Source organism: Myxine glutinosa, chromosome 13, assembly GCF_964187855.1.
Source record: "Myxine glutinosa chromosome 13, kmMyxGlut1.1, whole genome shotgun sequence".
In the NCBI taxonomy this organism is placed as follows: Eukaryota; Metazoa; Chordata; class Myxini; order Myxiniformes; family Myxinidae; genus Myxine; species Myxine glutinosa.
Genome location: NC_136273.1, coordinates 33,574,992 through 33,647,080, shown reverse-complemented (window position 1 = coordinate 33,647,080; position 72,089 = coordinate 33,574,992). Strand labels below are relative to the sequence as shown.

The window sequence follows — 72,089 nt, the reverse complement described above, 5'->3', positions numbered from 1 at the left end:
TGGACTTCTTTCTGACTCACTCAAAGCGCCTCTCCGTTCTCAAGACCGAACTCTCTTATCTGTCTCCCTCTTCCAAATCCTGGTGGCATCTGGTCAAATCCGTTTCTGGTGTTTGTTCCCCCTCCATCCCCTCCCTTACCTCAAACGGCTACACAGCTGACTCCGCACGTGAAAAAGCTGAATGCCTCAACTCTGTGTTTGCCTCTAAATCTTGTGTCCCAAACCCATCCCTCTCTGTACCCACCATACCCAGTCGTACCCTGCTGCTCCTGGACTCCGTGTCCTTTCCTCCTGACAAGGTGGAAAAGTTTCTGTCAACCCTCGACTCTGATTCTGCAACTGGACCCGATGGCATCAGCCCACGGGTCCTAAAATCCTGCTCTGCTGCTCTATCTCACCCTCTCTCTGTTCTCTTCACCCTCTCTTTTGCTCAAGGTCAACTGCCATCTGCTTGGAAATCAGCCAACATCACCGCTTTGCACAAAAAAGGTGCAAAAACAGATCCTAGCAACTACAGACCAATCAGCCTTCTCCCAATTATCAGCAAAGTCATGGAATCCATCATTGCTTCGGATATGAAATCTTTCCTCTTCCCCAATGGCTTGATCTCTGATCATCAATTTGGTTTCAGACCAGGTCACTCTACTCTGGACATGCTGCTTCTGCTGTCTCAACAATGGATGGAGGTCCTCAATGCCAAACAGGAAATTAGAGCTGTCTCCCTCGACATATCACGTGCCTTCGACACGGTCTGGCACCCCGCTCTGCTCACCAAACTCTCCTCCTTTGGTATCCATGGAAATCTCCACGCATGGCTGGTGGACTTCCTCTCTAGTCGTCGTCAACGTGTGGCCCTGAATGGGTTTCTCTCATCTCCTCTTCCTGTTCAGGCTGGAGTTCCCCAAGGCAGTGTTCTGGGCCCCGTGCTTTTTCTGGTCTTCATCAATGATCTCTCTGACTCTCTCGAAAATCCTCTCTATCTCTTTGCTGATGACTCCACTCTCTGCCGCTCCATTCCTCTTCCCTCAGATCGGCAGTCTGCTGCCTCCTCACTCTCTGAAGACCTGGACAAAATCACAGACTGGTCAAACAAGTGGAACATGTCTTTCAATCCTGACAAATCTCACACTCTTACTATGTCTCTCCGAAAAGATCGACTGGACAACCCTCCCATCTACTTTCTCAACAATCCTCTCCAAGAAGTTCTGTCGCTCAAGATTTTGGGTCTCACTATCTGCCATGATCTTTCTTGGGAAAACCACATTTCCAAGCTGGCCTCCAAAGCCAGTCGCCGACTGGGCATCCTCCGTCGTGCGAAGTCCTTCCTCGGCACACCTGAGCTCCTCACCACATACAAGGCTTTCATCCGCAGCTCAATGGAATACTGTTCTCCCCTATGGGCCGGTGCTCCTGCCTCACACCTAGCTCGGCTTCACGCTGTTGAAACCAAAGCTTTCAGAATTATTGGAATCTCCCGCGATGAAGCTATCTCTGAGGGCCTTTCACTCACTCACCGCAGGCAGGTAGGTGGTCTTTCTGTCTTCTACCGACTCCTCTCCGGCCTTGCTCCCCCAGCTCTCTCTGTGCTCTGTCCCCCAAATATTCCTACAGGTCGCACAAGATCTGCCAGCAACCCTCTGATGGTTAAACTGCCGAAATCTCGGCTCTCTGCTCACCTTCACTCTTTCATTCCTCTTTTCTCCCGCCTCTGGAACAAACTCCCTCACTCCCTTCAATCCCACTCCTCCCTCCAGGTCTTTAAAACAGCTGTTCACCACCATCTCTTATCTTCCCCCATCGAAAACCTTGATCTTTTCTACCCCCGCTAATTCACCCCAGATCCACCTTGTTTGAAATTCCAACTTCTTTCCTGGAAGTCCTGGCAGTGTCCATATGTTTTATACCTCTCCCACCGCCCCCTTCCCATGCCCCCCCCCCAAAGCCCTCGCCCTCTCTCAGATCTCTCGATGTCTCCATGTCTCTCGGTACCTGCTCTCAAATGTTGTTTGTGTCCTTCCCCCTCTCTCCCCATCTTGTCTACCGCTCCCGATGTTATATGTTTTATGTGTCGGTTTGTCTTTCTGTGTGATTAATGTTCGCTCTTTCACGAGCCTCGATCTTGTATAAAAAAAAAAAAAACAAAAAAAAAAAAACCGCTTGGACTCCCTCTCGTCTCTCTGTCAAAGCTCATCTCTTTTTGGAAACGCCCTAGCTGCGGGTTATATAGGCCCCGCCCCTCAACCTTCGCGAACCTCCTCGATGTTTCTCTCCACACCCTCTCCAAGTCCAACCCCTTGTTCGTGGTTGGTTGAGTGGGGCTGACTCACTCCTCCCCTCTATGACGAGGTGGGGACCCGCCTTTCTTCCCCAACCCTGCCTCGTGGTCAATGGCGGCAATTGTTGGTTGGCAATGCGAATGGCAATTGACGAAAAGGGGGAATGGAAGTTTTGGGAGTGGGAATGAAGGGAATCTATTTCTTTCACTGGTGCAATGGAGTATTTCAATTAATGGGAGACACAGCCTTACCCTAAAACACATAATAAGATATAACTATTGAACAGGGGTATTCTATGATTGGCTGTGGTGTGGATGCTTTATGGACTAATTATGGGACGCCCTTTGACCTTTACACAGCTCCGGAGGCAGGAGGCGCAGAATAAACAATAATAATAATACACACAATCAAAAAAAATACAGTCCTCATATCCGCAACAATATTTTCATTATACTCGAACTGCGAACCAACGAATATTTGTTTTTGTTCTATTTTCGGGAATAGCTTAATTTTCTGTTGGCTTCTGTCACCGTCAATTATATTTACAAAATATGAAGTGAAACTTGTTTCTTGGTTTAAATATCGTTCCTGAGCAGAGGTGAAATTATAAACCTCTCTCAATGTTCTTCTCTGAGAACCTCCTGAGCCACATATCACTTTGAGATTGTAGAAAATTATTTTTCCATTGACCTCTTGACATCCAATAAATATTTTAAACCCTTCAACCTGCATGCTTTATTACCCTCGCCAGAGGAGAGGGCGTGGCATTTGAGTGCGTTTGTTTGTCTGTCTGTTTGTTTGTTTTTCCGCACAGAATAAATATGATTTTCTCTGCAACCGTTGGTCCGATTGACAGGAAATTTTTACGATAGGTGCAACTCCACCGATATAATTTTCTAATGATAATTACGACGTCATCGGTCACGTGTTTCGGCCGCCATCTTTGAAAAACCGAAAAAAATTGCACTTCTATATCTCCGAAAACGCTGCATAGAAAAAATGGAGACATGGCTCATTGAAATGAAATCTCCATGTGGAATAACATATTGTTGCGGATATGGGACTTGGCCTCAATATCCGCTTGTAAATACTCCCCTATTTCCCCAATACTCCCCAACTATCCCCAATCCCCCATTCCCTAGTCCCATTGTCTGTAAACAACACTCTGTAGAACCGACCTTCCCCTTTTTCCCCCATTAAATGTCGTGCCCAGGTCCACCGCATCTCACGTAGACAACTTTCGGACATCTTGCTAGTTATTCTTAGTCTATGTCAGTTAAGGACTCGTTTCCATTAATTCTGACTCTTCGTTGCACCAGAATGTGATTATATGGCACCAGTAGTGAGTTTAGGACCTTCCCATGCCTCCTCCCGTCTTCTTCCCCAAACAACAACAACAACTACAACTACAAACAACAACTACAACAACGGCGCTGCGCGGGGGAGTGTGCGTCCTCACACCGGCTCGGTTAGCCGCCATTGACGATGCGCTCCGGCGGGGTTACCACGAAGGCGCTCCTTGTCAGCCCCTCGTCAAGGGCGGAGCCGGTAACCCCCCCCCCCCCCGCACGCACCCAATGAGAAGCAACGTGCCGATTCCAGCTGGGGCGGAGCTAACGAGCCGAGGGCGTGTCACTCCCCGCCGGATATACGCGGCCACGTACCGGACGTGACGTGAGATGCGCCCCCAGCTTGAGACGACAAGACGCCACCTCGAGCGCTGTGACCTCCCTGCATCTACTGGACCGTACAGTACCCTGTCCTTGAGCCAAGAGTGCACCTTGAGCCATCGATACCCGCTTTCCTTGCCATCAATCCCCGTGTGAGTCAGCCTTTTGTCCCGTTTATCTGTCGTCTGTTGGGGTTAATATAAGAGTGTGTCTAAGTGCCTATCTTACTATGCTGTACCTCTCGTCCCTGTAATCTGAACCTTCCGCACTAATATAATCTCCTCCGGAGGTCTTGAGAACCGTATCCCTGGTGTCGTGTCATTTTAATCCCAGCCGTGTGTCTTTTCCTTCATTGATCTAGCGTAGCGCGATTAGTCAACGTTCGGGTATAATCGGGTAACTTGTGCAGACGTGGTCATACCAAACCGCTCGGTAAATAACATCTAAGCCGCGTCAGTAACAATTGGTGTCGAGGAGTGGAATTCGAACCCGGGACTAAATTTATTAGGCCCAAATTTGTAGTAGAATCGATTCGGAGCGCGTTTCCCGCGCGAAATTATAACGGCGAAATTTGAATTTGTTATACGAAAATAAAAACCCGAATTTTGAAAGTCGCGCTATGGCAGACCAAGACAGCTGGGGTCCGGTAGAGGAGAGTGAGGCAGGGTCGGTCCAGGACCAAATTGAGAGACGCGAGGAGAGCGAAGCAGTGAGGGTAGCAGGTTCGCAAAGTAGCGCCGTCACGCACGAAGTAGCGGGCGCGCAAAATGGCGCCTCGCAGATGGCCACGGCGTCCACGCCCGCGACCGTGGCAGCGCCCCTGGTGGATTTGAACCTTTTTTTTATACAAATGAAGGCCCTTATGGCCCAGAATAGTGAGCGAATGAGGGCTGATAGTGAGCGGTTGGGGAACCGGATGGATGCTCAGGGTGAGCGATTGGAGGGCCAAATGGGGGTAATGAGGGACGAAGCGAGGGCTCAGAGTGAGCAATTGGGGGTAATGGGAAACCAAATGGGGGTAATGAGGGACGAAGCGAGGGGTACCGGTGAGGGGTTAGACAATAATTTTAAGGAGTTAGACAAGAAATTTGGGAAGTTAGACAATAATTTTGAGGGGTTAGACAATAATTTTAAGGAGTTAGACAAGAAATTTGGGAAGTTAGACAATAATTTTGAGGGGTTAGACAACGGGATAAAAGAGGTGAGAAATGGGTTAATAGGGTTAGAAAACAGTATGGAAGGCAAATTGAGGGACATGAGGGACCAAGCGGAAAGGGAAGTTAACCAAATGGGGCAGCAGATAGAGGGGGTCAGAATGGGGGTAGAAACCAAACTGGATGCTCACAGGGAGGAAATGGAGCAGATGAGGGTGGCATCTGGGCAGGAGATGCAAGTGATGGGAGAAGAGATCAGAAGAGGAGTGAGTGAGGAGGTCGGAGGAGTGCGCGAGGAGGTGAGGCACTGTAAGGAGCACATGGAGAAGGAGGTGAGAAAGGGGACTGTAAAGTTACAAGGGGGAATAGAGGACCTGACGCAGGAGGTGGAGCAGCTAACAGAGGGACAAAAAGAACTAACGGACCAGGTAAAGAAGAACACAGCGGTAATAGGAGGGTTAAAAGCGACACAAAATGACCTAAAAAATGACTTAATAGCGACAAAGAGGGAATGTCAGATGGTACGTGAGGGACTGACAGCGAGGTTGGACGAGGTGGTAGAGGTAATGGAGACGAAGGACCGGCAGGTGAGGACGCACCTGGAAACGGTCAAGGTAGCCTTAGAGGATGAGCTTGAGGAGACGTACCGGGGAATGAAAGAGGTGAAGCAGAAACTAGAAGAAGTGGAAGAAGGGATGAGCGAAATTAAGAAGCGACGGAGAGGGGATAAGAAAGAAATAAAAGAGGAGATAAAAGAATTGGTCCAAAGTCTGTGTTTGGATCGTGATGATGTGCTCATTAACCGGATGAGGGATTCGCAGGTGATGGAGGAGAAGCGAAGAGGAAGAGGACCCGGTGTAAGTGGTGACCAATATGGTCGTGCGTATGATGCGCCAGGGGATTTAATAAGCTTGGGGGTCGAGATAGACCCGGGTGTTCGTGAGAGGCCGTTGGTGAAGTGTGCGACAGGTCTGGTGTGCGAAAGAGGAGGTGTGCGAGAAAGTCCGACTCTGGGGTGTGTGAGGAAAAAGTGCGTGCCAAGGAGTGAGGGTGCTGGCGAGAGTGAGTCGGTCGTAGCGCGTGTGCGAGGGAGCACATGGAAGCGTGGTGTGGTGAGTGTTACAGAGGGTGTGACGGGAGAGTGTGCGCGAGAAAGGTGTGTGACGGACAGGTGCATGGGGAAAGAGTGTGCTGTCAAGAGTAAGGGTGAGTGCGTGGTCAAGAGTGGAGGTGAGAGTATTGAGAGTGACAAGGAGAGTGAGTTGGTTGTGACAGGTGAGCGAGGATGTACACCTGGGATGGAAGGATGCACACCTGGAATGGTAGAGCGTGAGTGGGAATGCACGCTGGAGTTGGTGGTGAGGCACGTGGTTGGGTGTGCGAATGAGAGCACACCTGTGATTGTCACAGAGGAGGTGACTGAGGAGGGGGCGCGAAGAGGTGTTTTGGTGAGGTGTGCGACCAACGAATGTGTGCCAAAGTGTTCTGTGGTCAGGTGTGTGACCAAGGCTGTGAGTGGAATGGGTGTACCTGGGTGTGTAAGGAAAGGTAGCATGGGAACGGCTGGATGTGTGAGCAAGGAACGGGCTGCGGGGTGTAAGCGTCCAGGTGAAGCATCGACGTTAGACGGGGTAGAGTTTAGAACGACTTATAGCCGAATCGGGCCCTCGGTGCGTGCCGGGCCTCGCTTTGAACGGCCGCGTCCGTGCTCCACTAGGCGGAGCGGGCAGCCCGATAGAAAGGGTCGTCATGGCGACCACTTTTTGTTGAGGCAGTCCGGCAGGTCGAGATCGGGACATGGGATGGCTCCACGCCGAGGTGGTGCGTGGGATCTCGGCCCGGGTAAGCCCCCGTCCCTGCACCGAGTGCCGGACGCATCCAGCCGCTGGCACAGAACAACCCGCATTCATGGCTTGGCTTTACGAAGCCGGGCTTTGGACAGGGATTGGCGCACCGAGAGGTATTAGTGAGTAGACTGGGTGATGAGGTTAGTGTTTTGGACCCAAAATTAGAGAAAAACAAAATTTGATGATTGGCAAGGGATTGGCAGTAGTGATTGGCAGATGATGGGTAGTGATTGGCAAATTTTTAATTTGTTGAAATTTGATGTGCAAAATTGGTAGGAGCGATGGGCCCAGTGGGTAAGGGTGGCATCCCTGCCACCCTTCCCATGGGGGCAAATGCGCACTAGATTATGGGGTGTATGGCAGTGAAAACTAGCCCGGGTGGGTTTAGTCTAGTAGGAAGACTAGGTCCCCCTGCACCCCCCGGAGATATACTTCTAATCAGTGTTTCTAGATTGGAAAAAATGTGTAGAAAATGACTAGCTATGGCCCCAAGCTGAAAAAATGTCCCACATACCATTTTTATGCAAATTACTGCTGCAAATTTTATGCAAAATTATGCAAATTTTATGCAAATTTTTGATGAGGAGTAGAGTTGAGGGGTCTTTGAGGGCTTCATCGAGGTGCTCTCGGTTGCAAGACTGGGTCATTCTGAGAAGCACAGCAGGGTCAGAGATCATGATGTTCTCCTCCTCAGTGAATCTCTCCATCAACAGCCTCTCCATTGCCTCACACACTGTTTTGAGGCAAAAGAGGGACTTTGCGTAGGCCTTTCCACTGAGAACACCTTTGAGAGATCCACTTGTTACTAGTTGTGCCTCAAAGAGAATCTCTGCATATCCAGAACCACGCATCTTGTGTCCAGTGAGCATCCCGATGTAGTTCATGGATGTGTGGAAGGGTCCAATCGTTACTACATGACTAGCAAATTCATTTGGCCAGCGCCAGATGATGGGAAGGGCTTTCATGCAGACACCCAGATCAAATGTATTCAGGACCCATCTCTGACCCACCTCAGCAGTTGCTGCCTCGGAACGCTTCAGTAGCTCACGAACAACTGCGTTGTCTGTGATCGGTTGGTGGATAGGCGTGCAGTAGTCGACTGTTGATTTGCTGGGTGGGGGAGAACCAGTTGCAGAGGTGAAACCCCCTAGCCCAGGCACAGGCTGCAGGCCATTGCCATGCCATGCAGGCACCAGGCACAGACCGATCACAGACAACGCAGTTGTTCGTGAGCTACTGAAGCGTTCCGAGGCAGCAACTGCTGAGGTGGGTCAGAGATGGGTCCTGAATACATTTGATCTGGGTGTCTGCATGAAAGCCCTTCCCATCATCTGGCGCTGGCCAAATGAATTTGCTAGTCATGTAGTAACGATTGGACCCTTCCACACATCCATGAACTACATCGGGATGCTCACTGGACACAAGATGCGTGGTTCTGGATATGCAGAGATTCTCTTTGAGGCACAACTAGTAACAAGTGGATCTCTCAAAGGTGTTCTCAGTGGAAAGGCCTACGCAAAGTCCCTCTTTTGCCTCAAAACAGTGTGTGAGGCAATGGAGAGGCTGTTGATGGAGAGATTCACTGAGGAGGAGAACATCATGATCTCTGACCCTGCTGTGCTTCTCAGAATGACCCAGTCTTGCAACCGAGAGCACCTCGATGAAGCCCTCAAAGACCCCTCAACTCTACTCCTCATCAAAAATTTGCATAAAATTTGCATAATTTTGCATAAAATTTGCAGCAGTAATTTGCATAAAAATGGTATGTGGGACATTATTTCAGCTTGGGGCCATAGCTAGTCATTTTCTACACATTTTTTCCAATCTAGAAACACTGATTAGAAGTATATCTCCGGGGGGTGCAGGGGGACCTAGTCTTCCTACTAGACTAGTTAGGTTATATTGTAGGGATCTAGCGAAGATGACATTAGGTGACGTTAAGTTTAGTTAGTGACTGATACCTGTAGTGGGGACGCAGGTAGATTAGTATGGATGATAATGACGTGGGAGCGCAATAGTTTAAAGGGACGACTGGGAAGCGCAAGTTTCAGAAGGGAGTAGTTAGCTGAGATGATGCCGTGTGTGTGAGGATGGAACAGGTGTGATTGCGCAGGTGTGCAACTGGACAGGTGTGTGGAGCAGTGTGTGAGTAATGAGTGTGTGGATCAGCGCGAATGCGCTTGGGGAGAGAAGGGTGCAGGCAGCACCAAGAATGAGAGCACAGGTGTGCAAGTACAGGTGTGTGGAGAGAGTGGGAGTAAGTGGTACGGAGTGGTGTGCATGGTGCGAAGGTGTGAATGGGGGAAGAGTGGACCCCTTTCACGAGTACCCGGGGCGGGTAGTGTAAGTGTTAGGTAGAGGGTATAGGTAAATTGTGGTTGGATATTGGCATTTGTGGTGCGGTTGCAGAATGGTATTGTGGATGGGTGCATTAGTGTTGTGGAAATGGCTGGGTGTGTAGCCTGTTAGTGTGTGTAGTTGGTTGGGCACTCCACCACTGTGAGGATGTCGGCCAGGTGAGGCCGCAGGTGGGCTCTGGGAGCCGGTAGTTGTGAGTGGGTGCCTGAGGATCCCGGGGGTGGATCGGGTAGCCCAGTGCCAGAGAGGGCACCGAGTGGGGAGAGCGCCAGAGGGCCTTCCCCAGGTAGTTAGGTTAGGGTAAGGAGCAGGTAAGCTCGGAGGCAACTGCAGTGGTGGAGGTGTGCAGGTGGGTAGACCCGCTGGGAGAGGTACACGCCACAGCCCAGAAATTGTGCGAGGGCACCGGGAGATGAATCGGGGGAGTGAGACCCCAAATTGAAGAGCACCACAGTTTGGCCAATGGGAATTGGTTTTTAGAACCCATAGAGTAAGAGGGCCAATGGTTTGGCCGGAGAAAGACCCCGGGTAGTGTAAAGTTGTTAAAGTCATTTAGGAAATAGTTAGGATTGATGAACCTGTCGCACCATACGCAGCCACTTGCCTGTGGTGATGATGATGACTCCACACCTGTGTTTTCTTTGTTCTGTGCAGGAAATGAGGATTGCTGTGGATTTGTGAGACGCATCACGACGTGGATGAGACATTGGGGTGATTCCATCTCTCCCTCCCTAGGAGGGACTGATGATGAATTGGTAATGGCAAATTATGATGTTGAGTTGGAGATGGCAAATTATGATGTTGAGTTGAAAATGGCAAATTTGATTGGTTAGGAGGGAGAGAAGACGAATTTGGTATATGGGAGGAACGGGGAAGACAGTAGGGATGTTTGTTGATTTGTAAAGTAGATGTTTATGGGTAGTGTTGTGTTTTGTGGATACAGTAAGGGGTAAGGGAGGGGCCATGTAGGTTACCTGGTGGGGGGGGGGGGGAGCGTACGATAGGAACGTACCTGTCTCACCTGGTTCCCATGTGCCCCCAGTGTGCATTACCTTATATTGCGTGCACTTTTGCGCCCTTACCACCTTACTCACTTGTCTGCTTCTTTTGTCTCCCACCTCCGAGGATCTGGCTTTGGGGTAGAGAGAGAGGAGAGAGAGGTGCTGGCTTCGCAGTTGTGGGCCTGCACTTTCGCTGCTTGCTGCTTGGATCGATACACCATATGGACCGCAATGTTTGTGGCCACCCACAATGGACCGCAGTTCTTTTGCGGCCAAGCACCACCCATGGATGGACCTATGGGTCAACGTGGCACCTATGCCAAACAGGTGAACCACTCTTAGTTGGCCCCCTGAAGGCCACAATAAAGAAATGGACGCGGTTGGCGCCTTTCTTTATTTTTGAAAGAAGTAAGAAGGCCAAGTGCACCACACGAAGGCAAGACCAGCGGCAGAACATCGGCCGGCTGTGACACCACCGGTGATTCATAAACACTTTATTGGTGCACCGGATGGTGCTGACTGTGTTATGGGGTGGTGCTTTTCGTGCTGGGAAAGGGTGCTCTGCACGTTATTAAAGGCCGTAGGCCACAGAGCACTCGTGGGTTGGTGTATCGATGCTGGCATGCGTGCTCTCTCCATGCATAACATCTGCATGTGTTCCTCCAAAAACAGGTCCTGGATCGTAGTGTAAATATCAGCGTAGTCTTGTAAATAATGCTCCCTACCGGCTGTATGTTTAGTTTGCGAATTCTTTCCGGATTCGGTTATCCTGTGGGTGTGTTTCTGTGAGGAGAAGGGTGCAACGTCGCAGGGGGACATATTTACTCATTTGTGAACATCTGTAAAACTGTCGCACTCAGGGTAGAGTTAATAGTAGAGGGAACTACATCTGAGTGCCACACTAAAGTAGGTAAAAATTTATCGGGTCGGGACGCCCCGAGGGTAGAGAAGGGTGCAATGTTGCGGATATGGGACTTGGCCTCAATATCCGCTTGTAAATACTCCCCTATTTCCCCAATACTCCCCAACTATCCCCAATCCCCCATTCCCTAGTCCCATTGTCTGTAAACAACACTCTGTAGAACCGACCTTCCCCTTTTTCCCCCATTAAATGTCGTGCCCAGGTCCACCGCATCTCACGTAGACAACTTTCGGACATCTTGCTAGTTATTCTTAGTCTATGTCAGTTAAGGACTCGTTTCCATTAATTCTGACTCTTCGTTGCACCAGAGTGTGATTATATGGCACCAGTAGTGAGTTTAGGACCTTCCCATGCCTCCTCCCGTCTTCTTCCCCAAACAACAACAACAACTACAACTACAAACAACAACTACAACAACGGCGCTGCGCGGGGGAGTGTGCGTCCTCACACCGGCTCGGTTAGCCGCCATTGACGATGCGCTCCGGCGGGGTTACCACGAAGGGGCTCCTTGTCAGCCCCTCGTCAAGGGCGGAGCCGGTAACCCCCCCCCCCCCCGCACGCACCCAATGAGAAGCAACGTGCCGATTCCAGCTGGGGCGGAGCTAACGAGCCGAGGGCGTGTCACTCCCCGCCGGATATACGCGGCCACGTACCGGACGTGACGTGAGATGCGCCCCCAGCTTGAGACGACAAGACGCCACCTCGAGCGCTGTGACCTCCCTGCATCTACTGGACCGTACAGTACCCTGTCCTTGAGCCAAGAGTGCACCTTGAGCCATCGATACCCGCTTTCCTTGCCATCAATCCCCGTGTGAGTCAGCCTTTTGTCCCGTTTATCTGTCGTCTGTTGGGGTTAATATAAGAGTGTGTCTAAGTGCCTATCTTACTATGCTGTACCTCTCGTCCCTGTAATCTGAACCTTCCGCACTAATATAATCTCCTCCGGAGGTCTTGAGAACCGTATCCCTGGTGTCGTGTCATTTTAATCCCAGCCGTGTGTCTTTTCCTTCATTGATCTAGCGTAGCGCGATTAGTCAACGTTCGGGTATAATCGGGTAACTTGTGCAGACGTGGTCATACCAAACCGCTCGGTAAATAACATCTAAGCCGCGTCTGTAACAATATGTTAATGATGATGTCATAGGTGCCTCCATTATGACGTCATAATTCGACAGGCACGAAACTTCTTCCGATCAAGATGAAATTTATTGAGCATCATCTAGGGATAAATTGGTGAAGAGAAAAAATAACGATGATGTTATCGGTCATGTGGTTCGGCCACCTTGTTTGTTTTAACACAAAAGCCTTAAAAAGAACACTGAAAACACGTCCTGGCACGGGTCTGCAGTCTTTGACTGCTCTTTCTTGTTTAGGCTTGCTTTGGTTATCTCTTCAATAATAATTTTTTGATATTTACCACATTCGTTATGTTTCCATTTTAATACCAAGGCTGTGATTGTCTGCACTCTTTGGTTTAGTTATTGCTTGGTTCTATCATTTATATCACAGTAAAACCCCATCAACCCATTTTTTTTATTAATCCTTATTAAAACTTATCCTTTAAATATCTATATATCCATTAGGGAGGCTGTCAATTCCATTTTCGAAAATAAACCTCATCATCAAAAGCCCCAAATGCCTTCTTATTTACCTCCTCTATATATAATTGAAGTTTATAACTTTTTATTGTATTCATTTTCTATACTCTTCTTTCTTAAAGGTTAAACAGCTGTAATAATGTTCAAAGTTTATTGTTTCTTTGATTACATTTTTCTTTACCCCTTTTAAATTTTTATCACTCTTTTCAATATTATTATCAATATATTTATAAGCATAAGGCTTTGCTCTCAATCCCACAAATTCACTCATAATTATCTTTCCACCCAATTCATCTTTAAACTTTGCAATAACCTTTTTATTCTTTGTGGAGAATAGTTTGATATCTGATTTATAATTGCTTGTATCATAAATATCAACATCCTCAGACATATTCTAATAAATATCTTCCACATTGATTTTGAAAATAAAACTGTCTGTATCCATATAGAGTAGATTAACTCCATCCATATATTTCTTCTTTAAGTTGTTGTAAAAGTAGTCATACATTAACAACTTTGACAACTCAAGAATTGATGTTCCCATATTAAAAGTACGTATATCCATTTCAATACTCTCTTTATTCACATGAACAGCACAAAAGTTCTCTGAAAACACCTTCACTCTTTGAAAACGTGGTTTATTAATTAATTTAGATGCTTGTTTGATGTTTCCAAGATGTAGCAAGTCTTATGTTTGTCTATTCGTAACATTACCCATAGTTTTTTTCTTTCTTCCAAATACAGCATTATTCAGCAATTTTAAAAAGGCCTTCTCAAAATCTGTTTTTGCTTCCGTCCTCCTTTTTGTATTAAAATCAATATTGGTCTTTAACCAATGACTTTGTTTAAACTTTAAAATTCTATGAATTTTTTTACTCTCAACCCAGCAGATAAATATTGTCTTAAATTCCTTTGATGGAAAACATAATTCCTTTTATCATATAATGTAGTAAGTAATTTTTCTGCTGGTTTCCTGCTCATCTTACTATTTCACCAAATGTCCATCCGTCTGTCTCTCTGTCTGTTCGTAGGTACCGTAAAAACTGCTGAACCGATCTCAACGATATTTTGGGTGGATAAATCCTGGGATCTCCGGGAGTAAAATAGGCTATTTAGTTTTCGCAATTTCAGCTTTAGTCTCCAGCATTCTCAGCTTTGGACTCCCGCACAACATTCGTGTTCGCATGACGTTCATTGTTCTCATGACGATGTTGCTTTCCCGTGTGCCGCACAAACGGCTGCACCGATCAGACTCGGTGACCTTGGCCAAAGACCTTTTACAAGGACACGGGTTGAATCCCTGCTTGAGAGAATTCCAAATCGCTCCCCGCCATCACGGCCGTCTCTCCAACTCACAATCCCACAAGATATGCGGAAAGGACGACCCAAAACCAATTATCTTCTTTTTGATTCGTATATAAAGATCATTAAAAGTAAATAATGACCACTGCCAAAGTTCAAACGCCATTTAATCTCTACATGAGAGAATTCCACATAGCTATTTGGGCAGTGAATACGCTAACAGATTGCTGTTTCCATCGATCTTACCAAGGCCGTAACAGCTATCGGCTCAAAATCCTTTTAACTATTGATTTGGAAGTTTTTCCAATGAAGGAAACATTAACAATGTTGTTAAAAGTTTATTTTGTGATTAATTTGTGATTGGAGATATGTTGTTTGGAATTTAAAAAGAGATATCGAGGTCAAGTGAATGACGACATGCTGTGATGGTTTCTATTTTCTGAACGTGACCTTCGCGGATCGCCATATGCAGATTCACCACGGTCCCACGATCGATGTTTCTCTCCGTGAACGTACCCGTTTGTTTGCGAACAGGTACGTTTTTCATGGAAGTCCTTCACGAACTTGCTGTCCATGTCTGACGTGCGACTGAAGGTGCTACAGGAATGTGGAATTTTTTGGTTTCATGCTTTAGCATTCGCGGTATCTGCATTGCCTGTTTGCTTCTGGCCTCCCACCCGTGTGTAGCACGGGTATCTCCCTCGTAGTAATAAATGATTGTTGATAACCGCAAAGCCATTCCTTTCTCAGACTTTATCAGGCGCATATGGCAGGTCTTTATGTTTGTTGTGGAATTCTTCTGGATATTTCAAACAACCTCAAAATAATACCCAATTTCTGCTTTATCCAATTATTTTTGAGAAGAGATTATGATGTTTAAATAACTTTTTCAGAATCTTTCTCTTTTACCCATTTGAGTTTTCCACACAGTAAAGATTGAGACAAAGCCATCCATACAAATTGTTAGCATCATAATACATAAAGTAAGAACTATCTTTTTAAGCATCATAGTTAGGAAGATATTTGTTGTTTGCTTTGGCATATCTCTTCGAACAAGTTTGTGATATTCCGTCTCTTTTAGCGTTCTCTATCATCATAAGCATATCTATATCACTGATTAATTCCAATGGTTGTTTTGTCATTTTTCCTTTAATACATCCTTAAAAACAGGACGGTTCCTGTTTGGAATGATTTTCAATTGTTTTTCACTGCCAGACAGGTAGACAGAGTAATAAAACGGACTCCTCTCTGCGCATGCGCAATCAGGATTGATTGAAGCCAAAGACCTGCCGCACTACAGGTTTGTTTTCCGATTCATGTTCTGATTCGTGTTCAAAATATAACATTCAATTGAAATCAAGTTGTTCTTGAATCATAAACTGACGTTTGTAGACAGGACAGACAGACAGACAGACAGACAGAAGTGAACCAATTGATTAACCCTGCTTTTCGCTTCATGTGCACGGGGTAACAATATTGATACAACGATAAAGAAAATATGTTATTATAAATTCCCTGATTTATTTGATGCTTTTCTAGCAGAGACAGCAGGAAGTAAAATAACAATAAAAGAGAAGCGATATATAGTGCAGACTATTGTAAAAACGAACAACTCAAGAACGCGGCCCAGGCTTTCCAGCGCCTGATGGACAGCGTGTTACAGGACTTGCCGTTTCTGTTTGTCTATCTGGATGATGTTCTCATCGCCAGCGCTTCCAGGACGGAGCACATGCTTCATCTCCGAGCCTCGCCCCATCGTACCCACCGGCTGGAGACGGCTGGTGTTCATTGCAGTCCACGGTCTTTCTCACCCGGGCAGGAAGGAATCGCAAAAGTTGGTGGCGGTGAAGTTCGTTTTGGCACGGGCTCAGGAAGGATATGCGCGACTGGGCCAACACCTGCATCGAGTGCCAACGCTCAAAGGTGCATCGCCATACCCAGGCCCCGTTGGCGACATTCCCAGTGCCCGAGCGACGGTTTGACCATGTTAACGTGGACCTGGTGGGGCCCCTTCCCCTCTCGCAGGGATTCACCCACCTCCTCACGATGGTCGATAGGACCACCAGGTGGCCAGAGGCCGTCCCGCTTACATCTACGACGTCTGCCGATGTGGCCCGGGCGTTCATCGGCACTTGGGTTGCCCGTTTTGGTGCCCCCTCGGACATCTCTTCAGACAGGGGGCCCCAGTTCACTTCAGAGCTCTGGGGTGCTGTTGCCCAGGGGTTGGGGGTAAAGCTCCATCGTACGACTGCATATCATCCCCAGACTAATTGATTGTGTGAGAGGTTCCATCGCTCTATGAAAGCTGCTCTCAGGGCCAGCCTAGGGGGTGACAGTTGGGCCGACAGACTCCTGTGGGTCATGTTGGGCCTCAGGAGAGCCCCTAAGGAAGACCTCCAGTCCTCATCCACTGAGCTCGTCTGTGGCCAGCCGCTGCGGGTTCCCGGGGATTTCATTCCTGACGCCACAAGCCCCTGGTCCGTCGCTTGTCAGCGGTCGGTTCTCCGGGAGATTGCCAAGATGTTTGCACCGGTGTCCACATCTCAACATAGTTTGCCTCAGTCCCACGTCCCACCGGATCTATGTACAGCAGAGTACGTCTTTGTTCACCATGACGCACACCGGGGGCGCTTCAGCCGCCTTATGACGGGCCTTTCCGTGTTTTGGAGACCGGGGACAAGTCCTTCGTGGTCGAGATGGGTGGCAAACCGGACCACCTTTCGGTGGACCGCCTCAAGCTGGCTCACTTGGACTGAGACCAGCCCCCTCGGTTGGCCCAACCCCAACGGAGGGGCTGTCCCCCGTCGGGTAAGCCCCCGGTTGGCCCGCCTACTACCAAGCCTCTAACAGTCCCTGCTCGGGTCATCAGGGGTCGTTTCGACTGGGTGGTTAAGGCCCCCCAACAACTGACATTGCCAGTTCGAGTGAATTCTGTGGGGGCGCATGTGGGGGATACCCATAGAGGTGTCCGTAATTCACTAGCACGGGACCAGTGGGACTATTGACGGTATGGGCGTGGCGGGCGCTCGGTTGTTGGTGCCACGCCACTTTAAGAGGATCGGGCGGAAGTGATGGGGGATATAAAAAGAGAGGAGTTCCGGTCGGGAAATAAGTCTTTGGAAATAAAGGAGCGTTGAACAAGTCAAGAAGTTTTTAACCTCTCGTTGCCCGCAACTCCTACAAGACAGTCTTTCAGGATTCCATTTTGGAGGATGTATGTGAGCAAGAGCAGACCATAGAAAGCATTTTTTGTCAATGCTTTAATTATTAACAACCGCCTTTTTAAGCTTTATTTATATTGGTAAATCTTTGTTGGAAGAAGAATAAAGAGTCTGATTTTAAGATGTATATATCTAAAATAATGATTTTTTCAATAACAAATCCAGTACCTACCACACTATTATCAACATTTAGTTATTGTCGATGGAGTTCATCACAGGCATCACAAACTAAGAAGTCTTGGAATGTTGTGATAAAGTGAGGGTTTGTTCTCATATGGGGTGTTTCTTCATCACCTTCTCTTGTCATATTCATTTTTCCTCTCAAAAAAACTTAAAAGTATTCATTTCACTAAATGTGTTTTTAATTAGTTTAAATAGCCAGTTTAACCATATCAATTGCCTCAATGATTCATATTGGTGCTGGTTCTTTAAAGCGAAACAATCTTATTTTTGTTTGTCCCTTAAATGCTTCATCAGCGTTTTCAATCTCCCCATTAAAGGGGTAATTGGAGTGTATCCCACATCTCCTTCTTGATTGGATTTGCGGATGTGTTTCTTATATAACTCTCTTTTAAGACATCTCAATGTTTTATTTCTCGTTCTGATGGAGATATTAGTTGAAGCAAATTCAATGTGTGTTTGTGGGTTTAAGGTGTTTGTTATAACATTTATATTCACGATTCGAAACGTCGCAATACGTTGTGTTCACCATATTTATATAGCATAACTTCACTTCAAATAAAATTTCTTGAGGAAAATCTCGTGTTAGTTTAGAGATAATTTCCCACTTAAAATATAATTTAGTTGATGAAAATCTTGTGGTAATTTATTGATACTTTTCCACTTAAAACATAATGTTCTTGATGAAATTTAAACTATTCGTCCTCCATAAGTTTTATTACTAAATAAATAGAGAAAATGGATCAAGATATTAAAGCTTTTGAACAAACAAAAGATGAATTTCATTCCATCTCTTCAGAAGAGAATAGCTTGATGGAAGATATCATTATCTTTAGAAGATAACAACCAAGAATAATTGAAGAAAGACAATTATAATAATTATTGGATAAAACCCATAACTTGTATTCTCAGCGATAATACGGATGATATACCTTCACCCCAAGATTTAGATAAATCAAAAAAGAACCTCGTTATCTTTGATGATCGTGTTAATGAGAGAAACCAAACGGTTATGGATGGCGGCTACACAAGAGGGAGCCATTCTTCTTGTAATTGTATTAATCTCAGTCAATCATCGGTCGGTCAATCGGTCAATAAGAAACAATGCCAACACTTTTATGTTATTAAGCCTCCGTTGACAAAGTCGCCAAATGTATTATGTTTTCAGGTTGTCCGTCCGTCCGTCCGTCCGTCCGTGCGTGATAGCTTTTCGTTACCGCGATAAGTTGAGAACGGCTGAAGGGATCTTAGACAAACTTGGTGCAGGTATGTATAATGAGGTAAAGATGAACTGATTATATTTTGGGATCCCAAGGTCAAAGGTCAGAGGTCATGTCAGGTAAAAATGTGATAACTTGTGAACAGCTGAAGGGATTTAAATTAAAACTTGGTACAGGTATGTATAATGATGTAAAGATTAAATGATTCGATTTTGGTGTCCCAAGGTCAAAAGCCAAAGGTCAGAGGTCATATCAGGTAAAAATGTGATAACTTGTGAACAGCTGAAGGGATTTAAATTAAAACTTGGTACAGGTATGTATAATGATGTAAAGATTAAATGATTCGATTTTGGTGTCCCAAGGTCAAAAGCCAAAGGTCAGAGGTCATATCAGGTAAAAATGTGATAACTTGTGAACAGCTGAAGGGATTTAAATTAAAACTTGGTGCAGGTATGTATAATGAGGTAAAGATGAACTGATTATATTTTGGGATCCCAAGGTCAAAGGTCAGAGGTCATGTCAGGTAAAAATGTGATAACTTGTGAACAGCTGAAGGGATTTAAATTAAAACTTGGTGCAGGTATGAATAATGAGGTAAAGATGAACTGATTATATTTTGTGATCAAGAGGTCAAAGGTCAAAGTCCTCAATGGGTCTGTAACATGAGAACGGCTGGATTGATTTGATTCAAACTTGGTACAGATATGTATAATGATGTAAAGATCAACTGATTATAATTTGGGGCGAACAGGTCAAAGTCTGTTATAAGTCTATAACTTGAGAACGGCTGAAGTGATCTAATTCAAACTTTGTACAGGTATATATAATGATGTAAAGATTAAATGATTATATTTTGGGATCTCAAGGTCAAAGGTCAGATGTCATGTCAGGTAAAAATGTGATAACTTGTGAACAGCTGAAGGGATTTAAATTAAAACTTGGTGCAGGTATGTGTGTATAATGATGTAAACATAAACAGATTAAATTTTGGGGTCAAGAGGTCAAAGGTCAGGTCATGTAGAAATGTCATAACTTGAGAATATGTGAATGGATTTAAATCAAACTTGGTACAAGTATTGTAATTATATAATAATGTGGGCGGAGGCATATCAGTCGACGTTGTTACGTCAAAGAGTGCCGTTCTAGTTCAAGTTAAATTCAAGAAGTATGAATAATTTTTGGAGAGATAATTGTTTGACATTATGTAGAAAAACGAATATGAGGCTTGTATGAACACACGACCAGAAAATATAAATATATTGTTGTGAAACAAGATGAGACACTTGATGATATATATTTTTATTTTATAAATAACTAGCAGAAGTACCCGGCATTGCCGGGCGGGGGAGGGGAGGGGAACGGGGGGGAGGGAAGAAGAGGGGGGGGAGGGGAGAAGAGGGGGAGGGGGAGAGGTGGAGAAGAGGGGGAGGGGAGGGGGAGAGGGGAGAAGAGGGGGGATGGGGAGGATGAGGGATGGGAGGAGGTGGGAGGAAGGGGGAGGGGAGTGGGAGGAAGGGGGAGGGGGGGCAAGGGGGGGGGAAGGGGAGGGGAACGGGGGGGAGGGAAGAAGAGGGGGGGAGGGGAGAAGGGGGGGAGGGGAGAAGAGGGGGAGGGGGACGGGGAGAGGTGGAGAAGAGGGGGAGGGGGAGGGGGAGGGGGAGAGGGGGAGGGGGGAGGGGGAAAGGGGCGGGGATGGTGGTCGATTGTCAGGGATCTGAGTGATATTTAGTATTCCAGGAGGAGGTGGTGGTCGATTGTGAGGGATCTGAGTGACATTTAGTATTTTCGTAGGGGGTGGTGGTGATTGTGAGGGATCTGAGTGATATATACAGTATTGTAGGAGGAGGTGGTGGTCGATTGTGAGGGATCTGAGTGATATATACAGTATTGTAGGAGGAGGTGGTGGTCGATTGTGAGGGATCTGAGTGATATATACAGTATTGTAGGAGGGGGTGGTGGTCGATTGTGAGGGATCTGAGTGATATATACAGTATTGTAGGAGAGGTGGTGGTCGATTGTGAGGGATCTGAGTGATATATACAGTATTGTAGGAGGGGGTGGTGGTCGATTGTGAGGGATCTGAGTGATATATACAGTATTGTCGGAGGGGGTGGTGGTCGATTGTGAGGGATCTGAGTGATATATACAGTATTGTAGGAGGGGTGGTGGTCGATTGTGAGGGATCTGAGTGATATATACAGTATTGTAGGAGGGGGTGGTGGTCGATTGTAAGGGATCTGATTGATATATACAGTATTGTAGGAGGGGTGGTGGTCGATTGTGAGGGATCTGAGTGATATATATAGTATTGTAGGAGGGGGTGGTGGTCGATTGTGAGGGATCTGAGTGATATTTAGTATTGCAGGAGGAGGTGGTGGTGGTCGATTGTGAGGGATCTGAGTGATATATACAGTATTGTAGGAGGGGTGGTGGTCGATTGTGAGGGATCTGAGTGATATATATATAGTATTGTAGGAGGGGGTGGTGGTCGATTCCGAGGGATCTGAGTGATATATAGTATTGCAGGAGGGGGTGGTGGTCGATTCCAAGGGATCTGAGTGATATATAGTATTGTAGGAGGAGGTGGTGGTCGATTCCAAGGGATCTGAGTGATATATAGTATTGTAGGAGGAGGTGGTGGTCGATTCCAAGGGATCTGAGTGATATATAGTATTGTAGGAGGGGGTGGTGGTCGATTGTGAGGGATCTGAGTGATATTTAGTATTGTAGGAGGAGGTGGTGGTCGATTGTGAGGGATCTGAGTGATATATAGTATTGTAGGAGGGGGTGGTGGTCGATTGTGAGGGATCTGAGTGATATTTAGTATTGTAGGAGGAGGTGGTGGTCGATTGTGAGGGATCTGAGTGATATTTAGTATTGTAGGAGGAGGTGGTGGTCGATTGTGAGGGATCTGAGTGATATATAGTATTGTAGGAGGGGGTGGTGGTCGATTGTGAGGGATCTGAGTGATATTTAGTATTGTAGGAGGAGGTGGTGGTCGATTCCAAGGGATCTGAGTGATATATAGTATTGTAGGAGGGGGTGGTGGTCGATTGTGAGGGATCTGAGTGATATTTAGTATTGCAGGAGGAGGTGGTGGTGGTCGATTGTGAGGGATCTGAGTGATATATATATAGTCGCGCGGCAAGGAACATCACGTGATCGCTCTGAGCGATCGATTGCAACTCTGCGTCGTGTCGTGGGCGTGGCCAACGTGGCCTCATGCTCCCAGGTGATTGGCTAACTCGAGCTCGAGAGAGCCATAATGCGCTACGTTATGGCAAAAAATATGAATCTAAAGATGAAAGGGGAAAAAACCTATGTGGTGTGAATGGCAATGTTCGTCGCTGAAATGTGAAAAAAGGCAATCGCTTTTCGCTCTGAAATACGTGCGAACGCGTAACTGAGTTAATGGCGGCAAGGAACATCACGTGATCGCTCTGAGCGAATCGGCGCGCTGCTCTGTGACCGGTCAGAATCCGTGCATAATATTCCTCGCTGAAATGCGCTGAGGTAAAAATATGGTTTAAAAATATTATGAAATAAATTTTTAGGTCGGCCATGTTCTTACCAGGCTCAATGGCCATGTCTGTGCCAAATATCAAGTACGTGAGCCTCTCCGTTTAGGAGTCTACCGGTAACATTACACACACACACACACACACACACACACACACACAAACTGTGTTTTATATACTAGGGCATGCCCGTACTATATATATATCTAAAATTATATCCCCCCCCTCTATTTACATGAAATGGTTTGTTCCATTCGCAAAGCCAAAGCGAACGGCTTGCGAGTACGGTGACAATCCCCCCCTCTATTTACATGAAATGGTTTGGTCCAAAGCGAACGGCTTGCGAGTACGGTGACAATCCCCCCCTCTATTTACATGAAATGGTTTGGTCCAAAGCGAACGGCTTGCAGAGTTTGGTAAAGAAATCGCCATAGCTCGGTAACTACTTCTCCGATTAATATGAAACCTTGAAAAGGCACATCCTCGGGTCCCCAGCAATATACCTGGCAAGTTTCAAGTATATCGGACCCGTGGTTGTCGAGAAACAGCGGTCACAGACACACACACATACACACATACACACACACATACACACAGAGATTACTGGAATTATAGATAGATATAGATTAGCTGAATGCACCCAACGTTGCCCGGGTTCTTTTTGAATGAATTTAATCTTCTGTGCATCGGTCTGACGTGAGCCCAGTGTCAGTTAGTGCTCAACGATTATTTGTTCTTTCTTCTGTCGGGCCCCGCGAGAGAGAATTTTGAAAGCATGTGTTGCAATGAGTCGGATATTCCTATTAAGTGCATAAGTTGTACTTCAAGAGAATTTTGAAAGAAGAAGAAGATTTATTGGGAAATGGGCCCAGCCCAATAGTTATCAAAAAAACTATTAAACTCTAATGATGTCATCAACACTGAGGAGCAAATAGTTTTACCTGTCGAATTACGTAAACATACAATCACAAAGTTTAAAAGAAGGAGAGTTTATTCCAAAGGTGTTGATTACATCTGGTCCGCTGATTTAATTGAACTAAATAATGATAAGGGATACAGGTATGCTTTAACCGTTATTGATTTGAGGAGTAGATATGCATGGGTTGTTCCTTTGAAAAACAAAAGGGGTAACACTCTAATGTTAGCTTTCAGTAGAATATTTAGTAAAAGCAAAAGGAAACCAAAGAAGTTATGGACTGATGAGGGAACAGAGTTCCATCACAAAACATTTGTGAAATTTCTCAAAGATAATGGTATAACATTATACAGCACCTTTAATGAAGGAAAGGCAGTTGTTATTGAGCATTTTAATCGCACTTTGAAAGAGAGATTATATTGTTACGGACACGACTTTGATGTTATGCTGGGCCGAGCGGAATGGCCGCCGTGTTCGCACAAGTTACCCGATTATACCCGAACGTTGGCCGAGTCGCGCTACGCTAGATCAATGAAGGAAAAGGACACAACGGCTGGGATTAAATGACACGACACCAAGGGTTCAGTTCTCAAGACCTCCGGAGGAGGTTATATTATACACAAAGAATTAAGTTAAGCACCCCTACACAACGAATTAAGGTAAGCACCCCCTAATATATATTCTTTGTGTATATGTATACATTGGCATATATTCTAAGGTATGTGAGATCAAATAATGATTGGTATGACATTAGCAATTATCCATTGATGAAATTGAGTGATCAAAGTGAAAAAAAGTGATTGGTTGAGTCAGTGATCCGATCACGTGGGTCCTACACACGTTATTGACGCAAAGATCGCTAGAGGTCTTCTCAGAACAATGACTGTACGTTAGAAAACATAAACGTCATCCACACTGTCCGTGATGGACCTATAGCTCCATACTTAAATTGAAGTGAAAATATGCCTAAAATTCCCAAAAAATTTCACCTTAAATTATTCAGAATAAAATATTGAAAACGGCATGATTGTTATGTTTTTATGTGACCATAATATCACTTCTCCAGAAAATATAGCAATATCATGGGTATATTACACTGTTTTGACGACAACAAACTTGTAATGTGCGAGGTTGTAAAAAAACGGGGGGGGGTGCTTAACTTAATTCTTTGTGTATAGTTCGGAACGTTAGATTACAGGGATGAGAGGTACAGCATAGTAAGATAGGCACTTAATTACGGTCTTATAATAGCCCCGACAGACGACAGATAAACAGGACAAAACTGACTCACACGGGGATTGATGGCAAGGAAAGCGGGTAGTCGATGGCTCAAGGTGCACCTTGGCTCAGGGACAGAATCGACCCGGTCCGGTCCAAAGATGCGGGAGGTCTCACTCAGCGCTCGGAGGTGGCGACTGGCTCTTCTTCAAGCTCGGGGCGCATCTGACCTCACGTCCGGTAAGTCGCTGCGTATATCCGGCGGGGAGTGACACGCCCTCGGCTAGTTAGCTCCGCCCCAGATGGAATCGGTCCGCCCTTCTTATTGGGTGCGGGGGGGTTACCGGGCTCCGCCCTTGACGAGGAGCTGACAGTGAGCCCCTTCGTGGTAACCCCGTCGGAGCGCATGGTCAATGGCGGCTAACCAAGCCGGTGTGAGGACGCACACTCCCCGCACGCCGTTGTTGTAGTTGTTGTTGTTGTTGTTGTTGTTGTTGTTTCATGGGGAAGATGGGAGGAGGTATGGGGAGGTCCTAAACTCACTACTGGTGCCATACGATCACATTCTGGTGCAACGAAGAGTCAGAATTAATGGAAACGAGTCCTTAACTACTGACATAGACTAAGAATAACTAGCAAGAGGTCCGAAAGTTGTCTACGTGAGATGCGGTGGACCTGGGCACGACATTTAATGGGGGAAAAAGGGGAAGGTCGGTTCTACAGAGTGTTGTTTACAGACAATGGGACTAGGGAATGGGGGATTGGGGATAGTTGGGGAGTATTGGGGAAATAGGGGAATATTTACAAGCGGAAATGGAGGCCAAATGCCATATCCGCAACAATATATAAAAAAATTCACACAACTCGGTTCTCAACAATGAGTATCTTTCATTTAGGACATTGTAGATAATTACAATAACACAGTTGTCCCGGTGTGTACCCCGATTTAGAATAGGTACACCGTATCCCTACGCATCGTAAGAGGTAACAACGGGTTGGCGCCAGGAAGGGCATCCGGCCATAAAAACATTGCCTCAAACAGGGAACCATGATTGTCATGGGGCCCGCAAGGCTAACCCCCACTCTAGTGGGGAAAATGGCCTTAAAACGATCATTCAATACAGTTCATTCATCAACAAAATCAAAACCATCGGAAACATTTACAAAATTAGAATAAAAAAAAATTTTTTTTTTACAAATTACAAATTTACAAAAAAAAATAATTTACAAAATTAGAATATGAAAAGGAAATTCATTTGAGAAAAACCAAGTTCAAAGTTGGTGATATTGCTAGAATATACAGATGGAGAAGCCATTTTGAGAAGGGTTATACAAAGAGATGGACTAATTAACTTTCTTTAAATTGTTGATGCAATGAATACAGTTCCTTGGACCTACAAATTAAGTGATTTAAAGGGAGAAGAAATCTTGTGTACAGTACATTTTATTCACATGAATTACAAAAGACAAAGATGATAAATAAATAAATAATTTTCAAAAAATTGACTCCGCCCCCCTTTTTGTCTCCACCCACAAACCACGCACACACAAACCACACCCATAATCCCCACAATCCCCCTCCCCCTTGTGCACCACCACCCACCTCATCCCACCCCCACCCTTCTCCACACACACACGTAGAGGGGAAAGGGATGGGACAAGGGAGGTGGTGGGTCATTGGAGGGAGTGCACTTCCCTTTTTTCTTTTTTTTTTGTATACAAGATCGAGGCTCGTGAAAGAGCGAACAGAGGCGGGAGAAAAGACGAATGAAAGAGTGAAGGTGAGCAGAGAGCCGACATTTCGGCAGTTTAACCATCAGAGGGTTGCTGGCAGATCTTGTGCGACCTGTAGGAATATTTGGGGGACAGAGCACAGAGAGAGCTGGGGGAGCAAGGCCGGAGAGGAGTCGGTAGAAGACAGAAAGACCACCTACCTGCCTGCGGTGAGTGAGTGAAAGGCCCTCAGAGATAGCTTCATCGCGGGAGATTCCAATGATTCTGAAAGCTTTGGATTCAACAGCGTGAAGCCGAGCTAGGTGTGAGGCAGGAGCACCAGCCCATAGGGGAGAACAGTATTCCCTTTTTCCCCTCCTTTATTCTCTTTTTGTAATTAATGATGAAATAATTGGAGGCAAAACAAATATAATTAAAACCATACAACATTAAAACCTTTACATTATTTAAACATTTTTATTTGGGTGGGAGTAAATATTCAATTGTGGAAATGATGATTCTTTCCCGATACAAATCACAGTCTGCTTGTGGAAGATCGAGTTTTGTGTTAAGTTCATCAAGATGGAGGTTTAAAACAGCACAGGTTGGAAATGAATAAGCACTCTTTGGAACCTCAAAGTAATCCCATTCAAAGTTGTGATATTCATTGACTTGATCTTCAACCTCAACCATCAACTCTGTTATTGAAGAGATGCTGTGATAAAAAGAAAAAAACATAATTATTATTCGTATATTATTTGGGTCTGTATAAAACAATATATAAATTAATAGGTTTAAACATAGCTTACCAGTCTTGTTGTGATAGTGGGTGAAAATCAGCACAGGTTGGAACCTCATAGTAGTCCCATTCAAGGTCGTGATATTCATTGACTTGATTTTCAACCTCAACCATCAACTCTGTTATTGAAGAGTTGGGGGCTAAACTGGAATAAAAAAAGGGAAAGGCAATAGTTGTTAAATGTGCAGTTATTTGGTTCTGTATAAAACAATATATAATTAATCTTACTATAATTCACCAAATGTCTGTCTGTCGTCCATTCCCAGGTACCGCAAAAAACGGCTGAACCGATCGCTATGAAATTTTGGGTGGGTAATCCTGGGACCCCTAGGAGTAAAATAGGCTATATTGTTTTTCCAATTTTTCCAATTTCCCTGTTTTTCCAAACACGATGGAATAATATTTACCGATATGAACAGTGATGTGGCTTTTATTGAAATTCTACAAATACTGTTTAGATTTTGATGATTTCCATGTGATATGATTTAACGGATGTTTATAAGAATCGTTTAAAATAAAAAGAGCCTTAAATTTCTGATATTTTGCCTTTTCATTTGGGCCTCCCAATTGAAGCCCCGCCCATAGGGCAGGTACCGTTGCTAGTAGGTTTAAACATAGCTCACCAGTCTTGTTGTGGAAAAGATTGAAACTCATCTTCAAGGTCAAATAACTCTTCGATTGACATCCTCCGTCTCCATGAAGCGCACTGGACCTTGGTTCATCTTATATTTTAAAAAATGATGACAAAATAGAGTTAGAACAATAACCTTCCTGTGTAAGAGGAAGGGATTAAAATTATTTATAGAATTAGTTATAAATATCTCTTGACTGAGAGACTTTGGAAGGATTAACATTTTTTTTAAGGATTAAATGCTCTTGACTCGTGCGAAACCATAAAAGCAGAAAATTAAGTTTTTCCCTAAAATAAAACATAAACCAATATTCGTGGTTCTCTATTCGAGAATAACGAAAATATGAGTGTTTTAGAACCGAAAAATGGTTTTGGGGTCTATTTAGGATTTAACCTTTGTTGATGGCTTAAATGGGGAAGGGAGAAATAGACGGGGTTTTTTTGGTTTTTGGTGGGTGGCCCAAAAGTTCCAACGCATTTTCCCCATTCACTTACATGTAAAAATGGTTGTGTCTTACAACCAACATTCTTCCCCTACTGTTGTGCCAATACATTCATCAATGTAGCGACAAACGAGCTTCGGTTGAGGATGAACATATTGATAATGGATTTGTTCCTCCACTTAGCCAATTTGCAGAGTTAGGATCAAATGGATTACCCAGAGCTACTGTGTTGGTAGTACAGTTGACCATGCAATGAATAAGAAAATATTTCAGAGTAAAGACAAGTGCCGCTAGTCCTACAATGAACACATTTGGCACACAGACCAAAGTCCGAAGGGTATTTTCATCCATCACCTCAGCCTTTAAAGCCTACTTTTCCATCTTTAAAAAAAAAAATTATACTCAATCTGATTGGCTAACAGCTATCACAGGACATAGCACGGGTGAAGGCCAGCATATGTAATTAGCCGAGCTGTGTATTCCACCCATTGGCTGGACAGCAGGCCTGACTCCACCCACAATTGTAAACTAACTAATTAATAAGTTCGCCATTTTCATGCTGCGTTAAGCTGAAACCATCTGCTATGGTAAGTGTTATACAGTATATTCACAATTGCCGTACCTTTCCTATGTTTGTCCTTCATTGTAAAGCAAACCTGAGCCCATACTAGCACCTATAGGCCTCAGCCTTTTGGCCTTCAGCCCTCGAGTGAGGTTCATGCTTATACACTGCCTGGGGTTTTTCTTCTGGGAGCGACAGTTTTCCATTGACAAATTTCTTCCACACCTCTGAACCTCAATGTCTGTTGCACAGAAGCTCCACAACCTCAAGGTTGGCACCTCGTGGAATCAGTGGTGGTGCGAACAATTAAATTGTCAAATTGAACAATCTGATGATAATTTTTTTCAAATGTACAGGACCGGCTGCAACAGCGGGTTCTTTTACGTCACATGGGGCCTGCCTTCGAGGCGGTCCCGATTCCCAAACCATCCCACCTCCTACATCCATCAAACCATCCCACATCTAGCTTTTTGGGAAGGATTTCAAGCACAATAAATAGAGATCCCAACAGTGGCAACATAACTCTTGCATGTAAGAAGAATTCTCAATTAAACTTTTCATGGTAAAGCCTCAGGTTTTCACGAGTTATGAATATTGTGGTGTGGTGCAGTTTTGCAAAAAAGTTGGCATCAACACTTACTAATTATTTCTGTTCATAGAACAGGTAACCCAGCTAGTGGAGAATAAAAGTTTTTTGAGTGCATGACGCGGGTCCTTGAGTGCAAGGTAAGGATTACACTGAAGGAACTATCTTGTGAACAGAATGTCAAATTAGTGTGGTCGAGCAACTTCTTAAGGTAAGTGCAACCAGGTAAGTGCTTTGCTATTTCAAACTTTTCGGTGAATCCTTTCAATCTATAAAAATTGCAGTGGTAAAGTATGCTGCACCAAGTAACATTGTCGGACGGCACCAGAGTCATTGCCATTGAGAGAGGCAGCTCGGAAATACGCCGTCTGAAGATGATTATTAGGATGAACGAGATGATTTTCCAGTTTGACCGATCTCGGTTATTTTTATATATATTTTTTTGTTTGTTTTCTTATTCCCTTTGTGTTTTATGTTTTTTATGATGGTTAAACTTACGGTGTCACCAAATAATCGTTTCCTTGGATATGGGACAATAAAGATTGTTATTATTTTATGCTTTATTTTCTAGCTTTTGCCATCGTCTGGAGAACTAAAAAGTGATCTCTACCTGGACAATCAGCTGAACAGACCAGGTAGGCTCTCTTATGTAGCCAAAGCGATTGGTGGGAGAAGATATGCCAACTTTAGTTTTGGATGTAGCAAATGGGACCGGAGGAATTTTTCATGGTACCACGCCATCCCTACATAGAGTGCTGGCGCAGTTGATAAATACACTCAAAAGTAGCAGCATAGAAATTCAATTGAGACAGAGAAGGCTTCGGTTGTTCGGACAGGTAATGTAGCTGGAACTATAGAGGATGAACCGAATCGGAAGATAGTAGGCTAGAACTATAGAGGATGCACCTAATAGGAAGATAGTAGGTTTTAAGGCAAATGAAAAAGACGAAGAGGCAGCTCGGCCAGGAAAACATGGCAGGAAGGTATCAACAATGACATGAAAATAACTGCTTTAAAGAAAGATGTGAACGAAATAACAAAATGGAGTCGTGCGAATCCATCGACCAACGCTATAAAATAAGAGCAAATGTCGTTAAAAAAACGATGACGACAGAATTTGCTTCATGTCAATGGAAGTCAAAAACAAATTGCATTCACGCTGGAGCTGAACCTTGAGCTTAAGGGTCATTCATAAACATTTCAGTTAGGTATTTATAACCTATGTATATTATAAAACAGAAGAAATACAACAACAAAATAATGATAGAGAAGAGGTGTAAAAAAAAAAAAAAAAAAAAAAAACTTGAAGAGGGTGGTGGGAGGAAGATGATCTAGAAATTTGGCTCACGACAGGGATGAGGATAGTAAGGTCATGAAGGGGGTCTATTTCAGGCAAAGTTCAAGACCACAGATCAGTGGATCATTCAGGCTTTAATGAACCAGCTTCTGCACCTTTCACAAGCATCGCCATTCCCGCCAGTGTGGATCCGCGCTTGCACACCCACCACATGGAGTGTACAACCTCAAAGTACGGCAATTGCATCCCCTTTACCTCTAACATTGTTTTAACATTACAACATTTTCCCTTAATAGGAATTAAAAAAAAAATTTATAAAGAGGTAATTAATGATAACTAAATTATGAACCAGAAGCAAAATCAACACCCTTAGGCACTCCATGATCAACTCCCCCATCCAAAACCTTGATCTCTTCTATCCCCGTTAATTCACCCCAGATCCACTTTCTTTGAAATCCCGACTTCTTTCTTTCCTGGAAGTTCTAGCAATTATACCTCTCCCCCCTCCCACCTTCCCATGCCTCCTCCCCCCAAGCCCTCTCCCTCCCACAGATCTTCCGTTGGCCCTGTTCTCTGCTGTTGTTCTTGTGTGCTTCTCTCTCTCTCCCCATCTTGTCTCCCGCTCCCTTTTATTGTATATTTTGTGTGTCCGTTTGTTGTTGTTTTTTTGTGATCGATGTTAGCTCTTACACGAGCCCCGATCTTGTATACAAAAAAAAAAAAAAAACTGTCCAAGCTTTCAAATGTACCAACCGAGGTCACACATAGTCCGCCATTGTTACGGGATTCACACGGGCCTATTTTGTGAGCCATCTGGGCAGAACTCTTTTCCCCTGAGTCTCTTACATAGGTCTCACATTCTGAGCTATCGAGGCAGAACTCACTTCTTGATTTGTCCCGAATTTTGTCGGTCTGCAAAGTAGAACTCGTATGATGAGTCATCAAGGTAGAACTCGTTTTGTGCATCATAAAGGTGGAACTTGTTTTTTGGGTCATCAAGATAGAACGCGAATGCTGGGTCATCAAGGTAGAACACGAATGCCGGGTCATCAAGGTGGAACACGAATGCTGGGTCATCAAGGTAGCACACAAATGCCAGGTCATCAAGTTAAAACACGAATGCTGGGTCATCAATGCAGCACACGAATGCTGGGTCATCACGGTAGAACACGAATGCCAGGTCATCAAGGTAGAACACGAATGCTGGGTCATCAAATTAGAACAGGAATGCTGGGTCATCAAGGTAGCACACGAATACTGGGTCATCAAGGTAGAACACGAATGCTGGGTCATCAAGGTAGCACACGAATGCCAGGTCACCAAGTTAGAACACGAATGCTGGGTCATCAAGGTAGAACGTGAATGCTGGGTCACCAAGTTAGAACACGAATGCTGGGTCATCAAGGTAGAACGTGAATGCTGGGTCACCAAGTTAGAACACGAATGTTGGGTCATCAAGGTATAACGTGAATGCTGAGTCATTAAAGTAGAACCTTAAGATTTAACTTGAGATCTGTGAGAGTCTGATATTTTGTCTTACATTCCTGGAGCACTTACATGACGGAGTGATGATAGATCCATGGCAAAATATCGCATCTTCTTCTTCAGTGGCCGCTACGACACCTTCTTCCCCTGCATGCAACAACTGACAACTGGGAGAAAGACAAAAGAGCTGGAAAATACAAAAAAAGAGTTGGACAGATTTTGGATAGACAAAGAAGGATCACTGGAATAGCGAAGAAGAGGCAGCTCAACTGGGACAGAGAATGTTCTGCAAGGTAGAAACAGAAACCAGGAGTCACATCCTATCTGGATGTAAAAAAAACAAAAAAAACTCATGTCAGAACAGCTGTACACCCAAAGACACAAGTTATGTGGAGTAATCTACTGGCACATCTGCAGAAATTTCAATATCCCAGTTTCACAAAACTCATGGAAACATGAAAGAAAAGCAATCATTGTAAAGAAGGACATAATGCTCACGACCTGATGATGCCATCCAGCGTGAACAGAGAAAGCAAAGGACTGTGACAGAGATAGTACTCAGGAACAAAAAGGAAAAGCCAACGTTGCTCATTGAGATGTCAAGTACCCGGCGATTTCAGCCTAAATAATGCAGAAATCAAGAAAATTGCTGGAGGAGTGCGAATCATGAGTGCGAATGCCAAATAACTCTGGCAGGATCTCCCCACGATCACTCGTTACAAGCCGAAGTTGAAATATCCAAGGAATGACGACACACATTGCCAGCCAAACTGACTCATTTTTACAGCCAATTCGATCACCCGGTGGGCACAGCACCAACCACAGTGGAAGTGACTGCTCAAGCTTTTGTGATCTCCAGAAATGACACTCGGCGTGTTCTGATGAACCTGAAGGTCAGGAAAGTGACTGGTCCTGATTGTGCCAGCCCCGGGCTGCTGCGGTCTCTCATGCTGATGAACTGTCGCCCATTTTTACTTTACTTTTCAACTGGTCACTTCAGCTTTGTAAAATTCTCCATGTTTTGAAAAAGTCCATAATTATCCCTGTGCCAAAGCGTTCGTCAGTGAGTTGCCGAAATGATGATAGACTGGCGCCAACTTGTCTGGGGTTGCAACGGATTAACTCTCAACATTTACAACTTTCATTGTTTTAATCTTCGGTCACATCTGCATATGTCTCTCTCTCTCTCAGCATGTGATGGAATGTCTCAATTGTAAAAACCTTTCTTTCCTCAGGGCTATCCGATCAGATTCATGAATCCTTCTGTGATAACTTGGCAGCCTTGATTGTAATCATGAGTTTTATAACTCTGGCAAACAGAGGGGTATGTCTTTGCGTGGCCTTCACATTTTTCCCTCCCACCCACGGGTCCACCAGGAAATAGAAGGCCACTCAAGAGAAGATGTCAGTGAGAACGGATCATATTGTTAAGCGTACTGTGTTTCAGTTCTCTGTGATCATTAAATAAATTTGTTTTGTACACCCTCTGAGTTGAAGACAATTCTCTTCTTCGACAATTGCATATATGTGACAATAAATTCATTATTAGCATTATTATTATTATTATTATTATTATTATTATTATTGTTATCATGCTTAACAACCGCAATCCTGGAAATACTGCATTGTCTGCATTCCTTTCTGAATCGCAATTGAATTTTTATTTTATTTCACCTTCAATTTCACATCTTGATTTTCTTCATCACAAACTCCCACTGGATTTGCCAGAAAAAATTTCAAACAATTAATTAATGCTCATCCAGGTGTTCACAATGACCTTTATATGGGTACATTAACACTCATGCCAGTCTTCCACCAATTTTGCCCTTCACGTGACTCGTGGTGGTCCGTTTGCCCTTCACGTGACTCGTGGTGGTCCCTCTCGGCTCTCCCCCCGTTGGTATTTTTGTGCACATAAGATTGTTCACGGTTCTGTTTAAATATTATTTAAATATGTATAACCTTTCCCCTTCAGTGTTTTACTCGGTGGTATTTTACAACACGCTGTTTTTCTTCCTATTTAAAAGGCTTTTCTCAATTTCCTCTCCAACTCATTCCACCTCAAAAAAAAGAAATTCAATATCTTATACGTCTCCCTCACTACATGGTCTAAATTCACATTCATTCCATCCCTCCTCCATCATTCTGAACCGGATTGCTAACTTGAAAATCACAACAAACCCAATTTGTTTTCAATGTTCGTCTTTCATTAATCATCCACTTTCTAAACTCCCCTCTTGCCCCTCCCATCCAAATCCCTCCCCTTGCACCTACACTCCTAAACTCCCCCCTTGCCCCGCCACTCTTAAACTCCCCCCCTACCCCTCCACTCCTGAACTCCCCCCTTGCCCTTCCACTCCTGAACTCCCCCTTGCCCTTCCACTCCTGAACTCCCCCCTTGCCCTTCCCCTCCTAAACTCCCCCCTCACTCCTCCCCTTCAAAACTCCCCCCCAACCCCTCCCATTCAAATCTCCCCCCATACCATTCCTCTCCAATTCTCCCTCCTCCCCCCTCCTCCTCAAAGCTGCCTCCTCCCCACTTCGTCTCCCTTCTATCTCATACCTCCACCCCCCCAACCTTCTTCTTTCCTCTGCCCCCCCTCAAACAACCCCTCTCTGTGCCTCATCCCTTCACCTTCAAACCTTTCATCCTCCTCATCCTTCCCTTTCTTGGAACTCTTCTGCAATCGCTGACACACTAACAACTGCTCTCCCTACCTCCCCCTCTCATCCTTCATCTTACCCTACTCCTCCCCTCCCCTGTCCTGTACCCGATGCTCCCCCTCTCTCTTCATTAACGGTATGGACCTCAAACATCCGGGGCCTTCGCTCAAACCTGACTGATCTCTCCATACAGGTTGCTTCTGACAATCCAGACTTGATCTGCTTAACAGAGACTTTCCTCCTTCAAGATGTCTCTGATTCCTTAATATCTCTTCCTGGTTACTCCCTCCTCCGGTATGATAGACCTGAGCCTCGGCCTGGTGGTGGGGTGGCTATCTTTATCAAAAACTCTCTTCCTCACTCTCCTTGCACTGCCCTCTCTCCTCCTCACCCCCAGGAGTACCTCTGGCTACGGCTTCCTCTCCGCTCCCACCTTTTGTTCATATGTGTTCTGTACCGTCCCCCAAACAGTGATGACTCCATCTACATTTCACTGTCTGACAACATGGACCAACTTCTATCCACTCATCCCAACTCTCTCTTCCTCATATGTGGTGACTTCAATTGTCATCATGCCACCTGGTTGGGTGTAGGTTCCTCTCTCACCAGTCATGGCACCTCAGCAAAGGACTTCTGTGACTCACTGGGATTGACACAATCTGTCAATTTCCCGACCCGGATCTCAGCCAATGGAGTATCTTCTCTTCTAGACTTGGTTATGACTAACTTCCCTGCTAATGTCTGCTGCTCTTCTTCTGCTCAAATCGGTTCTTCTGATCATGTGCTTGTCAAAGTGGACATCTCTCTGGCCATTCTCAGAGAGCCTCCTCAGCGTCGACGAGTCTGGCATTTCACTCAGGCCGACTGGGACGGTCTTCAAGCAGCCATCAATCGTCTGGATTGGTCTCCCATCTCCACTGCCTCTGACATCAATTCTTCCTGGGAATTCTTCCAAAGCAAACTGATCTCTCTCATGCACAGATTTATCCCATCTCGCCTTCAGTTGTCTTACCCTTCCTCCCGTCCATGGTACAATGAATCTTGTGGTGAGGCAGTTGCCCTGAAACAACTTGCCTTTGCCTCTTGGAAGGCTAATCCAACTGAAGGAAATCTCAGTTCCTTCCACCAAGCTCGGAACAAGTGTGTGTCTACCCTCAGGAGTGCCAGGAAGCACTATCTCTCCTCACTCAAGAATGAACTCTCAAACCTGTCTCCTTCCTCCAAATCCTGGTGGCGTCTGGTCAAATCCGTTTCTGGTGTTTGTTCCCCCTCCATCCCCTCCCTTACCTCAAATGGCCACACAGTTGACATCGCACGTGACAAAGCCGAATGCCTCAACTCTGTGTTTGCCTCAAAATCCTTAGTCCCAAACCCATCTCTCTCTGTTCCCACCTTTCCCAGTCGAACCAAACTGCTCCTGGACTCTGTGACCTTCTCTCCTGACAAGGTGGAGGAGTTTTTGTCAAACCTCGACTCTGATTCTGCAACTGGACCAGATGGCATCAGCCCACGGGTCCTAAAATCCTGCTCTGCCGCTCTATCTCACCCTCTCTCTGTTCTTTTCACCCTATCCTTTGCTCAAGGTCATCTGCCAGCATCCTGGAAATCAGCAAACATTACCGCTTTACACAAAAAAGGTGCAAAAACAGATCCTTGCAACTACAGACCAATCAGCCTGCTCCCAATTATCAGCAAAGTCATGGAATCCATCATTGCTTCGGATATGAAATCTTTCCTCTTCTCCAATGGCTTGATCTCTGATCATCAATTTGGTTTCAGACCAGGTCACTCTACTCTGGACATGCTGCTTCTGCTGTCTCAACAATGGATGGAGGTCCTCAATGCCAAACAGGAAATCAGAGCTGTCTCCCTTGACATATCACGTGCCTTCGATACGGTCTGGCACCCAGCTCTGCTCACCAAACTCTCCTCCTATGGTATCCATGGAAATCTCCATGCATGGCTTGCGGACTTCCTCTCTGGTCGTAGTCAACGTGTGGCCCTGAATGGATTTCTCTCATCTCCCCTTCCCGTTCAGGCTGGAGTTCCCCAAGGCAGTGTGCTGGGCCCTGTGCTTTTTCTGGTCTTTATCAATGATCTCTCCGACTCTCTGGAAAATCCTCTGTATCTCTTTGCTGATGACTCCACTCTCTGCCGCTCCATGCCTCTTCCCTCAGATCGGCAGTCTGCAGCCTCCTCACTCTCTGAAGACCTGGACAAAATCACAGACTGGTCAAACATGTGGAACATGTCTTTCAATCCTGACAAATCTCACACTCTTACTATGTCTCTCCGAAAAGATCGACTGGACAACCCTCCCATCTACTTTCTCAACAATCCTCTCCAAGAAGTTCTGTCGCTCAAGCTTTTGGGTCTCACCATCTGCCATGATCTTTCTTGGGAAAACCACATTTCCAAGCTGGCCTCCAAAGCCAGTCGCCGACTGGGCATCCTCCGTCGTGCGAAGTCCTTCCTAGGCACACCGGAGCTCCTCACCACATACAAGGCTTTCATCCGCAGCTCAATGGAATACTGTTCTCCCCTATGGGCTGGTGCTCCTGCCTCACACCTGGCTCGGCTTCACGCTGTTGAATCCAAAGCTTTCAGAATCATTGGAATCTCCCGCGATGAAGCTATCTCTGAGGGCCTTTCACTCACTCACCGCAGGCAGGTAGGTGGTCTTTCTGTCTTCTACCGACTCCTCTCCGGCCTTGCTCCCCCAGCTCTCTCTGTGCTCTGTCCCCCAAATATTCCTACAGGTCGCACAAGATCTGCCAGCCACCCTCTGATGGTTAAACTGCCGAAATCTCGGCTCTCTGCTCACCTTCACTCTTTCATTCCTCTTTTCTCCCGCCTCTGGAACAAACTCCCACACTCACTTCAATCACACTCCTCCCTCCAGGTCTTCAAAACAGCTGTTCACCACCATCTCTTATCTTCCCCCATCCAAAACCTTGATCTTTTCTACCCCCACTAATTCACCCCAGATCCACCTTGTTTGAAATTCCAACTTCTTTCCTGGAAGTCTTGGCAGTGTCCATATGTTTTATACCTCTCCCACCCCCCACCCCTTCCCATGCCTCCCCCCAAAGCCCTCTCCCTCCCACAGTTCTCTCGATGTCTCCATGTCTCTCGGTCCCTGCTCTCAAATGTTGTGTTTGTGTCCTTCCCCCTCTCTCCCCATCTTGTCTACCGCTCCCGATGTTATTTGTTTTGTGTGTCTGTTTGTCTTTCTGTGTGATTAATGTTCGCTCTTTCACGAGCCTCGATCTTGTACACAAAAAAAAAAAAAAAAAAAAAAAAAAAAAATTTGAAGATTGGTTCGGTGATCGGCTGGATTAGAGTGCAGCAAAATATTCACTTGTTCAACATTTCTGAGGCAGAGACAAAATGATAGACACAATGGAGGTGAAGGACATGCAGTTTGGACAAAGTCTGGAATAATTTGTAATGTAAAGCAAGAATCTTGACAACTTACGTTCCAACAGGTAGGATGGTTTCAGGTGAGGGTGTGGAGGAGGCAACGAGCTCCTCTACTATGAAAAATGAAAGATTAAACACATTGACATGTTCATCAGTCTGATAACTTGTTCAGGAAAGGGTACAAAAAGAAATGTATGGAGTTAAAGTTCTTGTTATTTATTCTGCATGGGGATGACCATGCCAATAAATTACCTTTCCCAGCGAAATTAGAATTACAATTAACTCCACAATTAAGGATGGTCTTCTTCATCAAAGGAAGCACGAACAGTAATGTCTGTAAAAGAAGAAGTGCCAAATTTATTTCAAATTTAATGTCTTCATCTTTGTGTTGGTTGTGTTTGCACCCAGTGTGTTCATCTCACCTGCCCCATAGTATTGAGGAGGGCTTACCTGTTGTAGGTCATGTTGTTGCTGCCAGTCATCACGCCTGGGATTCCCTTCCATCAGGTCCTCTGTTGTCGTTGGAGGACAAAACTGAACTGTTGTTGTTGCAGCCCGACATGACGGCTGGGCTTCCTTTACAGCAGGTCTTCACTGTGAGGTCTTCATATGGCGGAGTACATTGTCTTCATATGTACATTATCCTCTTCTTTTTTCTTTTTTTTTTTTACCTCTGCCACCGAAGGTGGATGGAGGTTATGATTTCACCTCTGTCTGTTTTTTGTCTGATTGTTTGTGAACAAGATGTCTCAAAAAGTTGTGGACGGATTTGGACGAAATTTTGTGGAGAGGTTGGGTATGTGACACGGACGAAATGATTTGATTGTGGTTCAGGTCCGAATCCTGATTTGGCCTATCAGTGGGATAAAAACCATAAACTGTTCAGCCTGGCGGAGGTATGTGTTCTACCGAGTGGATTGTGGGAGATAAGGAGGGAGGGTCACCATCTATGGATGCCCTTGGCCTGCTTGACTACTTTGCCTCTTTTGATGGTATATTGACCGTTTGGGTCAATTTCCCTCATTTCCTGAAGATGATCCTGCAGCTTTGCCTGCTCTTCTCTTTCAACAAAAGTGTAATCTGGAGTGATAAAAATGTTTTTGGAGCATTGAGACGGATCATTGAAATTCCGTACCTTATTGTTGTTATAAAGAACGAGATTCCGATCAGAGACGGATCTGAAAACAACTTTCACCGGTCTTTTCCCAACATGGTATCCCACGCGGAAAGTACATTCAGGTTTGATGTTCAAGTTCATAACGCTGAGCAACTTTGCCACAAGCTACATGTCATTTTTGCTTTCGTTTAGTCCTCGGAACATGAGATTCTTTTTTCGGTTTTCAAGCTCCGCTGGTTCATCCCTGCGAAGAGGCTTCGGTTCAGGCGGCCGCCGATGAACATCCTGCTGTTGCTGCTGCACCCCATCACCACCGTGAGGATTCAGTTTGCGCAACGAATGAACATGCTTCTGTTTCTTTCGTTGCACCACCCAGTCGTCACCTTTAAGCTTTGGTTCGGGCGGCACCTGATGAACATCCTGATGTTGCCGCTGCACCCCGTCGTCACCTTTAAGCTTTGGTTCGGGTGGCACCTGATGAACATCCTGATGTTGCTGCTGCACCCCGTCGTCACCTTTAAGCTTTGGTTCGGGTGGCACCTGATGAACATCCTGATGTTGCTGCTGCACCCCGTCGTCACCTTTAAGCTTTGGTTCGGGTGGCACCTGATGAACATCCTGATGTTGCTGCTGCACCCCGTCGTCACCTTTAAGCTTTGGTTCGGGCGGCACCTGATGAACATCCTGATGTTGCTGCTGCACCCCGTCGTCACCTTTAAGCTTTGGTTCGGGTGGCACCTGATGAACATCCTGATGTTGCTGCTGCACCCCGTCGTCACGTTTAAGCTTTGGTTCAGGTGGCACCTGATGAACATCCTGATGTTGCCGGTGCACCCCGTCGTCACCTTTAAGCTTTGGTTCAGGTGGCACCTGATGTTGCTGCATCACCCGGTCGTCACCTTTAAGCTTTGGTTCGGGCGGCACCTGATGAACATCCTGATGTTTCTGTTGCTGCTGTAACCCTTCATCTGTTGTTTCAAGCACTTCTTGGATTTGTTGATAATCAAGCATTTCTAGTTTTTTCACTTTCGTCTCCCTCACCAACAGCTCCTGCGTCTTTATCTCCACATTGTGTTTTCTTTCTCTCATCTCTTGTTCTCTTTTCAATAAAATCAACTCTTTCGTTTTCCATACCATTTCACATCCCTCTCGTTCTTCCTGTTGCTTTCCCTCTCTTCGACTATTCTCTTCCTCTAATGTCTGCAGGTTGTGCTCTCGATCTTTGAGCTCCTCAGATTTTTTGTCGATATGAAGCTGTTTTTCCCGTAGGTTTTCATCTTTTGTTTTCATCATCAACGTTTCAAAGCCCTCTTCTTGCTTCAGCTTCTGTTCCGTACGTTTCTGCACATCTTTCAATTGCCGCACTTTTTTCATCCTGTTTTTAACGATTTTTTCCACAGCAATCATTCTCTGCTTAAGTTCTGTGTTTGTCTGTGTTTCCCAGATCCCGAATTTGACTTTTTCTTCCTGAAAATACTTTTTCTGTTTTGCATGTCTGCATTCTTCCTCATTTCTTATCCGAAGCTCTTCTTGTTTTTTCCGCTCCTGTTCATTTATTTTCCTCTGCTCTGCTTCCTCTTTCTCTCTCTGCTGTTCTTCCTCCATTAGCCATAATACTTTTCCTAATTTCAGTCGCACGGCCTTTTCCTTCAACTCCTCTTCTTTTTCCTGAACCAACTGCTCTCTTTTTATCAGATTTCTTTCGTTTTGGACCAACCTCTCCTTCAATTCCTGCAGATTTTCTTCCTCTTCCCGCAATTTTTCTTTTTCTTGTTGTTCTTCAGCTTGTTCTTTATTAACAGAGTCTTGTTTTTTTGTGAAATCAATTGTTTCCTTCATCTCCAGAATCTCTTCTTCCTTTTCCTCTGTTTTCTGCATCTCAAGGTGTTCATTTTCCTGAATCCCGTTTACCAATGGTGGGTCGTCCTTCAATTCTTCTTTCCCTTTTCGTTTGCGTCCACATCGTAAACTGCAAGATAAAAACAAAGATTCTCAGTTCAAGCTAAAATGAAGTATTTCACAACATGTAAAGTATTGAATGCATGCTTTTGTAAAACAGAAACAAACATGTTCCACGAGTGTTGAAATGCTATGGGATACGGAATATCAAGCGTGCAGATGTAACTTAAACAAGGTTCGTAAACAAGTGTGGAACGATGAACCCAAAACATAAAACAAGCAAATATTTCATCATCAGATTCCTTAAACCACATTCCACCTATTTCAGGCAGTTGGTCGATTCATGGAATATCTCCATTTGCATTTTCTTTCTGCAAACTTACAATCTTCTTAATTGTTTCATCATCTGTCCTTCTGGCTGCATGACTTAATGATCTAAACCTTCTCTTTCTCAATTCAATCTCCATACTTGAAATGTTGTCGTATTTCTTCAAGATCTACGCTCCGCCATTTATCGTTCAATGAAAGACCAAAAATCCTTCTCGACATCCCGTGTCTTCCTTCTATTCTTCTTTCACCTTCCATCCCCATGGCCCCAGTTTCACTTCCATACACTACGGCTGCCCTTATACAGGCTAAATGCACTTGTTTGTCGGGATACCTCCAAACTCTTCACATTTATTCCAAGATACTTTTATCCAAGTCCTGTTCCTTCATTGCCCTCCAAGATTTCTCTTAAATAATACAAATTTTTCACCATTCCATTTTGCCGCTGAATCCCATATCTTCCTGCATTATACTGTGATCAACCTGTGTAATTCCAAGACTTGATTACGCAAAAGCATTTAATGTAAACTCCTTTTTAAAATCTCTGAACAATCTTGGCCCCTTTGATGAAGGCACTATAAATATTGATGAAAAGTGCCGCCAATTCGGTGCCAGGCATGAGGGAAGTACCAGCACATCGCTCGACCATCTCAGACGTTCCACCCAAGTACGGTAGAGCGACATATCGGCCCTCTGCTCTCCTTGGACCATCTGAACCTTTGATTATTCATAAAAATTTTTATGTCAACACCTTTCAAATTTCTGAGCTATCTTGTCCCATTGGATTAAATCATCATAAATATTGATAAAAAGTCACTTGTGTTCTTTACCTGTGACTGCAGGGCTTTTTTCTGTTACTCTTCTTCTTGAACCAACGTGATGTTTCAAATATAATTACTCCTATAAACAAGAGTAAGGTGATCGTGACGAGCACGACATCACGAACCATGGACATCCCTCCTTCCTCCACAGCATGATTCTGGAAAATGTATGGAAATTAGACAAGGGCAGGGGAAGGAGAAATGGTTGTTTAATTGTATATTAAACGATACAATATGTTTACAATTATTTTACAAAACCAAAAAGGTCGTGACAAGGTAAGAACAAGATGTTCTTGAAGTGTTTTAGAGTGCATTCACAGTGGCTCGAGATTCGAACACAGGTAAGACAGCTCAGAGATGAGTGTACAAACTGCTTAGGTCTGCCAGCCCTGATATGTAGTTTGTCGGTATCAATTTCCACGACACAAACGAGTGCAATGTGTGTTACTATTTACAGAAAAAGTACACCATGAAGATTCCTCCATCGACACGACCATGAAGAAGATTTTGCCTTGATGGGACAAATTCCAACTTCACTTGGTGGGGAAAGTTAACCTGAAGTGTCCAACTGAAGATAAATCTCTTTATATTGCTCATCACATCCTCATGGCAAAGATGGATCGCAACGATTTAAATGTCAGACAAGGAAGATTGGATATGGGATTTAAACTGTGTACCAACACTCACTGACCTACTCCTTTTTAAACGCTGCTCCTGGAATCTTTGATTTGTACAAAAAAGTACTGCAAGACAAGACAGCCGATTTAAGAGTGATGAAAATTAGCAAATCAGTAGGACCTGATGAGATACGAGTGAAGTATGGACCTGCCTCGGTGAATATGGGGTTCAGGTCCTGAATAAACTATTTAACTGTGTTTTGATGAGAGGAAATCCAAAGGGAATGGAGGCAAAGCATTCTGGGACCTATATTTCATAGTCCAGTTGCCAGATGCATATATTTTAGATCGGTACATGAAATTGTGCACATAAAATGTTTTTAAATGGTTTCTGGTGATTTAAGGTCTCCTGAATCAGAAACTGCATCACAATACTCTGTCATCATTAAACATGTCTTATATATATATATATACAGGTATTTTAAAAATACCGGGATCAAGTCTTAAAACGTCTCCTTTTTCAGGAGTAGGGGAAATGAAGTTTGGCACTGAAGGAACTGCGCTCCAACGCGAGTGGAAAGAAGTGACGCGACCAAAGACGGAATTCGTCCGAGTTGCTTTATTGAAACAAAACAGCTCAGGTATTCTCTCAAGCCCGTTTATCGGGCAGCAATATATATACACATTTATGTCGGGAAGTTTGCCCGGCAAAAGCTATACCGGGCATGCCCGGGTGTCAAGGGCGAGCCTTGGAAAGGCGAGTCTGGACCTGCCCGGGCGTGTTTGGCTGCGGCCTGGCAAGTCGAGGCTGGGCGTGCCCGGGCGCTCTGGGCGAGCCCTGGAAAGGCGATAGCGGGCATGCCCGGACGCTCTGGGCGAGCCCTGGAAAGGCGATAGCGGGCATGCCCGGACGCTCTGGGCGAGCCCTGGAAAGGCGAGATCGGGCATGCCCGGACGCTCTGGGCGAGCCCTGGAAAGGCGAGAGCGGGCATGCCTGGACGCTCTGGGCGAGCCCTGGAAAGGCGATAGCGGGCATGCCCGGACGCTCTGGGCGAGCCCGGGAAAGGCGATAGCGGGCATGCCCGGACGCTCTGGGCGAGCCCTGGAAAGGCGAGTCTGGACCTGCCCGGGCGTGTTTGGCTGCGGCCTGGCAAGTCGAGGCTGGGCGTGCCCGGGCGCTCTGGGCGAGCCCTGGAAAGGCGATAGCGGGCATGCCCGGACGCTCTGGGCGAGCCCTGGAAAGGCGAGAGCGGGCATGCCCGGGAAAGACGAGACCGGGCGTGCCCGGGAGGTTCGGGCGTGCCCGGGAACAGTGAGTCCGGGCATGCCCGGGAGAGGCGCGTCTGGCCGTGTTCTGGCCGGTGCAAGGCGATTGTGTGCATCCAGCGGTAACCGCTACAGCACCATTCCACCCACAACTTATACTCCTTTATTAACAATCTTCGTGTGAAATAAGTTGTATAAGCACAAAGTAGAAACATAATAGCTTAGCAATAAATTAAATTTATGTCTACAGAGGTCAAAAGGTCATCTAAATTGGCAGAAGCCCAACATTGTGTTAAAAAAATTTGTTTTGGGAAAATTCTTGAAAAGTTTTTATTTTGAAAATAATGTTACGTTTGTGGGGGGAGGGGGGACGGTAGGCAATACCTTTGCCCAGGTAGATTTGCATAGGTAGTGTGCTCTGATTGTCATGAAGAAGAAGAAGCCCCATGTATCATAAGTAGGGATCGAGTAGACCGCATGTTGTACAAGAGCGTATCTTCGTTCCCATCACGAGGGGTGGGGTTATGTTAATTGGTTAAGGATTATGGGTAATTAATCCCTTGTATGTAATTAATCCCTCTGTTATTTTTCCTCTGTTTCTTATGACACCAGCAACACACACAGATAGCCAGGCAATCGCGCATTTATAACACGAAATAAAAACGAACTGGAAGCAGGACATTAAAAACTACCGCTGATACCACCGACCTGGTGAGCACACAGGCACAGGAGGTCCGGGAGGCGACGCCCCGAAGAGCAGTGATTGCTCCGGAATTGATTGGCGCAAGGACTGCTAAGATGGGACTATTGATTGGTGGAGTAGGCACGGATGAAGTCAGAGCATTGAGTTTAAAATAACGCTCTCCCCGACATTTTGTCCATTTGAATGTTCTGATTTTGAACATCTGAATGTTCCTACTCGTTTAAAACTCACCTGTGGAAGTTTTGTCAGATAGCCGAGGTAGTATATCAAAAATAAAGACGAGAGCAAAGCGAGAATGAAGACTTGCTGCCGCATCATGTCGAAAAAACTTCAACTGTGTGACAACAATGCGACAATGCGACACGACAATCGTGATTCCACCGTTTTGTGACGTCACGATAAAAAAACGGTTTCTTGTCAGTTCGAATTGGATACCAAAATGGTATTTAATTTCGAGTTCGTTTCTTAACCAATTGTTTCGCACTCTTCGTTTACAATTAATTTCTGTATTATGTGTTACAAGCTGAAATACCCGGCGTTGCCAGGGCTGATTCAATGCAATATGTCTTCTTCTTCCTCTGCTACCCAACCTCTACCTCTTCTTCTTCCTCTTCTTCTCAACCCTCCATTTATTGGGGCTGAGGAAATATGTAATGAAATGTTAAATCAGAATCGAAAATATCTTTGGTTGACCAGAGGCAGGTCACTTACACACAAATTTCGTTTTCATGATGTGGGAATGAAAAAATCTCTCATAAGATCCAATGCACTTCCACGTAACTCGATCCTCATAAATTTCTGCTCACACCCATTCGGAATGCTACAAACGATTCGTCTGGTTCGACAGGTTTGAACAAGTGCAAATATTTTCACCCGACACTCATTTTCACCCAAGTTTTCTCTTTTTCACTCTAAAAATATGTTGATATATTTCAGCAAACTGTGGTCTCAAAATGCAGGAGATTGCACCATTTTGCTTCATTTTTTTGAAAATTTCCCGGGGGGGCATGCCCCCGGACCCCCCTAGGGACTAGCGTCGCACGGCAGCCTACCGCTTTTCTTTCAAAAACGTTCGCAGGTATGCGTTTATTGACTCTGCCGATACAGGCCCGATTACCTGCAGCGCCATCCGAGCTGGGGCGGAGGGATACCATGTGGTCACGGTGTAGGGATACAACGGTGAATATTTGCAGCTTCATACATGACAAAGGGGTGAAAGGCAAGAAACACCCAAGTAAGAGTTGACCCGGCACCGGAAATCCCTCGATCAGAGCACTCGACCATATTTGCATGTTATCTAATCCAAGACAAGATGATGCCGCGGCAGATCACTCAGGCCTTTGCACAGTTTTTTCGTCGAATCCAATTCCCTCTCCAATCGAAAACATTAGAAATTTAACACGGAACACACCACCTGTTCGCTTTCCCATCGACCCAAAACGAGTGCGTCCGTTGTGTACCTTGTCCGAGCACGTACGTTGTGTACCTGTTGTCTCTTACAATCCCCGCTTACGGCTTACCTGCTGTGGTGGTCGGGATGTCGCACAACGAACCAGCATGAACACCACAATGGAAATGAACCACATCTCTCGTCCACACCAATCCACGAATGAAGCTTTAACCACAGAGCTTTGTCTTAAGAGTTCTCCATTGCAGGAATTCTCATTGTGACAAATAGCAAACAAAGTGACGTCACATTGGAATGTGGCCACGCCCCCTATGCATTTTTTATATTAATAACCTGTATATTCATTTATTTATTTATTGATCCGATTACTCTCTTTCGGTGAAAACCACGTGGTCCAAAGTTTGAACACCACGAGTTTTCTATTTTTCAAATATTTTACACCAACGAGTAGAGAATTAAAAACGTTCAGGTCATAAGTTGGGACACTCAAGTTACCGACATTCCATGACAGACACCTGTTCATTTAATTGATGTTATTATTAATAACTAGCAACGGTACCCGCCCCATGGGCGGGGTTCAATTGGGAGGCCCAAATGAAAAGGCAAAATATCAGAAATTGAAGGTTTCTTTATTTTAAACGATTCATATAAACATCCGTTGAATCATATTACTCGCAAATCATCAAAATCTAAACAGTATCTTTAGAATTTCAATAAAAGCCACATCACTGTTCATATCGGTAAATATTATTCCATCGTGTTTCAAATCGTGATCGATACCCTAAGATCGTGATGATCGCGAATCGTGATCGATAATCGTGTTCACAATCGCTATGTCGCATGTTGTATGTAATTATATGGATTATTTTTTTTGCGAAAATGAAAAGGTATCATAGGGTTGATGAAACATCCGACATTTCTCGCGGTATTTCCCTCTTGCACGTCACACCTGTCCCAATGATACTGTAGCACACTGACACCATCTGTGTAAAAAATGGGACGGGCACGCAGATATTTCAGGACTCGTGCTTTGATGTCTTCTTCATTCAAAAAACATTAATGGGCTGACAGGATTGCCCAGGTCCTGGAGGTATGCACCCTGGCCTTCGAGCTGTCCAGCTGGGGTTTCAATCCCAACCCAGCTAATAATTATGAATTATGATACTGGTGTTTCACAGGTAGATTGAATCATCAATATGCGTGTGCTGTCCTTTGGATGTACGTTAAACTGGGTGTCCAGGTGAATGAGATCATGAAGGTCCCAAAACACTTTTGCCCAAATCTTTCCTCCTATTGGCTGAAGCTCGAATTTTTTGGTGGTGGCAACCAACAATGTCTCCATTGCATGTTGGCTCAACTTGACTCTGATGTGAAATGATTGACCCAGGTCTCATCACACATCACATTCTGCTTCTTCAAAAAAACAAGACTGCTCGTCTAACAATGGCGTAGCCGGGTTTGTTTGATACTTTAGCTGCAGAGGATAGTATGACCCGGGTGGGGATAGTAATTAGCAAACGAGAAAGAGCAATCAGAGATTGCAGACCTTCACCAGGACGTGTTTTCAGTGGGGTTTTTTTTTAAGGCTTACAGTTGACCACTTACAGTTGACCGCAGTTCTCATTGCTTCCAGAGGCAGTTTGGAACTCCGCCGTGAGTGTTGCAACTGGGGACAGACGATTTTTACGCATTTCGACACTCGATGGTCCAGTTCTGCGAGCTTGTATGGCCTACCACTTCGTGGCTGAGCTGTTGTTGCTCCTAGACGTTTCCACTTCACAATAACAGCTCTTACAGTTGACCGGGGCAGCTCTCGCAGGGCAGAAATTTGACGAACTGACTTGTTGGAAAGGTGGCATCCTATGACGGTGCCACATTTAAAGTCACTGAGCTCTTCAGTATGGCCCATTCTACTGCCAATGTTTGTCTATGGAGATTGCATGGCTGTGTGCTTGATTAGATATACCTGTCAGCAATGGGTGTGGCTGAAACAGCCGAATTCACTAATTAGAAGGGGTGTCCGCATACTTTTGGCCATGTAGTGAACTTGTCAAAAAATAAATTTGCCAAGTAACAAACGGGCTCAAATGCAATACCCTCTCCTCTGGCGAGGATAATAATGTAAGTGTTTAAAAAATTCAATAAACTCCACATTTCTATCCTGGTTGATTTCCTCAAATGATCTCGAAATTAGTAAATATATTTGATAAGTTTGACAGATATGTTTGATATTACTGACCAATTCGAATATTTCCCAGCAATAAGATGATCATTGCCAAAGGGTATATGTTTGATGTCACTTTTGTATTCATGAAATTGAGTGATTACATGACTATTTGGCACTTGTTGAACTGAGCTGTATCATGTTACCATGAAAAAGGACCTGGCAACGGGCACGGACGCAGATGGTGAGAAACTTAAGGACCCGATGCGGCTCATCGTACCCGTCCTGCTTGATGGAACGGTCTCCGTCCATGACAAGATCCGTGTCATCCTGCTGTACATACTGAACAAAAATGGTGAGTCTCTCCGGGCACAACGACAGCTTCAATTTCTGTTCAGTTTACGTCGTTAACAAGTTGCTGTCTGGTGTAAGTGTTAAGCAACGTTTGTCCCACCAGGTGTGACGGAGGAGAACCTTCAGCGGTTGATTGAGCACGCCAAAATTCCCCCGGAAGATGCTGAGATAATCACCAACATGGCCCACCTTGGCGTGCCCATCATCAGCAATGTAGGTATCAAATGTTCACTATGCTTGAGATTATTACCGTTCTATCCCACCTTCCTTTCCTTGAGTCTTTTATCCATAATGGCTTCCATTGATAGAGCAACTGAAAATCAAGGGAAAAAAAATTCTCCATTCATTCCAGTTGTAAAAAAAAGTCTGTCTACTTAGTACATACAGTCACGTGAAAAAGTAAGTACACCCCATGTAAAGTTTTGACTTTTTCAACATATTTCAACATACAGCTATTTGATCATCATTTCAACAATACTGACAGATAAAGGTGATATAATATAACAAATATCATGAAACATTTACATTTTGTAGCCCATTGTATAATTTAAATAAACATAAATGCAAATTTCGCATGTGGAAAAAGTAAGTACACCCTTGGCTCTAATCGGTGGTATTGCCCCCTTTGGCAGAAACAACCTCAAGTAGGCGTTTCTTATAACTCTACCAGTCTCTGACACCGACTGGGATAAATTTTTGCCCACTCCTCCATGCAGAATTCTTTCAGCTGTGCGATGTTTGAGGGGTTTCTTGCATGCACAGCTCGTTTCAAATCCCCCCACAACATCTCGATGGGATTTAGATCCAGGCTTTGACTTGGCCATTCCAGAACCCTCCATTTCTTTCTTCTCAGCCATTTCTTGGTGGATTTACTGGTATGTTTAGGGTCATTGTCATGTTGCAAGGTCCACCTTCGGTTGAGCTTCAACTTTCCGACAGATGGCCTCGCATTATCCTCAAGCACCCTCTGGTACAATGAAGAATTCATAGTGGATTCTATGATGGTGAGCTGCCCAGGCCCTGATGCAGCAAAGCTGCCCCAAAACCATAATATTTCCACCACCATGCTTTACAGTTGGTATCAGGTTCTTGTGGTCAAATGCTGTCTTTGGTTTTCGCCAAACATGTCTTCTGGTATTGTGGCCAAATAGCTCTACCTTTGACTCATCTGTCCAGAGCACATTGTTCCAGAAGTGCTGGTCTTTGCCTCGGTGTTCATTGGCAAACTTTAGTCTTGCCCTGATGTTCTTTCTGGACAGCAAAAGTTTCCTCCTGGCACACCTCCCATGTAGATCAAATTTGTGCAGCCTCTTTCTAATGGTAGACTCGTGCACTTTGACATCAACAGTGGCAAGAGCTACCTGTAGGTCCCGTGATGACATTCTGGGGTTCTTAGAGACTTCTTTCAGCATATTGTGGTCTGCTCTCGGGCTGAACTTGCTGGGGCGGCCTGGCCTGAACAAGTTGGCAGTTGTTTGGAATCTGCTCCACTGCTTTTAGATGATCTTCCGGACAGTCGAATGATTGATTTCAAATTGTTTGGAGATCTTTTTAAATCCCTTCCCAGACTCGGAGGCATCTATAACCTTCTTTCTGAAGGCCTCAGAGAGCTCTTTTGATCTAGGCATGGTGATGCCGCACACTTCAACAACAAAGAGGAAACCAAACTAAATGTCTGAGGTTTAAATAAGACAGGTTCCTCCAAGATCCTCTCTGACGATGTTCTAATCATTTGCACCTGAGCTGGTGCACCTGATTCTAATTTTAGGTATTTGAAGTAGTGATAAATGACGGGGTGTACTTACTTTTTCCACATGCGAAATTTGCATTCATGTTTATTTAAATTATACAATGGACTACAAAATGTAAATGTTTCATGATATTTGTTATATAATATCACCTTTATCTATCAATATCGTTGAAATGAAGATCAAAGAGCTGTATGTTGAAATATGTTGAAAAAGTAAAAACTTTACATGGGGTGTACTGACTTTTTCACATGACTGTGGATGCCTACGAGTCTGGGGAGGGATTTAAAAAGATCTCCAAACAATTTGAAATCAATCATTCGACTGTCCGGAACATCATCTACAAGTGGAGAAGATTCCAAACAATTGCCAACTTGTTCAGGCAAGGCCGCCCCAGCAAGTTCAGCCCGAGAGCAGACCGCAATATGCTGAAAGAAGTCTCTAACAACCCCAGAATGTCATCACGGGACCTACAGCTAGCTCTTGCCACTGTTGATGTCAAAGTGCACGAGTCTACCATGAGACAGATGCTGCACAAATTTGATATACATGGGTGGTGTGCCAGGAGGAAACCTTTGCTGTCCGGAAAGAACATCAGGGCAAGACTAAAGTTTGCCAATGAACACCTAGGCAAAGACGAGCACTTCTGGAACAATGTGGTCTGGACAGATGAGTCAACGGTTAAGCTATTTGGCCACAGTACCAGAAGACATGTTGGCGAAAACCAAAGACAGCTTTTGACCACAAGAACCTGATACCAATGTTGGAACCCATCTGTGGATCGGTCCCATCGGCCGATGGGTCTGCGCCATCTGCGGATGTGTTGTTCACCTTGAAGGAATGTGTTGACAGAATGGTGCTCTTCAATCAGGTACACAGTCATTGGAATTACATGTGGTAGGAATTTAACAGAGATGATTTTTAACACAAACAATACAATACGTTAAACAGAATTTACGGATACAATACGGATACAATTACGGATACAATTACGGATACAATTTACGGAATACGGATACAATACGTTAAACAGAATTTAACAGAGATGAATTATGATGCATACACATTCCTTCAAGGTGAACAACACATCCGCAGATGGCGCAGACCCATCGGCCGATGGGACCGATCCACAGATGGGTTCCAACACCAACGGTAAAGCATGGTGGTGGAAATATTACGGTTTGGGGCAGCTTTGCTGCATCAGGGCCTGGGCAGCTCACCATCATATAATCCACTATGAATTCTTCATTGTACCAGAGGGTGCTTGAGGATAATGTGAGGCCATCTGTCAGAAAGTTGAAGCTCAACCGAAGGTGGACCTTGCAACATGACAATGTCCCGAAACATACTCGTAAATCCACCAAGGAATGGCTGAAAAGAAAGAAATGGAGGGTTCTGAAATGGCCAAGTCAAAGCCCGGATCTAAATCCCATCGAGATGTTGTGGGGGGATTTGAAACGAGCTATGCATGCAATAAACCCCTCAAACATCGCACAGCTGAAAGAATTCTGCATGGAGGAGTGGGCAACAATTTCTCCCAGTCGATGTCAGAGACTGGTCGACAGTTATAAGAAACGCCTACTTGAGGTTGTTTCTGCCAAAGGGGGCAATACCACCTATGAGAGCCAAGGGTGTACTTACTTTTTCCACATGCGAAATTTGCATTTATGTTTATTTAAATTATACAATGGACTACAAAATGTAAATGTTTCATGATATTTGTTATATTATATCACCTTTATCTATCAATATTGTTGAAATGAAGATCAAATAGCTGTATGTTGAAATATGTTGAAAGTCAAAACTTTACATGGGGTGTACTTACTTTTTCACGTGACTGTACATGCCTAAGTGAGGTCGAGGGGCACTAAACAGCGAAAATTAAAATTGACGGAAAGAGAGGGAGGAGTGATAGGACACGGAAAGGAAAGTATGAGAAGGTGTGAAAACTCCCACCATCTTTACCTCTGCCAGCCATCAAAGATGGACGGAGGTTGGGTTTTCAACCCTGTCTATTTGTTTGTCTGTGAGCAGGGTATCTCAAAATGTTGTGGACGAGTCGTGACAAAACAAGTTGGATGAGTTGGTTCGGTGACAAGAACAAGCCGATTAGATTTTTGTTCAGGTCCGGATCCAGATACGGCCTATCAGTTTCACCATATGAAACACCTTGATCAATTCCATATGCGATGCCTTCGCAAGATTCTGGCATCACCCGGCGAGACAGAATACCAAACACCACAATCCTAGACAACTGTCGCATCCAAGGAATTGAGTATTTCCTGATGCAAGCCCAGCTTCGTTGTTCAGGACACCTCACACGCATGGAGGACCATATAATCCCAGGAGCGTTTTTCTATGGACAACTTAAATTTGGTAAGTTTGGTTAATTTTTGGTAAATTTGGTAAATTTGGACAACTATACTCAAGTCTTGGGCCATTCCAGCTGCCACCTGTGAACATCAGGCCACAAACAGGTTAGCTTGCCATAACATTTGCCGCAAAGACCTGGGACACTTGCTACCGCGAGACGGTGGAGGCAAGAAAGGAAAATCTGCCAATGTCCATCTCTGCAAGGCCCAGGCTATACCTGTGATGTTTGTGGTAGACGCTGTGGGTCCCGCATTGGACTATACAGATGTCGCACAATGCTGAGTGAGCACGCCAACGAAGGGAAGAGATTCGTCAAAAAACGATGACTCACACCAAAAGTGGGATACAAAATGTAAACTGTTCATCTGGGCAGAGGTATGCCCTCGACCGAATGCCCTACTAGTTGCACAAGTAAAAGATAGATGGACCCTCAATCGTGTTTTTTTGAAAGCAAGGGTTTGGAAAAGCAAATTCTGTTTACGACATCACACCTTGTAATATTGAGTCTGGTGTTGGCTTAGCGGTTAGGGTGCCGGCTTGGGATCCTAGCATCGGAGGTTCAAATCCGGGTCGATCGCTGAATTAACGCCAGGGGGGTTGACTCAGCCTGTCATCCTTCTGGGGTCGGCAAATTGAGTCCCAGTTCACTGACAATTCCCTGTGTGTTGCAAGAGGCGACGAACAGGGTTGGCGGCAGGAAGAGCATCCTGCCATAAAACATTGCTTTAAAAATGGGACCACGGTGCCCAAAAAAGGCAAAAAAGGCCAACCCCTGCCCTGCAGGGAAGCTCTGCAGAAAAAAATGGCCTCTAAAGGTGGTTCAAACCTTGTAATACTGCTTTCTGCTTTCTAGTCTACGACCAGGCGCCGGCGTGGACCAGAACGCCGAGAGTGGCCAGGTGAAAAGACGTATCAGCTGTCACGCTGGGTTCCTCTGCTCAAGGATGTCATGCAAGCAAGTCATCCACTCCCTCTTACCCTGCATTTGAAATGACCACCACTGGTCATTACAATAGTCTGCACTATATATTGCTTCTCTTTTATTGTTATTTTACTCCCTGCTGTCTCTGCTGGAAAAGAATCAAATAAATTAAGAAGTAATCAGGGAATATATAATAATTTATTTTCTTTTTCGTTGTATCAATATTGTCACCCCGCGCAAGTGAAGCGAAAACCAGGGTTAATCAATTGGTTCACTTCTGTCTGTCTGTCTGTCCTTCTATCTTCAAACGGCAGTTTATGATTCAGGAACAACTTTATTTCAATTGAATGTTATGTTTTGAACACTAATCGGAACATGAATCGGAAAACAAACCTGCAGTCTAGCAGGTCTTTGGCTTCAATTAATCCCGATTGCGCATGCGCAGAGAGGAGTCAGGTTTATTACTCTGTCTACCTGTCTGGCAGTCAAAAAAAATTGAAAATCATTCCAAACAGGAACCTTCCTGTTTTTAAGGAAGTCATAAAGGACACAAACAACAGGCACAGAAACCGAATGAAATGTGTTAACTAAGGTGATGTAAAAGACACTGCATCAACAGCGGTACAATTCCGGAATTTTTTTTTTACAACCTTTAAAATCTTTATTTTATTTAAAATTCTATAAAGCCGAACGATGTAGAACACAAATCACCTTGTTCCACTTTCAAAACCCCTTTCGTTGAGTTGTACTTTGACAAAATATTATGGCATTTTACATCATAACGACCAATTCAATTTGCCACTCGTCGGCACCACCCATGTCCTTGTTTCTCAAGACAGCATTGGTGTAATGGATTCCATGAACTCTCGAGTTGTTCCTGTTATTGTTAATTTCGTCATTCAGGATGCGATCGAGGACAAGCTGGACGCTCGACAGTGGCCCTTTGTGTCGCGTAGCACTGCGGGAGGAGCTGCCGGAAGGTAGGCTATGTCCACTGTTTAAGGCCATGACATGTGATGGTATTTTCATTTTCAAAATTATTTTGAAGCTGTTAAATGATGCCAAAGCAATTTTGCATGATAGAAACTTCCATCATGATTATAAAAACAAACAGCAATTCCTTCTGAAAACTCTTTATTTGTACACGCCAGCCATCAAGGAGCTCTCCTACCTATGACAACATAACCCTTTGTGAAGCTTGAGACATGATGATCTGATTTACATTATACAGATTGTTTGAATGAAGATCAATGAAAGGAATCAATCTTCTTCAAACCAATCTTCACGAAACTTCACCAAATGGTAGATTTGGTGGTCTCACAGAATCCTATTTATTGAGGTCAAAAGGTCAACATAGTCCAAAGGTCAAGCACTTTTTTCAGATTTCTAAAATTGTCAATTTTAATTTGATTAACTTAAAATTTGAAGACGATTTGCATATCAGGTCACTGAATTCAACCACCAATTATTTTTGAGGTCAAAAGGATGCTCTACAGAGTGCCATTCTGCTTTATTATCTTTTGGCAAGCGTCGCTCGATGAGTGATTTTTCATTCTTTGATTACTGAGCTGAACCTTAATTTGCTTTTGTTCATGAATACCACCCTGAGATCCTCTTTGTGTTTTGCTTGCGCATGTTCCGAGTGAGTCACAACCTTTTCGAAATGTTCAAGTCAACACGGAATTTGGTTTGTTCAACAAAATAGCGTCCAATGTTAAAAAGTTCGTCCAATGTTTAAAAGTTTGTTTGCCGATTGTTATGAAAATTTAATGAAAATCCGTTGCCGATTGTTATGAAAATTTGAAAACTGATAAATAAAATGACAACATTTGATGTAGAAAAAGGAAATAAAGTATAATAAAAGAAAGAAATATAAAATTAAAATAAAACAACATGAAAAATATCACAAAAATATACAACAAATGACAAGAACAAACAAAACACATGCAGCTAAAAGCGCTCTATATCAAGGATAAGCAGAGCTTGCTCATGGGAAGGAAAGTTCAAGTAGCTTCCTTGACTACATTGTGAAGATGACCCACAGTGAAAACATGGATATCGGGAAGGAAGATCACAGCAAGCTTGTTCTTCACGTTGTTCTTGGAAACTCGTTCTCAAGGTAACCAGATATGCGCGAAGCAAGTGAGTCCACATATGCAGGTGAACCCTTCAGGACACTCTCTGCGCTCAACGCAGTGCCGAACATGAAGAAGGCCTTCAACGATCAGCTCGGTAAGTACGTGGACCAGGCAGCCCTAAAGCGTCGCCGGGCTGGCCAGCCTCAACTGCCGGCAGCAGCACAGAGAAGACCCGCCGGTGTCGCCGCTCGAATGCCACAGTAGTGGTGACTGGTGTGGAGACAAAACTAAGCAGTGCCTGGTTAGGAGGTGTATAATGTTGATAAATGAAGTTGCTTTGTTCACTAAAGTTCCTTGTTCCAACATATCACTTCCTGCATATGCGAGAAAGGCTGCGAAGCATCCCGCTTGCAGTTTGCGAAAGGTCTGGCGAACGAGAGGGGCGTGGTAAAATGACGTGATCTACGAAAGCCGGAAAAAAACATATACACACATAGACGGACACTTCAACTTTTAGCCATTGATGCAAAAATGTTGTTTAATTTCTCTTGTGGCTACGTAACCAAACAAACAATGTATTTACGACAGCCATCGCAGCTCCCGTAGGCCGTATATCCCACCTGCCCCCCATCCCACCCTCTTTTCCAACATAATGCATAGTAAATGTCGTTATTTTCAACTTACCTTAAACATTCATAAACCCTAGATATGTCCTTCCCATTGGTGTTCATAAACAATCAATCCAGATACACAGTCCATTCAATGGTAGCAATCCTTCGGGGATTTACACTTGGGCCTTGCCCCAGTCTACATCATCGGGAGTTTTCATGAAGGGCAGCTCCCCGTTTGGCGAGCTGAGAAAGTTTTCCAAGTCTTTCGTTGTACAAAGGCACAGCACTTCCTCTGTGGTACTTTTCCAAGTATTTTCAGCTTATTTTAGAAGCTTGGTGAACCATTTTAATTAACAATCCTTATCTCCGACACACTATATACTTTATGATGCTGTGAATGCCGCCATTTATTGAGGTTTCTGCGCATGCATGCCAGGTATTCTGTGGCGGAATATGTCATTTCAAAAGTTCCGCATTAAAAATCAACAGATTCAATTTATATTTGTTCTATTTCCTGTATTTGCACGAGCCCTGTGGGGATCTCTATTTCCTGTCATTTTATAGGGTGAGGAAAGGGTCCGTCTTCAAGATCCATTCTATCATTGACACCAGCTAAATTATTTTGGAATTTAATGATCTTCTTTTTTTTGTATACAAGATCGTGGCTCGTGAAAGAGCTGACATTAATCACACAAAAAGGCAACCGACACATAAAACACAAAATAAGAGGAGCGGAACACAAGATGGGGAGAGAGGGGGAAGGACACAAACACAACATTTGAGAGCAAGGACATCGAGAGAAATGTGGGAGGGGGAGGGCTTGGGGGGAGGTGGGATAGGTATAAAACACATCAACACTGCAAGGACTTCCAGGAAAGAAGTTGGAATTTCAAAAAAAGTGTATCTGGGGTGAATTAACAGGGGTAGAAAAGATCAAGGTTTTGGATGGGGGAAGATAAGAGATGGTGGTGAACAGCTGTTTTAAAGACGAGGAGGGAGGAGTGGGATTGAAGGGAGTGGGGGAGTTTATTCCAGAGGCGGGAAAAAAGGGGAATGAAAGAGTGAAGGTGAGCAGAGAGCCTAGATTTTGGCAGTTTCACCATAAGAGGGTTGCTGGCAGATCTTGTGCGACCTGTAGGAATATTAGGGGGACAGAGCACAGAGAGAGCTGGGGGAGCAAGGCTGGAGAGGAGTCGGTAGAAGACAGAAAAACCACCAACCAGCCTGCGGTGAGTGAGTGAAAGGCCCTCGGAGTTAGCTTCATCGCAGGAGATTCCAATGATTCTGAAATGATCCCCCTCCCCCCCGTTCCCACGCCTCCTCCCCCCAAGCCCTCTCCCTCCCACACATGTCCCTGCTCTTAAATGTTGTGTGCTCTCAAGTGTTTGTGTGCTTCCCCTTCTCTTGTCTTCCGCTCCCTCTTTTTATATATTTTATTTGTCTGGTTGATTTGTTTGTGAAGTAAATGTCAGCTCTTTCACGAGCCTCGATTCAGGATACAAAAAACAAAAAAAAGCTTTGGTTTCAACAGCGTGAAGCCGAGCTCGGTGTGAGGCAGGAGCACTGGCCCAGAGGGGAGAGCTTTCTTCCATTGAGCTGCGGATGAAAGCCTTGTATGTGGTGAGGAGCTCAGGTGTGCCAAGGAAGGACTTTGCACGACAGGAGGATGCCCAGTCGGCGACTGGCTTTGGAGGCCAGCTTGGAAATGTGGTTATCCCAGGAAAGATCATGGCAGATAGTGAGACCCAAAAGCTTGAGCGACAGAACTTCTTGGAGAGGATTGTTGAGAAAGTAGATGGGAGGGTTTTCCAGTTGGTCTTTTCAGAGAGACATAGTAAGAGTGTGGGATTTGTCAGGATTGAAAGACATGTTCCACTTGTTTGACCAGTCTGTGATTTTATCCAGGTCTGCAGAGAGTGAGGAGGCTGCAGACTGCCGATCTGAGGGATGAGGAATGGAGCGGCAGAGAGTGGAGTCATCAGCAAAGAGATAGAGAGGATTTTCCGGAGAGTCAGAGAGATCATCATGAAGACCAGAAATAGCACAGGGCCCAGAACACTGCCTTGGGGAACTCCAGCCAGAACAGGAGGAGGAGATGAGAGAAATCCATTCAGGGCCACCCGTTGCCTACGACCAGAGAGGAAGTCCGCAAGCCATGAGTGGAGATTTCCATGGATACCACAGGAGGAGAGTTTGGTGAGCAGAGCTGGGTGCCAGACCGTGTCGAAGGCACGTGATATGTCAAGGGAGACGGCTCTGATTTCCTGTTTGGCATTGAGGACCTCCATCCATCGTTGAGGCAGCAGAAGCAGCATGTCCAGAGTAGAATGGCCTGGTCTGAATCCAAATTGATGATCAGAGATCAAGCCATTGGAGAAGAGGAAGGATTTGATATCCGAAGCAATGATGGATTCCATGATTTTGCTGATAATTTGCTGATAAGCAGGCTGATTGGTCTGCAGTTGCAAGGATCTGTTTTTGCACATTTTTTGTGTAAAGCGGTAATGTTTGCTGATTTCCAAGATGCTGGCAGATGACCTTGAGCAAAAGAGAGGGTGAAAAGAACAGAGAAAGGTTGATATAGAGCGGCAGAGGAGGATTTTCGGACCCGTGGGCTGATGCCGTCTGGTCCAGTTGCAGAATCAGAGTCGAGGTTTGACAAAAACTTCTCCACCTTGTCAGGAGAGAAGGACACAGAGTCCAGGAGCAGTTGGGTTCGACTGGGAAAGGTGGGAACAGAGAGAGATGGGTTTGGGACACAAAATTTTGACGCAAACACAGAGTTGAGGCATTCGGCTTTGTCACGTGCGGTGTCAAATGTGTCGCCATTTGAGGTAAGGGAGGGGATGGAGGGGGAACAAACACCAGAAACGGATTTGACAAGACGCCACCAGGATTTGGAGGATGGAGACAGGTTTGAGATTTCAATCTTGAGTGTGGAGAGATAGTGCTTCCTGGCACTCCTGAGGGTAGACAAACACTTGTTCCAAGCTTGGTGGAAGGAACTGAGATTGCCTTCAGTTGGATTTGCCTTCCAAGAGGAAATATAGATATAGATATTGCTTGGTCCAGGGAATGGAGAAGGGGTTGCAAAATTTAGAAAAGGAAAAACTCGGACAGTGGAGTAAAGAAGAAAAGGTAAATTGAAGCGCGGCGTTACGCGCGCTGCTTGTGAGCAAGGAGGAAGCGGACAAGCGGTAACATATAAACGTCTTTATTGTAAGACTACACTGTAACACTGTACTCCTCCGGGCTGGTCGCCCGGGGTATATCATGAGGCCACGCCTACCCCTCGGGCGTGGCCACCGCCCACTTGGTGCGTGGAATGATGTCACCACGCCAGTGGGCTTTTGTGTCCGCCACACGCGCCCCCCCAGAATTCCCGCGCACCTGGAGGGCCAGTTTGCGGGGCAGACGAATGACCCGGCCGAAGCGCCCCCTGGCGATCGGCGGCGTCCGGGGTGCAGGGATGCCAGGTGGGATGCCCCTGGCTGCTCCTGGGATGGGTGCAGGATCGGGGGGCGGCGTGGCGGCGGGGCTGGGCGGTGCCGGGGTCCGCCCGCAGGAGGGCGGCCCCGACGTGGGGGTCGGGCCACTGGCGGTGGATGGTCCACATCGAGGTGGGCCGGCTTGAGGCGGTCTACCGAAACGCGGTCAGGAGTACCGCCGATGTCCAGGGTGAAGTGCTTCGCCCCGGTCTCCAGCACGCGGAAAGGCCCGTCGTACGGGGGCCGCAGTGGTGTCCGATGGGCATCGTGGCGGACGAAGACGTACTCCGCCGTGCGAAGCTCCGGGGCGACGTGCGTCGGTGGGTGCCCGTGGCATGCCGTTGGCACCGGGGCGAACCTCTGGGCGGTCTCTTGCAGAGCGGAGCGCTGCTGTGCCGCGGACCATGGTGCCGTGGAGTCGGGGAGGAACTCGCCCGGCACCCGCAGCGGTTGCCCGAAGACCAACTCCGCCGCGGATGCGCGCAGGTCCTCCTTGGGCGCCGTCCGGAGGCCCAGCAGGACCCAGGGGAGCCTGTCGACCCAGCCGCCGTCGCGGAGGGTGGCCCGGAGCGCGGCCTTCAATGAGCGGTGAAATCGCTCACACAGGCCGTTAGCCTGGGGGTGGTAGGCCGTGGTTCGGTGCAGCCGGACCCCGAGCCCCTGCGCAACCGCCCCCCAGAGCTCCGAGGTGAACTGGGGGCCGCGGTCGGATGAGATGTCTGAGGGGGCGCCGAACCGGGCGACCCAGGTGGCGATGAAAGCCTGCGCGACATCGGCCGCCGTTGTGGACGCCAACGGCACGGCCTCCGGCCACCGGGTGGTGCGGTCCACCATGGTGAGGACGTGGGTGAAACCCCGTGAGGGGGGCAGAGGTCCCACCAGGTCCACGTGGACGTGGTCAAACCGGCGTTCCGGCACCGTGAACGGGGCCAACGGGGCCTGGGTGTGCCGGTGCACCTTGGCGCGCTGGCACGCGAGGCATGTCCTGGCCCAGCCGCGGACGGCCTTCCGGAGGCCATGCCAGACGAACTTGTCGGAGATCAGCCTTTGGGAGGCCCTCGCGCCCGGGTGGGACAGGCCGTGGATGGCGTCAAACACCTGGCGCTGCCAGCCCGCGGGCACAATGGGGCGGGGACGCCCGAGGGAGACGTCGCACAAGAGGGCCGCGCCCGCGCCGTCGAACGGCACCTCGGTGACGCGGAGGCCCGTGACGGCGGTCCGCAAGGCCTGGACGTCGGGGTCAGCGGCCTGGTCCGCTGCCATCCGGGCATAGTCGATGCCGAGGTGGACTGCGTGGGCGACGGCCCGGGAAAGGCAATCCGCCACCGGGTTGTCCTTCCCCGCGACGTGCTGGATGTCCGTCGTGTACTCGGACACGGCCGAGAGGTGACGCTGCTGCCGGGCCGACCACGGCTCGGTGACCTTGCCCATCGCGAAGATCAGCGGCTTGTGGTCGACGAAGGCAGTGAACGCCCGGCCCTCGAGCAGATGGCGGAAGTGCCTGACCGCCAAGTGAAGTCCGAGCAACTCGCGGTCGAAGGTACTGTAACGGCGTTCGGGCGGGCGAAGCTGCCGGCTAAAGAACGCCAGCGGTTGCCAAGCTCCACGCACCCATTGCTCGTGCACCGCGCCCACCGCGTAGTCCGAGGCATCGGTGGTGAGGGCGATCGGTGCATCGGGCGCCGGGTGCGCGAGCATGGTGGCGTTAGCCAAGGCGAGCTTCGCGCCCGTGAACGCCGTGTCCATCTGCTCGGTCCAGGTAACGTCGCCTTTGCCCGGCTTACCTCGGAGAGCTTCGTGCAGGGGGCGCAGGAGCTGGGCGATACGGGGCAGGAACCGATGGTAAAAGTTCACCATGCCCAGGAACTCCTGCAGCCCTCTGATCGTGCGGGGGCGCGGAAACCCCTTCACCGCCTCCACCTTGGCCGGCAGGGGGATGGCTCCGTGCCTGGTGACACGGTGCCCCAGAAAATCGATTGTGGCGGCGCCGAACCGGCACTTTGCGGGGTTCACAATCAGGCCATGCTGGCCCAGGCGTTCGAAGAGCGTGCGGAGGTGGCGTAGGTGCTCTTCGCGGGACGCGCTGGCGACGAGGATATCGTCCAGGTAGACGTAGACAAAATCCAAGTCGCGCAGGACGCTGTCCATCAGTCGCTGGAACGCCTGAGCCGCATTCTTCAGACCGAAGGGCATGCGCAGGAACTCGAAGAGTCCGAATGGCGTGATGACCGCCGTCTTCGGGACGTCCTCCGGCCTGACGGGGACCTGATGGTAGCCGCGTATGAGGTCCACCTTCGAGAAGAAGGACCTGCCCGCCAAACGGGCGGAAAAGTCCTGAATGTGGGGGACGGGGTAGCGGTCGGGAGTCGTGGCGTCATTGAGACGGCGATAGTCCCCGCACGGTCGCCATCCCCCGCCGGGCTTCGGCACGATGTGCAGCGGCGACGCCCAAGCGCTCTCTGAGCGCCGAACGATGCCGAGTCGCTCCAGGGTAGCGAACTCCGCTTTTGCCACCGCCAGCTTCGTCGGCTCGAGGCGGCGTGCCCGGGCGTAGACCGGTGGCCCGACGGTGGGGATGTGATGGGCCACCCCGTGCTTGACGGCCCCCGCCGAGAAGGTGGGCCGCGTGAGGGCCGGGAAGCCGGCGAGGAGGCGGGTGAATGCGTCCGCTGCCGGAAGCGTACAGACCAACGTGGCCGGAACCGAATCGTTCGGCAAGCCGCTTGGCAAGCCGCTCGTTGAGCTGGGCAACGCACATGCGAGCGAGCTGAACGTCTCGGCCTGGACAAGCCGTCTGCGCTTGACGTCGACCAGGAGCCCATTAGCGCACAGGAAGTCCGCGCCAAGCAGTGCCATGGGCACGTCGGCGGTGACGAACGTCCATCGGAAAACCTGCCCTCCAAACCGCAGAGAGAGGCAGCGTTTTCCGTACGTACGGATGGGCGTCCCGTTCGCGGCAAGCAGCGCGGGGCCCCCACCCGCGGCGTGCTTGTCTGACGTGCCGGCGGGAATGACACTCACCTGTGCTCCCGTGTCGCACAGGTAACGGCGCCCGGAGAAGGTGTCCGTTATGAACAGCAGGCTGCTCGAACGGCCGGCGCTCATCGCCACAATTGAGCGCCGGCCCGGGCGTTTCCCGACCCGTTGAAGGAGCACGGCGGATGACACCGCCGAGCTTCGTGGCCGAACTTGGCGTGGAACCAGCACCAGGTGGTGGAGCTGGAGGAGCGCGGCTGGCTCCGCCAGGCCGGTGGAGTCGACGGGTTTCCCCGCGGTGGCGGTTTTCGCCGCGGCGGTGGGCGGGGCGTGGCGGCGTTCACGAGGTGCGTATCAGCATGCTGCTGAAACTCAGCGTGCTGTAGAAGATGATGCTGTGGAACAGCAGCGTCGAAGGCCGTGACGGCCACGCCAACGCTCGCCCGCGTGTCCGAAGCGGCGAAGTACTTGTCCGCCTCGGCCGCCAATGCTCGGGGTTCCGTTAGCCCGGTCCCGGCCAACGCGAGGCGAACCTGCGCTGGAAGTTGGCAACGGAAAAGCGCCCGGAATAGCGAACCGGGGGCTTCGTCGCCCAACAGTGACAGCATATGGTCCATTCGGACCGACGGGCGCATCTCACCGAGCTCGGGGAGATCCAGGAGGCGGTCGGCCCGTGCGTCGTCCGTGAGGCTGAACGTGGCTAGGAGTAGCCGCTTGAGTGCCTCGTACTTGTGGCCGTCCGGTGGGTGGCGAAGGACGGACACAACTCGAGCGGCCGTGCCGGGCCCGAGGGAGGCGACGACGTGGCAGTAGCGCGTGTCATCGCCGGTGAGGTGCCGAAGCTGAAATTGGGCTTCGGCCTGGACGAACCAGACTTCGGCCTGAGCCTCCCAAAATTCCGGAAGTTTGACGAAGGCGGCCATGGCGATGGCGTCGCGTGTGGAAGGATCGCTCCGGCAGATCCAACGTCGAGGGTCACCAGTGAAGCGCGGCGTTACGCGCGCTGCTTGTGAGCAAGGAGGAAGCGGACAAGCGGTAACATATAAACGTCTTTATTGTAAGACTACACTGTAACACTGTACTCCTCCGGGCTGGTCGCCCGGGGTATATCATGAGGCCACGCCTACCCCTCGGGCGTGGCCACCGCCCACTTGGTGCGTGGAATGATGTCACCACGCCAGTGGGCTTTTGTGTCCGCCACAAAATAATGTATATGAAAACATTGAGAAGGGGTAGGGAAGAGTGGAGGGGGAAAAATTCCACCATTTTGTAAAAGTAATATTTAAATGATCCCACGCACAAACCCACGTGACCTTTAAGAATTTCTTTGAAGACCTTTCTTGAGCGTTCATACTTTATGGCAATTTTCCTTATTTATTATGACCTCTGAAATCTCGCCTATTTGACCCCTCCAGTGGAAGAATGTATGGCCGCTGGCATGAAGGCCGCAGCGGTCCACGACTGTTGCTCTTTGTTCTCGGCGGAGCAACCTACGCAGAAACGCGTTGCGCTTACGAGGTCACCGCAACCAATGGAAACTGGGAGGTCCTTATGGGTGGGTTTTTAACCTTTACATTTTATTTCAATAAAATAGCACTCTCATTACTAATCTCACCATCACACCCCTTGCCTTTCCTCATACACCTCCTGGGAAATGTAATGCTGATCTTGATTTCTCTTATCCATGTATCCCTCCCTATGCTCCTCATCAGGATCCACCCACTTGATGACTCCCAAGGACCTGATAACCGATCTTCGACACCCAGATTTTAGGCCAGGAAGTCGAGTTGGCTTTTCAGACTCTAGTCAAGCATAACCTCCCCCTCACTTGGCACAATGGGCATCCAAGTCCTGGTCATTTGCCGAGGCCTAAGTGCAAGCTTCATCCGAAGCATTTTCCGTCTTTCCTTGCATTCCCGTATTTCAATATTTTAACACAAGAGACGCTGCTTCCACCCATTCCCCTCTCACCCAACCCCCAAAAAACTTCAGCTCAACGCCTGGTCTTACAGCTTTAACCCCAAAATGCATATCTGTTTACCTGAGAATAACCTCAGATCTAGCCCAATTTTTCAATGAGTTTCACAACTACATGTGAGTTGGTACTCGGCATCAATGGTCTACTCACCTGCTCATGTAAGTTGCACCCCGTTTCTTTTAAGCATGGCAGTAAGCACATCATGTTACTTCGGACCAAAATGGGCTGCATCACCAATTCAGGAGTTACAAGTCCGACAAGTGGCGGAAAAAGCCAATTTTAGAATTCTGCGGGCTTCCTGCATGTCTCCTGTTTCATGTTTTCCAGCATGCTCATTGTACACCTATGCTTGTCCTGGAGTGTATTTCAACCTCTGTCCACGTACCATCCTCGAGTATTCCCTGAGCTATGCAAATGTGAGCAGGCTGGGAAAGAGTGCTGGACCTGTAGAGAAAAGGTTTTACTTGTTAGTCTGTCCTGTTCTTTTAGAATTTTGTGATATGTTGCTGTGCACTTGTCACAGCATGTTTATTTCGTAGTTGAGGCATGCTTGCACCACCATCTGTCCACCATAAGCTTTCGCCCACGTTTGTGAAAATATTCTGTTTCCAAAGTGATTGTCCTCTGACCATGCATTTCACTGGTTGAGAGCCATGTTGCTAAACTCGAAGGCAGCCCCTTAACTGCTTGAAATTCTGGACTTTCGCTTGGCCTATCCATTCATGAAGTTCCTTCCTGGATACATCAAATGGCATGCTGAGACAAGGAAGGCTGTAGATGTTGAATGAATAGGTGTGTTTGTGTGACCTGGTCACTGAAATGCATGGATGCCTGTCTGCAGGAAATAAAGCATGAACCCTGCAAAAGCTTCCTTATTCTTGTCTACTTTCCTAAACTCGTGGTCGGATGTTGTTGTTGTATACCGCCAGACAGTTCTCTCGAACAAGTCCACCGCATGGAGACAGCTGATAGATCTTGCAAGAGCGACCCAGAGATCCCCCACATCCAGGATGGTGTACCCCCGCATTCACAAAGTGAGGGCCACGACAGAGTTGGAGAAAGAGAGAAAGAAAGAGAGAGAAAACGATGGATGGAGGTCCTCAATGCCAGACAGGAAATCAGGACCGTCTCCCTTGACATATCTCATGCCATTGATACTGTCTGGCACCCCGCTCTTCTCATCAAAGTCTCCTCTTATGTTATCCTTGGAAATCTCCACTTATGGCTGGCGGACTTCCTAACCTGTCGTCGTCAACGTGTTGCTCTAAATGGAATCCTCTCATTTCCTCTTCCTGTCCAGGCTAGAGTTACTCAAGGTACTACTCTGGGCAGTAGTATGAAAAGGGGGGGTCCTGAGGCAAAACATCTCCACAGGACCACTCGCATGTACATTCGCTTACACTTGTTCCACACGCTCTCGCTCGTTCCACTAGTTTTCCCTCGCCATCGCTCACTCACCTGCTCGATATCTTATCTCAGAACCCCCCTTTTCATACTACTTGTGTGTGGGGGTGGGTGTGGGGGGGTTGGGGGGGGGCAGGAGGGGTCAGGGAAGGTAAAGGGAAAGCAGAGGGGGTTGATTATTACAGATGCCGTTTCACATTATTCCCACCTATAATATTGTTACGGACGCGGTTAAGATGTTATTTTGACCGAGCGGTGGTATTACCGCGACCGAACAGTTATTCCCCGACTAATACCCGATTTGCCCCAAACTTTGGCCGGATCGCGCCACCGCTATTCAATCGGGAAAACTCTAAAGCGACCGAATACAAAGAGGAAGAAGACGTACAGAAGAGTAATTGGATTTATTATGTACACATATAAGTAGGAAGAAAGCAGGCACGTTTATTTACAGACGAGATTAGATACACAGTGCAACGCTAGCTTACCTACAGTCTTAATTAACCCAGGGACAGAACAAACAAGGACAGACTCACGCGGGGAATGATGATAGGACTGGCGGGGATGGATGGCTGGCGGGATAGGGAAGTCCAACTGGTCCTGCAACCGATCGACTCGTTGGGCAGCCGCCGCCCCTTCGCGGCCCTGCTCCAAACTGCCGTCCAGGCCTCACGCTGCTGTGGCTGCAGTTTCGGTGGCTCCAGCTGCAGTAAATGCAGTTTCAGTGGCTCGAGCTGCAGTAAATGCAGTTTCAGTGGCTCGAGCTGCAGTAAATGCAGTTTCAGTGGCTCGAGCTGCAGCTCAACCCTGGACTTCTTTCGGACTCACTCAAAGCGCCTCTCTTGGACTCAACCGCTTGGACTCCCTCTCGTCTCTCTGTCAAAGCTCATCTCTTTTTGGAAACGCCCTAGCTGTGGGTTATATAGGCCCCGCCCCTCAACCTTCGCGAACCTCCTCGATGTTTCTCTCCACACCCTCTCCAAGTCCAACCCCTTGTTCGTGGTTGGTTGAGTGGGGCTGACTCACTCCTCCCCTCTATGACGAGGTGGGGACCCGCCTTTCTTCCCCAACCCTGCCTCGTGGTCAATGGCGGCAATTGTTGGTTGGCAATGCGAATGGCAATTGACGAAAAGGGGGAATGGAAGTTTTGGGAGTGGGAATGAAGGGAATCTATTTCTTTCACTGGTGCAATGGAGTATTTCAATTAATGGGAGACACAGCCTTAACCTAAAACACATAATAAGATATAACTATTGAACAGGGGTATTCTATGATTGGCTGTGGTGTGGATGCTTTATGGACTAATTATGGGACGGCCTTTGACCTTTACACAGCTCCGGAGGCAGGAGGCACAGAATAAACAATAATAATAATACACACAATCAAAAAAAATACAGTCCTCATATCCGCAACACTGCACCCTCCTCCTCTTAGGCACGTCCCGGGCCTACAACTTTTATTTAGTGTGACACGTAGGTGTAGTTCCCTCTACTTTTAACCTGACCCTGAGTGCGACAGTTTTAAAACATAAATAAATGTGTCCCACTGCTCCATTGCACCCTGCCTAACAGACTTACGCCCACAGTTAACCGAATTGCGGAATGGTCTTCAAACTACACACTGACGGTGGGGAGCATTATTTACAATGACTCTGCTTTTATTTACAAAACTAACCCAGGACCTGTAATTGTTCTTTCTGGGGGGGAGACAGTCTGCTCTGCATCGACGCACCATGAAAGCACCCAAAAACACACCAATACACCCTCAAGCACCAATCGGTGCAGTCACCACAGTTCATCAATGTTCAATGCATGTTCAATAATAAAAATAAATCAACAACCCCTAACCCTGCAGGTGGTCTCTTGCTCTTCGGCTCCCTCTGCTGGTTATTATTATTGTCTTCCAGTTGTTGTCTTTCTTTCATTGCTTTTCTTACTGGCGGCCTATTCGAACTGAAAGATGCACCCAATGTGTCCTTTTTTATTTTATTTATGGCCCACAGGGGCCGACTATGTGTGGTTCACCTGTGGGGCATCGGTGCCCTGTGGCCAAGGTCCGCCAGCAAGATTTCGGGCCCTCATGGCCGGTTCCAGCAGAGGGGCCATGCCCCAACCCATGGGGTCCATCAGTGGTGCTCGGCCACAGGCATGTGGTCCATAATGTGGTGCATCGATGCAGACAGCTGGTTCTGGGAATTTCGGGCGCACAATGGCCGACCCACGCACGCTCCCCTCGACGCCCAATGGCACACCGGTCATGTGGGAGACAAAAGAGGCAAATGTCTCACTCCCCCGATTCATCTCCCGGTGCCCTTGCACAATTTCTGGGCTGTGACGTGTAGCTCTCCCAGCAGGTCTACCCACCTGCACACCTCCACCACTGCAGTTGCCACCCGAGCTTACCTAGCTCCTCACCCTAACCTAACTAACTGGGGAAGGCCCCTCCTGGCTCTGTCACCCCTTGGTGCCCTCTGGCACTGGGCTACCCGGGTCCATCCTCCGGATCCTCGGGCCCCATCCACAAAACTCTACCGGCTCCCAGAGCCCACCTGCGGCCTCACCTGGCCGACATCCTCACAGTGGTGGAGTGCCCAAACCAACTACACACACTAACAGGCTACACGCCCAGCCATTTCCACAACACTAATGCACCCATCCAAATACCATTCTTTCACCCGCACCACAGATGCCAATATCCAACCACAATTTACCTATACCCTCTACCTAACACTTACACTACCCTCCCCGGTTATTCGTGATGGGGGTCCATCCTTCCCCCATTCACACCTTCGCACCATCCACTCCACTCCATAGTTTCCACCATACTCACTCCACGACCATCCATTCCAATACTCCAGATATTCCACACTCCATGTATTTCACACAACCATTCTCCATACACCTGTTCCTCATACCTGTTGTTGCACACCTGTGCAATCACCTGGTGCCACCTGCACCCTCCTCCTCTTCCTGGACCATTTGGTCAACACCACACGCAATCACCACTACTCCCTCCTACACTGCTCCATACACCTGTTCAGTTGCACACCTGTGCAATCACACCTGTTCAATCCTCACACACTGCTCAATACACCTCCCACACTCACACGGCATCATCTGAACTACCTGTTGCCCTGCTAACTTAGTGCTCCCCGTCTTCCCTTTAAACTAAGCACATACCACGTCATTATCATCCACTCTAAGCTACCTGCGTCCCCAGCTACCTGGTGTCATTGTCACTAACTAACCTTACCGTTACCTAATGTCAATCTCTAGGGCCCTACACATTATATCCTAACCCTCCCTCGGCGAGCTTACACTGCCATCAACCCCATAATCTAGTGCTCCTTTGCCCCCCCCCCCCCCGCTTCTGTGAGGGATGGTGGATTGGCCATCCCACCACATCGGGGGTCTCTCACTATTAATTTTGCTCGTCAAATTTCAGCCAATCAAAAATTTTGCCAATCATCTGCCAATCACCGTACCATTATCAATCATCACTCTGTCAATCCTTTGCCAATCATCAAATTTTGCCTTTTTCTAATTTTGGGTCCAAAACACTAACCTCATCACCCGTCTTCTTATTAGATCCTCTCGGTGCGCCAATTCACGTCTAGAGCCCGGCTTCGTAACGCCGAGCAATGAATGCGGGTTGTTTGGTGCCGGCGGCTGGATGCGTCCGACATTCGGTGCAGGGACGGGGGCTTACCCGTGCCGAGATCCCACGCACCACCTCGGCGCGGAGCCATCCAATTGCCCGATCTCGACCTGCCGGAACGTCTCAATAAAAAGTGGTCGCCATGACGACCCTTCCTATCGGGCTGCCCGCTCCGCCTAGTGGAGCACGGACGCGGCCGTTCAAAGCGAGGCCCAGCGTGGATCGCGTACGGCGGTCCTTTCGAATCCGCCGTGGCTCGGATCCCCGCTGGTCCTCGCGGCACGCGAAACTGCCCGACGCGCACCGAGGGCCCGATTCGGCTAACTGTCGTTCTAACCGCTAACCCGGTTACCGTCGGTGCCTCACCTGCATGCTTACACGCATACGCTACCCCTTTCTTGCTCATACATCCAGCCGTTTCCCTGCTCTTGGTCATTGCACCTTCTCTTACACACCCAGGTACACTCATTCCACTCACAGACTTGGTCACACACCTGACCACCGAACACCTTTGCACACACTCGTTGCTCGCACACCTCACCAACACACCTCTTCGCGCTCCCTTCTCGGTCACCTCCTCTGTGACAATCACAGGTGTGCTCTCACTCGCACACCCAACCACGTGCCTCACTACCAACTCGAGTGTGCATTCCCACACACGCTCTACCATTCCAGGTGTGCATCCTTCCATTCCAGGTGTACATCCTCGCTCACCTGTCACAACCAACTCACGCTCCGTGTCACTCTCACTACTTTCACCTCCATTCTTGACAGCGCACTCACCCTTACTCTCGACAGCGCACTCTTTCCTCATGCCCCTGTCCGTTACACACCTTTCTCGCGCACACTCTTGCGCACACTCTCCCGTTACACCCTCTGTAACACTCACCACAGGCATGCATTCTCCCCTACTCTTGACAGCGCACTCTTTCCCCATGCACACGTCCGTTACACACCTTTCTCGCGCACACTCTTCCGTTACACCCTCTGTAACACTCCTCACTACGCGCTTCCATGTGCTCCCTCGCACACGCGCTACTACCGACTCACTCTCGACAGCACACTCACTGGTCGGCACGCACCTTTTCCTCACACACCCCATGGTCGGACATTCTCGCACACCTCTTTTTTCGCACACCAGACCTGTCGCACACTTCACCAACGGCCTCTCACGAACACCCGGGTCCAAATCAATCCCCAAGCCGACTGAAGCTCCCCTCACATCATGTACATTTCCTCGTATATCGCCACTCACCTTGGCACCTCGTCTCCGCACCTCTTTCGCCACCTGCAAACTCTTTATTTGGGTAGTGAGCACATCATTATGAGTTGAGCACCGACCTTGCACATATTCCATCACCTCCTCCTGGATTTCTCTTTTAGTTTCTGTCCGTCTCTTCTTAATTTCACTCACCTCTTCTTCCACTTCCTCTAATTTTTGCTTTACCTCTTTTATTTCCCGGTGCGTCTCTTCAAGTTCGTCCTCTAAGGCTACCGTGACCGTCTCTATGTGCATCCTCACCTGCCGGTCCTTTGTCTCCATTACCTCTGTCACCTCGTCCAACCTCATTGTCAGTCCCTCACGTACCATCTGACATTGCCTCTGTGTCACTATTAAGTCATTTTTAATTTCTTTTTGTGTCGCCTTTAACCCTCCTAGTACCGCAGTGTTCCTTTGAACCTGCTCCACTCACTCCGTTTGTCCCTCTGTCAGCTGTTCCACCTCCTCCGTCAGATCTTCTATTCCCCCTTGTAACTTTGCCGTCCCATTTCTCACCTCTTTCTCTATACGCTTTTCGCCTCGCTTTACCTCCTCGCGTACCCCCGAGACCTCCTCACTTACACCTCGTCGTATCTCCTCTTTCATCTCCTCCCTCTCTTTTGTAGATGCTACCCTCATCTGTCCCAATTCATCCCTCTGAGCATCCAATTTACTTTCTAACCCGATTTTCACCTCCTCTATCTGGTTCCCCATCTGTTCGATTTCCCGGGCGGATTGCTCCCCTATTTCCCGCAATTTGTCTTCCATCCTATTTTCTAGCCCCATTAACCCATTCTTTACCTCTTTTATCCCGTGGTCTAACCCCTCAAATTTGTCGTCGAACTTCCCAAATTTCTTGTCTAATCCCTTAAAATTATTGTCTAACCCCTCACCGGTACCCCTCGCTTCGTCC

The 72,089-nt window shown here is 46.8% G+C and overlaps 1 protein-coding gene and 1 long non-coding RNA gene across 3 annotated transcripts; one reads left to right on the top strand and one right to left on the bottom strand.

Moving 5' to 3' along the window:
• Window positions 1-26,370: 26,370 nt before the first annotated feature.
• LOC144888551 (uncharacterized) lies at window positions 26,371-33,273 on the bottom strand. Of its 2 annotated transcripts, none has more exons than XR_013621131.1 (3): window positions 31,990-33,273; window positions 26,924-27,058; window positions 26,371-26,829 (listed from the first exon to the last, which is right to left on the bottom strand). It is a non-coding gene; the product is annotated as an uncharacterized LOC144888551 (long non-coding RNA). The 2 variants fall into 2 exon arrangements; XR_013621132.1 differs by lacking the exon at window positions 31,990-33,273 and adding an exon at window positions 27,537-27,715.
• Window positions 33,274-48,441: 15,168 nt separating this feature from the next.
• Window positions 48,442-65,722, top strand: LOC144888646 (syntaxin-binding protein 1-like). Its single transcript, XM_078767281.1, has 6 exons — window positions 48,442-48,681; window positions 48,784-48,893; window positions 53,655-53,756; window positions 54,627-54,703; window positions 64,292-64,431; window positions 64,589-65,722. The coding sequence occupies exons 1-6, from the start codon at window positions 48,534-48,536 to the stop codon at window positions 64,690-64,692; spliced, it is 681 nt and encodes a 226-aa protein (XP_078623407.1). The 5' UTR covers window positions 48,442-48,533; the 3' UTR covers window positions 64,693-65,722.
• The last annotated feature ends 6,367 nt before the right edge of the window (window positions 65,723-72,089 follow it).

Coding starts and splice junctions, on each gene's coding strand:
- LOC144888646 (XM_078767281.1), top strand. CDS start 48,534: ATGAAAAAGGACCTGGCAACGGGCACGGACGCAGATGGTGAGAAACTT. Junction 54,704..64,291: donor GCGGGAGGAGCTGCCGGAAG/GTAGGCTATGTC, acceptor TGACCCCTCCAG/TGGAAGAATGTATGGCCGCT. Junction 64,432..64,588: donor AAACTGGGAGGTCCTTATGG/GTGGGTTTTTAA, acceptor GCTCCTCATCAG/GATCCACCCACTTGATGACT.